Below are 57,448 nucleotides of genomic sequence, written 5' to 3' on the forward strand. Positions count from 1 at the left end.
GCATTGCTCACTCACCACAACCACAACTCACCCGTGTCAGTTTTCTCCCCGGTCTAGCATCCAGGCGTGTAGTGAGGTACCCACTACTCGTCCTACTATTCGGGGAGACGACTCTGGTCCCTCACACTACCTTAAATGTAGAGAGGGTGTGGTATGATGAGTTCTAAAGACAGATTGAAAATCCTGAAATAAACTATTACTATGTAGAAAGTCACATAGCTGATTGGTCACTGTTCTCTCAATAATTTTGGAGATAAATGGAAGGTTAGATATTGGTCTATAGTTGCTTAAAACCTCTAGGTCAAATGTGTTCTTTTTAAGGAGAGGTCTGACTACAGCTACTTCAACAGATTGCGGTATATAGCCTGTTATTAGGGACAGACTGATCGTATCTAATAGAGAGGTTCTCAGTAAAACTTTTTTGAACAGTTTTGTTGGGATGGGGTCTAAGAAGCATGTTGTTGGTTTAGATGAAAATATGAATGAATGTAGTTGATGAAGGTTAGTGGAAGAAAAGCAGTCAGGATAATTATCTGGTTCTACTGCTATTTCGGAGGCTCCTGTGTTTGAAGGTAGATCAGTACCAGCTGAGGTCAGTAGGTGTTGAATTTTGTCTCTAATGTTTAAAATCTTGTCATTACAAAAGGTCATAAAGTCATTGCTGTTGATGGTTACAGGGATACAAGACTCAAAAACAGATACCTGGGGTCATTTTTGCTATCCTCAATTAATTTTGAGTAATGGGCTGCTCTGACAGTCCATTGGAAATTCCTATATAACCTATAACTGTCTTGCCAGATTGAGCGAGATTCTATGAGTTTGGAGGAATACCATTTCCTGTCAAGCATTTTTAATATGCCTTTAATATGCAAACTTGATTTATGTGTTTCGTTTTTAGTGGGGCAGTAGAGTCGAGTGTTATCCTTAGTGAGCTTGCAGTGCTATCAACAAAATGGTCGGTTTCATGTCGGTTCAACCGGCATTAGACTTTTCTCTAGTATGGGATTGTTCTGCAGTCACTAGTCTCTTAAGGTCCGATTCTATGTATCTTTGGAGAAATTTTGAGCAGCTGCTCAGCAACCACCCTTTATTACTATAATATCATGATTGAACCTTTTATCATTAGTTAATGTAATAAATAGTAATAAATATAATAAATATAGTGCACATGATCATTATACCAACAGGGACTTTAATGATGTTGCCTTCTAAATACACAGACAGAATTGTAGCTCTGACACCTTCCACTCCTGGAAAGCCAGTCAAGTTCTTCCACACCAAACCAGTCGATTCATGTCTTTGTGGACCTTGCTTTTGCACTTAGGCACGTCATGTTGTAATAGAAAAGGGCCTACTAAAGTATAACCACAAATTTGGAAGCAGAGGATTGTCTAAAATATCTTGGTATGCTTAAGTTAAGTTTTAAGATTTCCCTTCGCTGAGAGTAAGGGGCCTAGCCCAACAGCCTAATAAAGAGGTGCATCTGGGTACTTTCATCTATTTAGTGAATCTAATATAAGGGGATCTTAGCTGGGTTTAGGAACCATGCACAAGGTTACATTTGTCTTGCTGTGATGCTGAGAATTGCAGAGCTGGCTATGAGACCATGAGACCAACCATGAGACCATAGTGAAGTTTGTAGATGACGTAGCAGTGGTGGGGCTTGTGATCAAAAGGAACAAATCAGCATATAAGCAGGAGGTGGTCAAATTGGGATTGTGGTATAAGGAGCGCAACCTCCTCCTCAGCATCAACAAAACCAGACTGATGATTATGCGCTTCCATATAACTGGCACTACCCCACTCCCTATCAGCAGAGCAGCTGTGGAGATGATTCCCTGCTTCAGATACCTCGGGATACACCTGACTAACACCCTATCCTGTCATGAAAACACCCCAAAAAGACTCACCAATGCTTGTATTTCTTGAGGAAATTGTGTGGTATGCTAGCTGCACAGTAGCAGCAGGGCAGGCACTGCAGCAAGGTAAAGTCTGCACAAAGGACCAATGGATGCAATGGATGTCTGTCCCCCGACCACTTAAATTAATTGAACCAAATTCAAAAAAGAGGAGTTATACATAAAAATCTAATAAAGATCAACACCAACACCTCCACAGCTACAACAAATAGGAGAATTAAATGTGGACTGTTAAATATTAGATCTCTCTCATCTAAAGCTGTACTAGTGAATGAGTTAATATTGGACAATAATATAGATTTATTTTGCTTAACCGAAACCTGGCTTCGGCCAGAAGAATATGTCAGCTTAAATGAATCCACTCCCCAAAGTCATATTAATACTCACATTCCTCGAGACACCGGCCGAGGAGGTGGAGTTGCCGCCATTTTCGACCCAAACTTATCATTTAGTCCAAAGCCCAAAGTCAACTATCATTCATTTGAAAGCCTTATTCTTACTCTCTCACACCCTACCTGGAAAACAATACAACCAATTCTTATTGTTGCAGTGTACCGCGCTCCTGGCCCATACTCTGATTTTTTACTGGAATTTCCAGAGTTCCTATCGAGTCTGGTCCTTAAAACTAATAAAGTTATTATTATGGGTGATTTCAACATCCACGTGGATGATAGTAATGATAGCCTTCGCACAGCATTTATCTCTCTCTTAGATTCAATCGGCTTCTGTCAGTGTGTACATGAACCCACTCATTGCTTCAATCACACTCTTGACCTTGTTCTGACATATGGTATAGATGTAGAACATTTAACTGTCTCTGAACAAAATCCTCTTCTGTCTGACCATTGTTTAATAACTTTTGAGTTTATACTATTTGACTTCATACCACCAAGCAAAACTCCTACACTAGATACCTGTCTGATAGTGCTGTGGCTAAATTTAAAGAAGCAGTTCTATTGTCATTAACTTCAGTATCATGTCCCCATACGAGTGAACAATACAATAATCCCTCTCAAATCGACCATTTCGTGGACAGTGCGGCAAGCTTACTAAGGACGACTTTAGACTCTGTTGCTCCACTAAAAAAGAAACTCATAAAGCAAAAGAAACTTGCACCCTGGTATAATACAGAGGTTTGCAAATTAAAGCAAAATGTGCAAAAACTTGAGAGGAAATGGCGTTCCTCCAAACTTATTGAATCTCGCTCAATCTGGCAAGACAGTCTTAGATTATATAGGAAGGCCCTACGGACTGCCAGAGCAGCCTATTACTCAAAGTTAATTGAGGATAACAAGCATAATCTCAGGTTTCTCTTCAGCACTGTAGCCAGGCTGACAGAGAGCCATAGTGCTATCGAGCCTTGTATCCCTGTGACCCTTAGCAGCAATGACTTTATAACTTTTTTTAACGACAAGATCTTAAACATTAGAGACAAAATTCAGCACCTGCTGACCTCAGCTGATACTGATGTAACATCAAACACTAGTGTCTTAGAACCAACAGTAGAAACAGATAATCATCTTGACTGCTTTTCACCTATCGATCCCCATCAGCTATACTCACTCATATATTCATCCAAGCCAACAACATGCCTCTTAGACCCCATCCCTACCAACCTTCTCAAAGAAGCTTTACCCTTACTTAGCACCTGTCTATTAGACATGATCAATCTGTCCCTGATAACAGGCTATGTACCCCAGTCATTTAAAGTAGCTGTAGTCAAACCTCTCCTTAAAAAACACACACTTGACCCAGAGGTTTTAAGCAACTATAGACCAATATCTAACCTTCCATTTCTTTCCAAGATCCTTGAAAGAACAGTCACCAATCAGTTATATGACTTTCTTCAAAATAATAACTTATTTGAAAATTTTTCAATCTGGCTTTATAGCTCATCATAGCACAGAAACAGCATTGGTCAAAGTCACAAATGACCTCCTCCTGGCATCAGACAAGGGATTTATCTATTTATTTTATTTATTTATTTACACTCCATACATTTTCATTGTTATACGGATGACACACAATTGTACTTATCAATGAAACCAGATGAAACAAATCAGCTAGTCAAGCTTCAGGCATGTCTTAAAGACATAAAAACCTGGATGACCAGTAACTTCCTACTTCTAAATTCAGACAAAACTGAAATTATTGTTCTGGGCCCCGAACACCTTAGAAACAAATTATGCAGTGATATTGCATTGCCAGATGGCTTAGCCGTGGCCTCAAGCACCACTGTAAGAAATTTAGGAGTTATCTTTGACCAGGACATGTCCTTTAACTCGCACATAGCAAATATTTCAAAGCCTCATTTTATTCTTCCTTTCTCTGACTTCTGCAAGTCCTCTACCAGCTTCAACTTGTTTGGGCGTTTTTGTAGAACAGCACTGTGGCAGATCTGAGAGGTGAACTGCAAGATGATGCCTCTGTGTGAGAAGGTGAATACCGTGGTGAGCACCCCCCCCTTCTCACTGTCTCCCACGACGGACACTTGGTGATGACGTGGCCTGCGAGGCAGCGTCTGAGAACAAAAGACTATTTGGACTTTGTGGGACATGTACACACGGGTGCGCATACACACTCTCACACACACAGAGATGGACTCCTTATCAGCTTGTACATATTTAAGGTGCTTGGTGACATGTTTGGCATGGTGTGCGCCATGGACGCTTTGGCGCCGGAAACTCGGCCCGCGGCGTCGCTCACTCACCACAACCACAACTCACCCATGACAGTTTTATCCCTGGTCCAGCATCCAGGCGTGTAGTGAGGTACCCACTACTCGTCCCACTCTACATCTGTCCGTTTGTAAAGACTCTGGTCCTTCATACACTCACATACACGTACTCACCTGCATTCCCGGTCCGGCTCCACCGCTCCTCTGCGGAGGAGTATTTGATTTATTATGATTATTAATATCGTATGTACCATTATGATTTTTGGTAATCCCCTCAATAATGGTTTGAATCATTTGGGCTCAACCAGCAGCCCTATTTAAAGGAGCCTCATTAAGCTTTTGGTTTGCTTGGAGAGAAGTGCTATGAGCTTGCGTTTTGTCTGCTCTCAGACTGTGTGTCGAGCATTTGTGTTGTGGGAAAATAATTTTTTTTTTCTGGCACCTGAAGCTTCGCTGCCTCCTGTTTTCAACCTCTTCCACCTGAATCCGAACTTGCCTAGATCCTTTTATTCGGGGAGACCACTCTGGTCTCTCACGCTCAAGTTTCTAGCTTAGAAATCCTTTCATTTTGGTTTAGTGTCATTAACTTAATGTAGCCAGATAAAATTACTGTCAGAATAGTTTAGAATAACTGTTTTGTTTACACAATATATTTAAAAAACAGTTAGGTTGGCATGTGGTTAGTGTGCCATCTTGGTTTACTTTCCATTCGCTATCAAACATTATTTGTTAGTATTGGCAATGATGGCTTACATTCTAACAATATCTGCACTTCTCTGTACTTTGGCTTAAGCAGCAGTAAGCAGAAGTTGCATGAGTGTGTATGTGGCCTTCATTATCAGTTGTTTGTAAATGTAGATGTTATGGTAATTTATGATGTATTTCAAGTCCTAGGAACACACCCATTCTATTTTTTGGATCTTGAACCCTTGGCCAAGATGATCTACTTAAGTTCAAATCAAGAATCAGAATAGGGAAGGTGACTTTGTGAAAGGCATGGTTGTTGGTGTCCGAGGTCTGGTTTGAGTATTTCAGGAACTACTGATCTACTTTTCCTACTACTACATTTTCTTTCTTTCATACACGAGCATCTCTAAGATGATTTACAGAGAATGGTCCTAAAAAAAGAGAAAATATCCAATGAGAGGCAATTTGTTGAACAAAATGCCTTGTTGATGGGATATCTTATGGCATACATATTAACTCTCTGCAGTTTTAATGGCAGACCATGAAGAAATAAAATATAATCATAGAACATGATTTTTTTTCTGGAAATTCATAATTTTATTCATATGAATATGTGAGCATTATGTGGTGAGCTAAAAACTGCTTAATCAAAGCAAACATGGTGGAAAAGACATTGACATTAATGCCAGGCTTAGCAATTCACCAATAATGAAAAAATCTAAACAAATATAGTGTTCAAACCAAACTACATAAATTACAAATCTGTACACCTTTGTAATCGAGGTTGATGTTAAAAGAATCAACCTCATAGCAAAAAGTCACATGGAATGAAAACTTTGTCAATGGCCTGAGAAAACAATAACGAAAAAAAAAAAACAACAAGATTCTGTATTCTTTGAGTATAATTATTAACAAAGTTACCCACTGACTTCTTTCAAAACATTTCTTTTCATCATACATTCTGTTGCTCTATGATTGTTACTTTCACAAACCCTAAATGAATAACATCAAAACAACATTAAATTGACAGGGGCTATACAAGTACAAGGTTGCAATAAACACAACTGGTAAGTGAGTGGTGGGAGAGCTCACGTCACTTGCTGAACTAACAATTCCTATTGGCAGGTCTGAGTGCCTGTATAGAGAGGTGTTGTATGATCTCCCTGTGAATGGTTTTACTGACAAGTGAAGAGAAGTGGCTCAAGGCATCATGTGTAGATGAGAGAAGGCAAGTTTTCCGTCAAGACAGGACACTTTGTGAAGTATTTATTCACTTGCTGGATAAGAAAATGTTTTTGTGTTTGACAGAAACAGCAAGAACAGAACAATAACATAAAAACACCCAAAAAACAACAACAAAGCATTGCACAACTAATTTTGCTTAATCACTGGCAAATCATAGCTCAGGATTTTTTAAACAGGGTTGTTTTCTTAGGCCACAGTGGTGCTCTTCAGCATCTGTCTGGCCTCCTTGGCTGTCTGGATGAGTGCATGGAATGTTGTTTACTACTGAGAAAATGTAGTGCCAAAAGAAGGAGCTGTCTCATGGCAAGATAAAGTCATGAAACTACTACACTTAAAATGATGTCTTTAGATGGCTGAAATGTGTTTTACCGCTGATCCCATTCACAATGTAACATTGCTTAGAGCCTCTACTTAGAATCTACTATGTCTGCTTCTTCAGCCTGAGGGCATGCTGACAGTTTTCTTTTCCATAGTTTTGCCATGGAAAAGTACCTTATGCAATCCCACTTAAAAAACCTTAACTATCCCTTTAAGAGGTAAAACATGAGACACATTTGACATTCAAAAGCATCAGTAGGACGCTAGGAAACTCAAAGAAAATCATTCAGTCACTGTTCTGCAAAAACACTCATTTCAGTTTATACTGCTTTTAAATTTTTTCCAATCACAGATTACAAAGTATTTTAGCTCCACTGTTCTTCAGTTATGTGTCTGAGAAATGGATCACCAACTCATCGGTCTGTGGAGGATCACTGTCACTTAGCAATTCTGTTTCAGGCACCAACAAGTCATTGTTTTGGTCTGGCTCTTCCTGGGACATGTTGTCAGCCAGGTCCTCATCAATGGGCCTGCAGTCCTCATTTAGCAAAGCTGCTCGCTCTGTGACAGAAGTGTTGGAAGGAGCAGTGGTGACATAGCCTGTAGATGTGGATCCACTGCCACTATGATGAGAACCAGCTTTGGGAACCATCTGTGGTGGGTGGTGTAGCTGCTGGTGGGGAATAGGTAAGGGTATTTGCATCGGGTAAAAGTTCTGCAGATATGGGTACGCTGGCATGGGGTGATATCCATTGACAGGTATATAAAGCTGCGGGGGCACCATTGGTCGGTGTATTTGACCCTTCATAGGTGTGAACTGGGGCTGATGGAATGGTGAACTCTTTTTAGGGCTGGTGTAGCGCAATGCATTTGCTGTGCTCATGCTGATGTTGCTAACAGGGCTAGTACTGAGAGAACTGGTCTGGGTAGTGTTGTTGGTGCCAGAAGTCTGAGCACAGCTGTTCAAATTGGACAAGCTTTCCCAGGAGCGGAGGCGTGTGTGGATATCTTTGAAGCGAGGCCTTCTTGCAGGGAATTCACTCCAACATTCCAACATAAGGGTATAAATCCAGGCTGGGCATTCATCTGGACAAGGCAAAAGTTGGTGTCTGTGAACCATCTCTATCACTTCCTGATTGGAGTAACCACAATATGGCTGCAAACCATAACTAAAAGTTTCCCACAGCAAGACACCATAAGACCAGATGTCAGAGTCAGTGGAGAACTTGCTACACATTATAGCTTCTGGGGACATCCAACGAATAGGGAAAGTTTTTGTGCCCATTAGATTGTAGTAATCAGCAGAGTAGACATCTCTCAAAAAACCCAGATCCAGGATCTTGATGCTGAGTTTGTCAAAGACCAGAATGTTTCGAGCAGCAAGGTCTTTGTGGACTACTTGCTGGCTGGAAAGGTACTCCATTCCAGCAGCAATCTGGGTGATAACATGAAGGAAATCAGCCTGCTCCAGTGTGGATTTGACTGTCTTGCCATCATCTGAACTGCCAACATCTGAGTTGGGGGAGTGCATCACCAGATACTCGTGCAAGTCACCAATGCTGGAGTAGGTGAACATCATGCTTATTGGATGCTCTTTGGTAACCACACCTAACAAAGTAACAATATTTTGGTGCTGTAGGTGAAAACGGAGCATGGCTTCATGGCGAAATTCCTCACAGAGGGTGGCATCCACCTTGTCTTTTAATGTCTTAATAGCCACCACCTGGGTCTGCTCACCAGGTGTGGTGCCGTACAGGTGTCCCTTGTAAACTTTGCCGAACCTGTCCTCGCCAAGTTCCTCCATAAACCGTACTGCTGACACGTTAATCTCCCGCAGCCTGGCCTGTAGCCAAAAAGCAGTAAACATAAATACATTTCATCAAAGTGAAAGGACAATATATAAACTTAAATTAATAGTTTAGCACTAGAATCCAACAGTTTTGTGTGTATCACTTTTTTTAGTACTCAGTGTTCAGGCAAAAACCCAAACCCAGTTAAAAACAACAGTATCTGCATTGGTTTGCTACTTCAGCTTCAAATACAAGTTTAATAACAGAACCCTGGGTTTGAAGGTTTACCAGACATCAAAACACTACACATCATTAGTTATTTTATACTCCATCTCCACAATAAATAGTTAACAACAGAACCACCCCATTCATGTTACAAAGTAATACACCCTGAATATATGCTTGTATGTATTTTATTGACCCATAAAGTGCAAGCTATTACTTTTACTCCCTTCCTTCAATGCAAACCTAGTACTAATTCTAGACTGGAGCTAGTGAAGGTTCAGAGGTGGCTCAGTGGGTAAAGGTTCTAAGAACCAGTCTGCTTTTTCTGTATACATCTGCTTTTTCCCAGCAAAACTAGTGTTAACTTCAACAAATTCTTATTTGGATTAAGCAGACTGCACACTTCATTTAAAAAAAAAAAATATGACTAAGTTTGTCTTATCATGATAATCCCATTCTCAGCTGCTTGACATCAGAGACTTCTTGTTCTAGACCAGCAAGGTGTTAGTGCCACTCTCAAAACTGTTATTGTGTCAGAGAGCCATTGTTTGGCTGTTAAAATACAAAGAACTGTTACATTTGCATTGTTTAATTCAGAGCTAAGCTTGAACACTGCCATCAAAATGTAAATGAAATAACTGAGCATCAGCCTCTGAAGTGTGTGTGTGTGTGTGTTACCTGGTGTTTTTGCTGATTGAGAAGTGATAGCTCCATGTCCTGGCAAGATGAGCTGCTGGGCTGGCAGCGAGGTAATGTGTCAGTTGATTCCTTTTGCTTATTGCGACACACGCAAACCAGAAAGAACAGGCAAGCAATGAGCAATGGGATGGCAATTGCAGGTATTAGAATGAATAGGATCTCCTTCCTGGGGTTTTCCGGAGGATCTGGACATAATAAGTTAATAGAAACAATATCAAGTTAAGTTCTCTTTCAACACATTATCTGTGGTATTAATATACATACAATACACATTCTAACCTGGCTCTATAATATGATTTTTTAATTTGACATTTATATGAAATGCTATAAATTATCTAATAGACACAGTCATAATGTAGCAAAAGATGATAAAGGTTTAGCTGATTTAACAAATTGGGCATTAATATGTGTAATTAATAAAATGAATGAATGAAAAGTGATAAATAAAATAAATAGTAAATCATAAAAGAAAAAAAAGAAAGTAATTAGTAATATTCAAGGGCACTGACAATAGTGGTATTTAATAAAACTTGATAGAAATCCCTGCTTGTTGTCAGAGGCTGTATGCATGTGCAAACTATAACATATTATAGTGCAAACTGTAACAGATTACATATTATGCTAATTTAAACTGTATTATATTAAGCATGTCATACTGTTAAACTAAGAACAAACCCTATAGCAACCAGCATAAGTGACTGATATAGTACTAGTATAAGCAGTGGAAATATAATGCGTACTATAAATGATGATGTCCACTCCTGGTCCCCCAGAACCTATGCACAGAATACTTTCCATCTCAGACCTCTAAGCTCTAGCAGATTTCCAACTGTATGTTACACAGCACCTGTACATTTTTGGCTCCCCTGGCTTCTTTGAGCAGGAAAGCAGGCCTTTTTGACTGACACATACCTACACTGTAGAACATTGTTAAGCAGCGGTACATAGAAAGATAAAAACATCTCAAAGTCAATTTTTAGGAAGAAGCAAAACCACAAAGTTTACACATTAATTGGACAACCTGTGTGACATCATTATTTAAAAGCCACCTGTTGCCTCCCAGAGCATCTGAGTACTTTGGTCAAGCAGGGGGGGGGGGCATGAAAGACATCAGCACCTTCTTTGAAAAGTTGAAGGATGAGTTCTTATGTGCCAAGAGCTGAGTTGAATGTCTGATGAATGTTGAATGTATGATTGAGCTCTGTGGTCCATCTTACAAAGAAGCTGTATAATGCCATCAACAACAGGGACATGCGTACAACAGCATTTATAGCTTACTGTTCATTACATTGCTGTATTACGTTTAAGTAATAAGAAATATTACTCACAGTGCTGTCCTACTACAGCTAACAACAACCAAAAAGGCGCTGTGGATGGCAGCCTTGGTGCTTCACTCTTTAGTACTTAGTTTGTTTTTGTGCGTTTATTACGTTATCTGCAGTCTTCCACCAATAACTTTCACCAGAGAGGAACTTTTAAACATCAAGCAGTCCTGTACAGGAACTTTTTCTCTGCTTTTCACAAATCCAGCAAGTTATACAAGAATCCTGGTTGGAGGTGCCGCAGTTCTCCATGGAATCACAGACGGGGGAAACGAGCAGGAGCGCTGGTGAAATTGAGGAAGAGAGGATTAGGCACCGCGCTTCCAGCCATTCTCCTGCTAAACGTTTGCTCCCTGGCACACAAGATGGATGAGCTGCTGCTTCTTAACTAAAACAACTCAGACTTTCGCAGATCCACCGCCATGTGTTTCACTGAAAGCTGGCTCTGTGAATGCATCCCAGACACTTCGGCTGCCTGGCTTCCAACTCTTCCATGTGGACCACAACAAAGCACTGGGAAACCAAAAGGTGGAACAATCTGCTTCTACTTAAATGAAAGTTGGTGTACAGATGTTACAGTGTTGAAAAAGTCGTGTAGCCCTCACTTAGAGACTCTCTTTATAAACTGCAAGTCTTTTCTATTCTCCACGGGAGTTCGCCTCATTTGTTATGGTCGGTGTTTACATTCCACCGCAAGTCTGTGTAGCAGAAGCGCTACAACAGCTAGCCGACCAGATAACAGACAGAGAAAAAACTCCCAGACTCCCTCGCCGTTATTGTTGGGGATTTTAACAGCGACAAACTTAACCAGAAACTGCCTAAGTACAGGCAGCATATCAAGATTCCCACCAGGGAAAATAACACACTGGACCACTGTTACATAGTTCTCAAGGATGCCTAGCATGCTGTTTCCCGGGCAGTTCTAGGACTCTCCGTTCACTGCCTGCTTCATCTCATCCTAAACGACAGGCCAAACTAAAAACTTCTAAACCCGTGGCACAAGCTGTGAAGAAGTGGACAAGGGAGTCAAAGCTAGAGTTGCAGGCCTGCTTTGACTGCACCGACTGTTTTTTTTTTTTTAAGGGTTTAGTGTAGAAGCTGCAGCTACAGATCTCAATGAACTCACTGACACTGTAACATCTTACATTAGTTTTTGTGAGGCCTTATGTTTGCAACCCAAGACCTTTTGCACATACAACAACAGGAAACCTTGGTTCACTCCTAATCTTAGGAGACTGCGTCAAGCCAAAGAGGAGGCCTACAGTAGTAGCATGTCAGACTGGGGAGCATCACATCCAAAACTCGGTCCATCAGCACACAGTGACTATGTTGAACACTTTGGAATAGCCCCCATCCTTACACTGGTCAAGACAATCACAAATGTTCTGCTCATCTACCTCGTTTATTTCTGACCATACAGCATATTATTATCCAGTCTATTGCACTGAACTTCCTTGCACTATATTTATTTTTAAAATCTTAATCTACCTACACTGTCATTGCACTATTCCATCTCTCTCTCTTCATTGTTATTGTATATAGTATTTTTTATCTTTTATCTTTATTGTATATTTATAGTATATTTTATGTTTCTTACTGCCCTCTTGTGGTTTCTTACTCTAATATGTTAAGTGTCTCTTGTGTATTTGATGGCAAAGACTAACTAGTTAAATTCCTTGTATACGCAAATCTGGCCAATAAAGCTGAATTCTAATTCTGATGACACAAGAGCTCCCGAAAACAAAACTGCCAAAACAACTTAAACTCCCCCCTTGTTAGTAGAGGGGACATAGACCAAACAAAATACTCTACATATCAAATGAATTTTATCCAAAGATCTGATTAGTTTTGTTTAAATTAGTTATTTGGTGCTATAAAAAATCGGGTGAAATGTAACTATTGACAGCTAAGTGCTGCTCACAGTCAAGTCAGGCCGGTGTATAGGCAGAAACCTGATTACGTAGCTCCACCATCAGATCATTACTACAGAATTTTTGTTAAACTCAATGTGACATTCACTTTCAGTTCAACCAGAAAGTTGAGTTCTGCTTTCAGTTCGAAACGCTGGTCCACACATGTTGACAAATCTCAGAGTCCTGGTGTTATGTTTGTCAACAGAGGTAATGTTATCATTGTGTTGTTTGCATTGACAATTTAAAAGCTAGAAATTAAAAACAGACTTACCACCTTACCACCTGCTAGCTCTCCAAACAACCTTAAAAAATGAACAACTACCCCTAAATACATGTTATTTTAATCAATCAATTGAATCAAAATACTACCAGTTGGTCATACAGTGTGTTTTGCAGTTCAGACAGGAAACAGTCTTTGTCTCTGACAGTCGGTGATGATGATGCCAGCTGGTGATCTCCACTGCTTATAATCAATTTGATTGTAGTGGGCACAAATGAGCGTCTAAAGTGCTCTGCCCCCTCTTGGGTGGTACGAGCTGGTGGATGAATGAGTTGACCAGCTGCCACAGCCTGTCATCCAAATGATGAGCTGCATTATCCAGAATGGCTCTGAACTTGTCCCTGATCCTCCTCTCTGCCACTGATACCAGACTGTCCAGCTCCAGACTGACCTCTGTGATGGCTTTCCTTACCAGCTTATTCAGTCTGTTCGCGTCCGTTTCTTTTCTTTGTCCGTTCATCTGTTTGCTGCCTTCCCCGCAATTCCTGCGATTGTTTGTTTGGGCCATTTTACCTGGACTTCCTGCAGCCTTTAGTTCTTTGTGTTGCCTAACCTTCAGTTCAATTTAGAGTACCGGTAGGTGTATTTATTAAAGTCTTTTTGTTTACTTTACCCACATGTCCTGTCTGCATTTTTGGGTCCTAATTTTTGGAACTGACTGTAAAAATGAACTAAAAAATGAGCTGACCAGCTACGCATCCAGCAGAAACAACAGTCCCACCTGATTTCCAGCCTCTAATCCATTTGAATGACTCAAGAGTTGAATCAATGGTCATATTTTTTTTGTCTGTCCATGAGAACAACCCTGATCTGGCGAGAAGGTTAATGGCACCTCACTAGGAGTCTATAGAGTTAGAGGTAACATCCTCAGTGCTCCCTGGTAGGTGTCCAGCTTCCAAGCCTCAACCTTAGGTTCCCAGACACTAGTCCAAAACTTGGTCTGCTGGCTGTCAGTATGCTAGCAACCAACTTGTTGCTTTCCCATCTGCTTCCTTGCTAGCTACTCTACAACATGCTAACCACCAACCTGTCACTTCATTTTTCTTCGCACCCAAGTCTCAACCCACATCACAGCAGCATCCTTCTCCTCTGCCTGTTAACCTCCAGGCAATTCCAGTTCCTGTGTTGACTCGTCATCAAGCCTGCTAGCCTTCAGTGAGCTCCACTTCCTGTGTTTGCTAGCCACTGTCCTGCTAGCCAGTACCAAGTCCTGAATTGGCTAGCCTCCTGCCAGATGACATCTCTGACCAGTGTTCTCCTTTCAGGGTAGCCTGGCTAGCTTACAAGACAACCAGGTTACCCTGGCCACACAAGAAAGTGTGGCTCTCGTTGACGTCGGACCTCACTGCTGGCCAGCATTCGAGCCTCACTGGTGGCCAGTGTTGTAGAGGTCCCGCTGCCCCCAGAACCTCTGCTGCCCAGCAACCCAGATTTCCAGCTGCCCAGTGTCACAGAGAGGCTATTTTCTTGTCCTGGTTCCCAGTTGGCGTCCTGGCTGACACTTGCTCCTGGTCTTCAGAGATGGTGTTATTCCATCCATGGCACATACACACACACACACAGTGCTGGCAGTGGCTCTGACAGGTGATGACTATAAGAAAGAATGTGGGTCATACTCTAGTGGTGTCAAACTGATGTGTGTGAAGTGAGACAATCAAACCATGTCCATCCCTCTTTCTACTAGGATCATGGCTATGCCTTGCTTGCCTCTCCTACCTCTCTTAAGGCCAGAGTTAATGAAGCTTTAGCAAGAGTGGAAAATCCGGAAGGAGAGAAGAAGAACGCCATGGCGAGAGAAAAGGGAGCAAAGACCACAGTAAAGAGTCTTTTGGGGGATTTGAGGGAAATTTAAAAAAAATAATAATAATAATAATAAAAAACTTTCACAATTAAAAAAATTAAAAATTAAAACTTTCATTAGCAACTTTGTGCATGTGTAATGGTTTGGGGCGAGGGGGTGTGAATTTCTTGTGTTTAACTTGAGAATCTACATTTTTATTCTCTCTATGTGTGTCCTGTAGCTACCTGTGTGACGTTTGCAGCAAAAAAAAACCTTGTGAAAATCAGTGAAGTATTCAGCGAGTTGTGATTGATTAAATGCACTGACACTTCTCTGCGCCTGCCAAACAGATTACATAGAGTGGAGCGGGTGATCAGTCCAAGATGGCAGCCCCATGGCTCGTTAGTGCCAATAGGCGGTCGATGCGGCGTCTACTCTTTATTATGTCTATGGTGGACGTTACAAAGCCCGAGCGTACGGTGGCCGACAAGTACAAATGCACTGCATATACAGACAGGTGCTGCAAATACAGAAACGCGGTGCATATAGGAAAACAGATGCAAAAAGAAAATGCTGCAAATACTGACACACGCTACATATATGTATTCTTTTTTTCTTTTTCTTTGACGTCCGTTGTCTGTCTCTTGGGTGGACACCCAGCACTGCCCCTAGAGGCCTGGAGCACTTCCGTTGTATGACTGGATATGCAGATTTTTCTTTTTGCATTTGTTTCTTATTTATTTACTTTCTGAGCATGTTTGTACTTGTCAACCACTGTAGTGAGGGGCCTGATTCAAAATCTCCACCTTTGCAACTATGCACTAGAAATTATTCATTGTTTGTTTTTTCTGTAAGAAAATTGCTTGGAGCAGAAAAATACCAGGGGGTAGTACGAGGGTACTTTGTCAGCAACAATGTTCAGGTAGGTGGTACGTGTTAAAGTAACATCCATATGAATGGCAGAACCCAGGATTTCCCATCAGAGTTCAGGTCAGAGGTCCTGTCAGCACGGGCATCCTGACTGGTCTGCGACTATGCAGCCCCATATGCAACAAACTGCAATGCACTGTGTGTTTTGAAACCTTTCTGTCTAAACCAGCATGAACTTTTTCAGCAGTTTGAGCTACTGTAGCTCTCCTATGGGAATGGACAACATAGGCCAGCTTTCTCTTCCCAGGTACATCAATGAGCATTGAGCCTGTCACCAGTTCACCAGTTTTTCTTCCTTGGACCTTTTTGGTAGGTCCTGATCACTGCAGACTGGGAACATCCCACAAAAGCGACATTTGTGGAAGTCGCTAAAATCCTTATGCTTGCCCATTTCTTCTGCTTCCAACACATCAACCTCAAGGACAAAATGTTCATTTGCTGCCTGATATACCCCAACTACTGCCAGATGCCACTGTATATGCAATAATCAATGTTATTCACCTCACCTGTCAGTGGTCATAATGTTATGGCTGATTGATGTACACGGTAGTGTTCTGAACAAAAAACATCTAGCAAAATAGGTAGAAGAGCTGTCTAGAGAATTTCTCTCTGTTTTTGTCTATTCACACTGTTTCACAAAGATACCTTCATCATCATCATTTGTCATCTTAGAATTACCTGAAAATGTTAACAATCCAACAAAATACAATGGTACAGTTATTGCGTTATGGCACTTACTGCATGGCTGGATGTCACACAGGTCCACCCTGACCTGAGGGTCCACGGTAAAGCACCAGGGTGCCTGCATCTGGCCCCCTGGGTTACGGCAGAAGTTGTGACTTCTCCAGAGCTCAGGGTATTCCTGAGACAGGTGGTGACTGTGAGGATACTGAGCACTCCATGGTTGGCAGTGATGACCAGATTTAGTGATGCTGACTGTGCCCCTGTAGTCAGCCCCACTACCATTGTAGCAGCTGTGATCTGAGGGAGAATCTGTAGAGCAGACAAAGATTCAGTATGGATGTTTCTTTATGGGTGACATACAGTACATTTTGTGGGTTTACAAGATGATTGCATGTTCAGAACTTGAATTTTTCTGCTTTTCTGCTGCTCATAGGCCCCACGGTGTGCACTAATTTTGACTGGACTGTTGCTCTTTAATCCTTTATATTCTGTTATGTTTTTTAATATTTCACGTTTTGGGGGGTAACACAATTAATCACTACTGTGGATGGCACACTTAAATATTTTAGGAAATATGGTTGATTTTGACTTCCTGAGAATGTTATGACTAATACTAAATATAGAGCATTTGATTTACTGAGGAAGCTCAAGAAGGGAAAAATCCAATGCCAAGAACAACATTGACAGAGGCGCAATAGAGACCATCCTGACTGGAAACATTACAAATGTATGGTTGCCCAGGACAGGAAGGCTCTGCAGGGGGTGATTAAAACTGTCTGGAACATCACTGGCGTCCATCTACCAAACATCAACAATATTGGTGAGTTGAGTTGCCTGTCCCTATTAGTGGACAACTAGACAACACCTACCCCGTCTCTGGTTTTAGCATGGTTTACCAGATATAACTGTTAGTTTTGGTTGAGGTCTCTGTAAAGTCACAATGCTACCTAGCCACAGAACCGTCGTGGGAATTGTTTTATATACCAACTCCTCTTCATCTGCAATTTCCAACAGCTGAAATTACTGCAAGATCTGAGTAGTATTCTGTCTCTTATTTACACTGAACACTTGGTTAATTTCATCACTTAAAATTATGATGTGGAACAATGCCTTAATGATTGGATCACCTGACACAAAAACTGTAGTTTCACATGCATTTAAATGTTAAAATGGAGGATTTAATTGCAAACTGTAATGATTTGCCAATTAATTTTATGGGGGCATTTTTACATCAATAACTGCATGTCGTAGCATTCACCTACATGGACGCAGTTTTTCTGGTGGTACTCCAATCCTCATACAGGAAGCAGCATCAGGGGTGCCTGGCTGTGGCAGCAGGTGGCAGCTGGGGAGCTCCAACTGCATGAGGATCATGGGATTGGATCGGGCGATGCTATACTCAGCGTGACACAGATCATTCTCCAGGGCCTCACACTCATCTCGACAGAGCTGACGTTGCTGAGGGGCCCAAGAGCCCTCATCACACAGAGGGAAGACATAATAGCAGAAAGAAGGGATGGCAAACCTGGAGCACTGATCTGATAAGTGGGTTGAAGTGCCAATCATAGTGAAGGCAGCTTCGAGGGAGGAAAAAAAGCCATATGTTATGTAATATCAGACATCCCTAGTAATAATAATAATAATAATAGAACCATTGTTTATTGATATTAGTGTAACCTGTCAACTAATAATGCTGGTAAATTTTCTTACCTGTGATGCGGTTTTCACTCTCCCCCTGCATCTGCAGAGACTCAACATAGATACTCTGGTTGCCAATGAAGCGAGCACAGGCAATGCCTCGATATGGCTGGCAGAAACCTTTATCACGTGACCTGAAGAGGAAATGTGTTTTTTATAGTTGCATATTTAGAGCAGCCACCTACAAGTACTGCTAACTTCTTGATAGCTATAATTGCCTGCACTGAAAAGGGTTCTTTTCAACATTTTAAACTTAAAACTCATGTTCTGACGTGCACCTTTTTCTGTTTGGACAGCCAAACAAACTAAGGAAACTGCATAATGATTATTGCATCAGATCAGTTAGAAAAGCTCTGGTTGAAATCTTTTGGACAGAAATGAAAACACAGTATCGATGTGTAATAGAGCAACCTATTAACCTAACAGCTGGACTCTGCCAGCACCTGAAAAGTTACTAAATATAATGCTGTCTAAAATTATAATAACTAAAGTTTGGTTTACCAAATGATATTAGTGCCTGGAATGTTGCCAGCAGTTTATAACAGTGAGGGACAGGGGCTGACCCACAAGTTGCAATTGTAGCTGTTCCTCATCAAGTACATTCAACTTTATGAATAATATAGCATAAGCTGCACGCTTGGTCACCCTCTCTGGAACCCTTGATGTTCACCTATTGCCCTAATTAGATATGCCAATGCCACCACTCTCCACGTGGCCTGTACACCACCTGGGATACATACATACGTATTCTATTCTTGGACTTAAGCTAAGCTTTCAGTACAATCAATCATCAATCATTGGCAAGCTGAGCTAGCTTTGTGTGAACACCTCCCTCTGCAATTTGTGATCAAGATGGTGCTGAGGATGGATGGCTCCATGTTTTTGCATGCTTTATTTTGTTTAGTTTTTCTTATACTGCAGCATGCAACAATATCTTCAGCAGCTCTTCCCTGATGTAAAAACTCCTGATAAGGACCACAATTTCAGAGGATTTATTCCCTATGTTCATGATGTCATCTGTGGATTTAATGGAAATTGGTGCCCTCACCCTTCTCCATACAGTGAAACGCAGGAAAGGAAAGCATGCTGGTGCGCTTGTGCATCTCTACAAGCGTGTAGTCTGCACACCAGGAACATTTCTCTCCAACATGTGTTCACTCTGCAACTAACTGGTTGAACTTCAGCTACTGATGGGGAAGAGCTGAGGCCTTTCTTCACCTTCTGTTCTGTGCTTGGCTGTGTGGTTTGATCCCTGACTTTGCACTGCAACTAGAAGACTTCCAACTCTTCAAAGTGTATCGCCACACAGAACTTCCAGGGAAGAGGAGAGGTGGAGGAATCTGTTATTATATCAACAGTGGATGGTGCAACAATGTGACTGTGGTTCAGCAACACTGTTCCCCTGAGCCTCATTCTTTTTTTCATAAATTCCAACCATTTCACTGCCCCCCTGAGTTTGCTTCATTCATTTGGCCATAGTTTAAAAAATTTAGCTGATCCCTCTCCCCTTGGACATGGACCCTGTGCCACTCCCCTCTGGCAGGAGGCTGCGGTCCATCAAGACCAAAAACTCATGCCACAAGAACAGTTTCTTCCCTTCTGCAACCAGCCTCATGAACAAGGCACAGCTACAGCACCTCACAGACTCTGACTGTCCTGTAAAAACATTTCATTGCATGTTACATTAATGTGTATTCTACCTTATGTTTATGTGTTACATTAACGTTCATTCCAGGTATTTCTGTTTTGTTTTGTTTGTTTTTTTCAATACTGTGAACACTGCAGGAGCATATTTTTACACTAACTGTACAGCTCTCTTATTTCAAAATTACACTCATGTTCAGTCCCTTCCTTATCGTCTATTTTGGTGTATTGCCACGAATGGGTGTAACTATCTTGAGCATTCTCTAAGTTGCATAAAAGACTAGTGTCTGGATTACTCTGTAATGATGATTTTTGATTCTCCTTGAACTCAAGTTCAATAAATCTTTCAACATAACACATCCAAGTCCATTGCCATTTATTCAAGATTTTCTCCCTGACAACAATGACGATTCAGCATACAAAGAGGAGGCAAAACAGCTAACAGCCTGGTGCATTGCTAATAACCTGTCTCTGAACATGGATAAGACAAAAGAGATGGTTGTTGACTTTAGAAGAGGCCAGGGTGATCATGCTCTGTCTTGGACTGCAACTCTATGCATCATCGGAGTCCCTCTCCCCTCCATCACAGACATTTACACCACATGGTGCATCCGCAAAGCAGACACCACCCATCACTCACACAGACTCTTAACTTGATTGCCATCTGGTAGGAGGTACTGGAGCATTTGGCCTACCAATACCAGACTCCATAATAATTTCTTTCCCCAAGCCATAAGACTCCTAAACTCCCGCTGACACAGTCGTGCACATACATATACGCTACACACATGCACACCCAAACTTGCACACCTCTGCACTACACGCACTTTAACAACCACAAACGAATGTCTTGCACTGTCTTGCCTGTCCTCTTTGTGTCTCTTTAAAAAAATGCATACATCTGTGCCTTTTCTTTATTATATATTTCTATTTTTTATTCTTTATTTTTGTGTTGAACACTGTTTCATTGCTCTATGTACTGCACATACATAGCTGTAATGATAAATAAAGCTCCTTGAATGCTTGAATCCTTAAAAAGAAGAGCTGTTTGTTCAAGTCAAGAGTTTCTAATGAATTGGTGGCAATATTATCGCCATGTCTTTCCTTCTTTGCATCTTTATCATTGGGCGTATTGTTGCTGGAAACACCCAACCTTGAATGCGGTGCCTTACCAGGCACAGCATAGTTGATGGGCTCACCAGGCCTGGGCCCAGACCAGTGGCGGTTCTACATTGAATTACTCCCCGGGCGAGACTCCCTCCGAGCTAATCATTACACTATTGCACTAAAAACAGAAAACACAAACTAAAACCTGACCTTTCCGGCCTTCCTTGATGCAAAATCCAAGTCTCCAATCCTCCAATTCGATGCTTGGCACACTTTTAGTTGTGACTGGTTAAACTACATTTTGTCACAAAACAGAGTTGTAGCAAATGGCAAATGTTCATCTTTGAAACTACCTACATATATTAAAATTCCATGGCTAATTACAGGACCCAACGTGATGGAAATAAATAATAACTCAACTTGTAACAGTTTTGTTGCAAAGCACAATCTTATGGTGAAATTAGATCTGGCGTTTGTTAAGACGAATTACTGTTCCATAAGCATAGCAAGCATCATAGCAAGAAGGCTATCTCAAGGAAATTCAATCGAATGCAGAGGCTGGGTCCCTGGGACTAGTCCCAGCCTAGTCAAGCGAGCATGAACTGATGAAGCCTCTTGGATGAGAGGTGAAACGTCTTCAAAGACAAATAACTAAGTCTAGTTGCATTCGATTGAATTTCCTTGAGATAACCATGACCTGGATGAATGAGAATATTCACAGGCTTATAGCAAGAAGGCTAACAAACATATACCACCAATTAACATTATTCCTTCATTCATGACATGGATACTGTAATCATACAGAGAGAGCATAGCAAACCTTCATCTTTTGCTTCTTTCACCTGTTCTTCTTTTTTTCCTAAATTGGGCACCTGATGGCTTTGACCTTTTTTCTGTCCATTTCTGCGTTTACTCGGCACTCGGCAATCAACAAATTTCCCAACGCTGTCACTCACGACCAGGAGTCGACTAAATTCACCTTGGTGACCACATAATTGTTTTGTATGACCTATTTTTATGACCTATTGTTAACGTGCAGGAATTATAGGCCTGTATTTATAATATTATGAATGAAATGTGCATTATATGGAAGAAAGTCAAGGTGTGACTGACTTTAGCCATTTTATACAGTGGATTCCCCCGTCTGTTCAATTTGGGAGAGGCCCAGAGGTGAACTGTCCCCCGCCCCCCTCCCCTTTCCTTTTCTCACACACAGCTTCAGTGTACCCTCTCAGCAAGCAGGTGCGCCTGCAGCTGCAGAGGGCGCCAATTTGCCAGTTCTCCACACGGTGATATCACAAATAATAGAAAACCATTTAGTGGCACAGTTTTTTTTTCAAGCGCTCATACCCCCTTGTGTCATGAGAAAACGCTGTTGCCCGGTTCGCCCGTGCCTAAAACCGCTACTGGCCCAGACACACGAAAAACTAGCCCATAGTAAATGAGTGGGAGGACATATTTTCTTAACTTTTATATTTAATTATTAAAGTTAACAATAAATAAAGACTAAAAAATATTTCTTTTTCTGAAAAACTGAAAGGCTGTGTTTGCCTAGTTTTAAGTGTGAAATCTGGACCCAAGAGGTTGTTTAGCAGCAGATGATGGCCAAACAAACTTTTTTCTAAACTGAAAATTTTTATTCTACAATCTGGAAAACAATGTACACAAGAGGAGGTAAGTAGAAAATTCCTCCATGATCCCTATATTGCTTATCACAACACTTATTCTTAGCACAGTATGGAAAGCCTTTATACTGTGTTGAAAGCATATAAACCATTTCTGCTGAGACAAGCTTATATATTGACAGTGTAATGTGCTACTAGTTAAAAGTCAGTCGAGCTATCCCTGGTCAATTTAAACAGATAATAATCTAGCCGGATTATCCAAAAAAGTTGGTGTTTCTGAGGTAACTGAGTCCCATGCTTAGTATATACTGGTCACAATAACCAAATGTCACCCAATGATCAATTTAAAAGGATTTTACCAACAAATTTGCTACACACAACCCGGTGTTATTTCTGTCTTAGCACAATTGATAAATTGTACATAGCCACCTCTTTCAAGCAGGAACCCTATATGATTCTCACCAGTGTGAGCCCATTGTGTGTGAAAAAGGAGTTTTCATCCAGAACACTCACTGCAGTCTACAACTTCAGCTCAGGTCCTCTCTCTCCCATCTCTTTGAATGTGCAGGAGGCCAGTGCATTGGTGCACTATGTTTCCAGAATTGTACAGTTTATATCAAAATGTTGTCATAGTTAAACTCCTAACCAGCATAATAACACATAAGCTCATTCTCTTCAAGTAATAGTTATGCATTTTGAGAAATCAGCTTATTAACTTTTCTTCAGCATTAAAGGGAAATATTGATATCACTCTTGTGTCTTTTAGGAAAATTCATAGTTAGGGCCAGCAGCAAACACTTTAAATGGGGAGAAACAAGTAGGCTCCCTAGACTAGGCTTTAGTTAGCCAATTAACATGTTGACTAGTTGTAGTTGGTGGCAGTAGCTACACATTTACCATACAGTAATGAGAATGGTATCAGTCTGCTCATTTAACTTTCAGTAAGAAACCGTATAAACATATTTCCCATAATTTTTACCTTTAAACAATTGTCACTATTCTCAATTTAAAATCAAACTCTTAACATCACTTGTGTTTATGTCTAGTCATGTTTGTAAAATAGCTGGAAGCTGCAATTGTTATCTAAAAGTATTAAGAGTGCATGCCATCTTTAAGCAAAAAGAGTGTCATTTATGTTGGTCTGAGACTTTGTTATGTTAAACATGTTTTAATGGCCAAGTGTTTTACCGGTCCTTGACTGCCATTTGAAACAAATAAACCGTAGTGTCTAAAGTTCTGCAGCAAATGTACAGTTACTTTAACTTTCCTGATTAAAATATAATTGTACACCAACAAAGGAAAAAATGGTACACAGTACTGGGATGGGGCTGTTTTTCAGGGGTTGGATTTGTTTGGTTGGGCGATATGTTATCGTTTATGATATATTGTCAAAAACGGTGGAAAGAATTAACGGAGGCAGTTGTGATTTTTATAAGCTAAGTTATTTTTGCTGTTTGCACTGTTTTTTACTGCCTGTGTGCCAAAAAATTTTAATACATTTTTAATAAATAATAGATTCTGTTCTCACATTTCAGACTTGTTTGTTTGAAGAGAAATCTGTTTAAACATTCTAAGACATTTTGGACAATGCTCTGCTTTCAACTTTGTGGCAGCAGTTTGGGGAAGGCCCTTTTCTATTGCAGCATAGGTATACCCCAGTGCACAAAACAAGGTCCATAAAGACATAGTTAGTTTGGTGTGAAAGAACTTGATCAGCCCACACAGAGCCCTGACCTCAAATATGCCTCTTGGCACCTTTGGGAGCCAGGCATTTCATCCAGGCTGATGAATCAAACCCACAAGATAGAAAGGAATAGTTACATGTCCTGCTACAACCTACATGTTATGGGAAAAGTGGTTGATAAATTAATGATTATGAAATAAAAGTCTACTGAAATAGAAAAAAATTGTCATTTGAATAACATCCTTTTAAAAATAAAAACCTATGTATTTAAGTATAGATATATTGACTTATTTATAAATTCATAATTTCATTCATAATTTTCATTTATTTATATATTTATTACCTAATTTATTTATTTTTCATTTATCTATAAATTTATTTAATACTGAATTAAATCACATCCAATACCAATAAATACTATGTAACCACAATGCAAAAACATAAGGATGAGTTTTGTGTAGTACATTGGTCTTATCAACAATAAAGATTCATAATTCCCTAAAAGAAGATCATCAGAAACTTCCTAGCCTGCAGCCTTCATCCAGGCCTGCTTACCTCCAGCCTGCTAAACTCCATCTTTCAGTTCAGCTGACTCTCACCATTTCCACTTCCCCAAAACTACCTATATGTGATTCATTACCTCCATACATTTATCATATTTGATTTTAGTCATTTCATTTACCTATTTTTGGTAGCAGGGACAAAAAAGAATTTCACTGCACATTGTACTGTGTATGACTGTGTGTGTGACAAATAAAACTATCCTACCCTAATCTGAGTTTTATCTCCTGTCTCCTGTCTGTGTTAGAGCCTTTTAAGAAGGTACTAAAGCTTACATTACTTAATGTAAGGTCACTTGACAACAAATAATTTTTAATTAACAATCTTATAACTTGTCATAATTTTAATCTTATGTTGTTTACTGAAACCTTGCTTAGAGGAATCAGTGGTGCAGCAGCCCCTACCTTATTTTAATTTCATGAATTGCTAGAGCTGACAGGGAATATGATAGTTTGGCTGCTTTGTCGGGAGTTGTATTTTAACGTAAACAATTGTCTTTTGGAAACGTGACATTTTTGCAATTCCTTTCCTTCCTTATCCCCCAGCATCCTTATATAAGTTATTTAGAGGTCTTCAAAATATTCAGATTCTTTAATTGGTGATTTTTCAGGAAATTTTGTTGGGTCTCTCTGTACTAAAAACTAAATTTTAAACTAATTTTTAATTTTTTGATAATAATTGGAAAGTGTCATGAGACAACTTTGTTGTGATTAAATAAACTGAATTGAACTGAATTATATCCGCTGAGTCTGACAGTTTCCCTGTCTCTGGTGAGTTCAATGTTCACATCTATAACCCAAACAACTCCATCTCTAGGGAGTTCTCTGCTCTTTCAGATACTTTTAGTCTCTTCCAGAATGTGTCAGGGCCTTCTCATAACAAGGGACACACTATGAACTTGATTATCTCCAAAGGCACTGCAATGTCAAATGTTACTATAACTAAGGTTGCCCTATCTGCTAAGTGTTTCTTCATTATGTCTGTCAGGCCCGTACTATGTAAAAATTCTAAATCTACTGCACACTCCTGATGTATTAGTTCCTCCACTCCTAGCCTGTATTCAGCTGCCTACCTAGACCACCTTTTTCACAGAACTGTTATTCTGATTACGTAATTACATCTGCTCCTCTATTTTGGATGCTATAACCCACTTAAAGAAATAAAACCCAAATCCACTTCCCAACCATGGCTAGATTACCTCAACATAACGTTAAGGAAAGAGTTCAGAAAAGCAAGCAGAGACAAAATAAACTTGAATTTCATTTCAAATAATAAAAAATGCCACAATCCAAAAGTTCTTTTTTCCAACATAATGACTTCTCAAGGTTCCTTCTCAACAAAGTTACTTTAATCAAATCCAATATAGCATCCCCCACCCAAATAAATGTCTTGCCCCCTCAAATCAAAATTTTAGAAGTTGGAAAAACAACATTTTAATATCCTCACAAAATTAATATATTACAAGTTGACAAAATATTTACAATAGCAGAAAAATCCGCCGAAAAATGGACACCATACAGTATCAGATTCCTCACATCTCTCTGTCCCTCCGCTGTGTATCTTCAGGTTTCAGCACGGCCACGGACTTGCTGCGTTCACTCGGAATATGACGTTTCTCTTTTCCTCTCTCCCTTAAGTAGCTAATGTACTTCCTTAGAAGTATTTTAAATGCTCATCAACTTACTGTGGCCAGTCATGTTTTCCAAGGTTGCGCAGTGAGACACATTTACCTCGGAAGTCGGAATTTCCGACCTAGATCTTTCCAAGTTCCGAGTGTAATTGAACGCAGCAGAAGCAGCAGCGTTTTCTCACAAACAGTTCTGCACTGTTTTGTTTCAAATAATCACAGCGGTTTTTACAAAGGCAGCTTACTTATTTTCCTCTCCAGCTTTCAGCAGCTCACAAAGAGAAAGTTAATGCTGTGTAATGCATCTGTTTTTCAGAGCTGTTAAAAAGTGCAGTGCTGCTCCTGCCTGTATTGATAGTAGTAGCAATGATGCTGCTGCTAGTACACCAGAGACAGCAGCTAGCATAACTACTACTTTAGCATCAGCAAGCACTGCTTCTCCTGTACCTTCCCCAACAAGTGCTGCCCCAAAGCAGCCTGCTCAGCTACCTAATGACTTAAATGGCAATGCACCATCTCAGCCAATACTGGGTAGTTACCCAAAGCGTGCATTTGGTACAACATTAAGATCATTTAATCCTGCCTGGTACCATGGCAAAGCAGGAGCTTAGTCTTCAGATGGGATACCCAAGTTAGACAGGCCTGACAAAGTGCTGTCCACTTCTCCAGGTTGGGGTTGGACTCATAGCTAACAACCCAATTCAATGAAGAAAACACTGTTACTATAAGCACAGGGGAAAAAAGTGCTGGAGCATGATGTGTACGCATGGTGCCCCCTTCACATTTCTGAGTGCCCCCTCATATGTGCCTGCCTAGAACCGGCCCTGTTCACCAACTTTTCTCCTGGAAACAGTCTCAAAGATGAAGCTGCCAGCTGACATTGTCCCCACTTTTTTATTCATGCAATCTGGTTGATCCAGCTTCTTTGCCATTGTTACCAGCTCTTTATCCACTGGCTCTGTTCCTTCATACTTCAAACAAGTTGTGGTTCACCCCTTCCTGAAAAAACCTAACCTTGACTCTCTAGTTATAGACCCATCTCCACATCACCCTTCCATTACAAGTTTCTAGAAAAAGTCATTCTCCCCAGACTACTGCCTCACCACCCATCAGGCCTAACCTGCCTCTCTAAGCTACATGGCCCTCAATTTCCATTCCACCATTTAATTTCCACTTCTTGCATGTATTTTTGTAAAAAAAAATAGTATCAAGATCAGACAGATTTGCTTGCGATTCCGCCTGGTACAAGATCTTGTACAGATGTTGTTCCTTGTAAGTGATGCTACAAATACTACAAAGATCTTAATTTCTGGAGTGGCAGTAATAAACATATCCTTAATTTGGAGTGCTTTTGCTTCACTCACTCAACACTCAACAAACACATGTATAGAAGATCTTCACTTACGATTCATCAGGACCTCGTGTGGGCATCTGTCCTGTAAATGCGAAATAAGAAAATAAATAAAAAATTAAGAACCATGGCTTCCTGACAGTTTTTACAGTGCAAGAAACATTTAGGGTTATTACTGTCAAAAAGCATGCTCTTTTCACAAACTGCTGATCTCATTGAGACCTTTGTGTCAACAAACTCATTTTACCTCAGCAAAAGTTGAGGTGGCAAAAAATAAAAAATAAAAATCAAAAATTAAAAGTTAGCCTTCAACATAGTTCATATCATTTAAGCCTAAATGACTATAACTACATAATAATAACTATAATATAATAACTATAATAATACCATTTTCACACCAAAATAAGATATATGCAGGTTTTTTTAAACATGCATAAACATGCCTAAAAAGGTGATTAACTTTTGCCTTTCTGGAAAAAAGAACAGTAGAAACAAGCAGAATGTGTATCTCATCAGATTGCATCCAGAAAACATTGAAACTTGCTTTAAATAAGTCTTACTAACATTTTGATTCATACACATTATTATTTCATGAGTTAATGATGGAAATAGCTAAAGAGTGAACCATCTCATTTCCTTCCCAAATCTGCTGGAAGTTGCACATGAGCAATAATGATCGGGTACTGACAAATATTAATGAGGTCACGTTTTTATATCTTTTATTTCAGTCTCTCTTTCAAACTCAATTCAGACTGAATAATCCTTGAAAAGATGTGGATGGAAGTGTATAGTGTTTTCATCACAGCAGATTAGAGCTGGAGACAAAAAATACCTGTGACTACTGCTGAGTCATTTAACACAGAAATGAATGCTGGACCCCTGGTACCCACTGATAGTGGGTGAGAGTGGTTTTTCGTCAAGTGTGAAAGGAGTATAAGTCATCATATAAATATAAAAGTGAACTTTACCTAGTTTGACATACAGGACACCTGTGGCGGAGATGACCTTGAGTGAGTTTGAGGCGACACACTGATAATAGCCAGTGTCTGTGGTGTCCAGGTCCTGGATGCGGAGCTTGGATCCTGCATCTGTTTTGCGGATGGTTATTCGTCCCTGCTCCTGAACAACAGGGGCATCATTCTTCAGCCAGCGGATAGATGGTCGTGGGTTTCCTGCCACTTTGCAGTGCAATGTGGCTGTTTGGCCCTGGAAATGGGTGATGTTGTTAACTGGCTCCTGGAACTCCAGAAAATACCCTTGAGGAGATAAAACAAAAAGAGCTAAAAGCCTGAGGGAAGCATTAAGACTAAGAAGCAGAGCATGGTAGATGTGGTGTGGTAAATTTCAAAACTGTATCTCAAAAACAGACTTTTGGACTGTATTTTGGATTCTGTGCTCATGTAAACTCTTTCAGTCAATGGAATTAGAGCATAATCAACATAAGTTTATGACTTATGCAATCAATCTTAAAAATAAATTGCTGTATGTTGTCTAGATGAAGTACACAAATTCCAAGAATTTTGCCTTGATAACAGTTTGATGATGATAATAGTTTGAAATCTGCCTTTACATGTATTTACAAGGCACAGTGTGAAACCATCTATGGTTTCACACATGGCAGGTGGCTCAACCACATTTCAACTTGCTGTTGGTGTCTAAAGTTGTGTTTTAGTCCTGGGTAATGCAGAAATTGAGACTTAGGACTTCAAGTTTTAAAGATCACTTTGGTCTGGATAGCTGTGCTGATGAACTCATTTGTCTTTCTCCTCTTTCTTTTTCATCAGCCTTTTCTTCCTGATGCATTGATTTCTTTCTGATGCAGAAATGTCTGGGGATTTCTACTTGACTCTCGCTATCGGTTATGCAAATACTGCATTAGGAAAAAAGGGACCAGTTGAGTGCAGAGACATTGATAAACACACACAGAAATTTCTTGGCTCTTAGTACTGTTTGCCTTTCGAGCAGCAGTCAAACTCTGGACTGATTTATGCAATGGAAAAACAAAGATGTGTGCCCAGCTTCAGATGCTGGTCACAACAGAGCTCTCCAAAGAACAGGTTTCACTGATGTCGCCACACAGTCTTTACTTACAATGTAGTACTGCACCTTTCACAATGAATTAATGTGTTGGACATCTAACTTTAGTTTTATGACAGACTTATGGATTTAACTGCTACGGCAATAACTTGAGTATTAAAGAAGTAGCTTTTGACTGGACTTGGACTTGACTTTTTAATGTGCCCCTGAGAAAATTTGTCAAGCTGGCAGTTCTTCTCAACATCCAAGGATAGGGCACCCCTGTAGCTCAGTTGGTAGAGTGTGTGACCCATGTACTGAGGCTGTCTGTCCTCTGCAGTGGCCACAGGTTTGAGTCCTGCCTGTGGCTCATTTGCTGCGTGTCATCCCTTCTTTCTGTCCCCCCTTCCTGTAATATCCTCAGCTGTTCTATATGAATAAAAGGCAAAAAGCCCCCCCAAGAAAAAGTCTGATGATGTTTCTGAAAATAGATAACAACTCCACAGATTTGATCTTTGCTTCACTTGCTTTGAGTAATCAGAACATCTTTATTGACTGCTTAATGGATACCAATTGCCATTTGTCAACTGTGGTGGTCTCAATCTGTGGAAATTTGTAGATCTGTAACTACGATTGTCTTAATTTTTGATGTTTGAAATTATGTTGGTCATTGTATCGCAGTGTTGGTGTACAAGTCAACATAAAAAGAATAAATTTGTCATTCATTTTCCTATAAGCGGCATGCAGTCAGGGAACAGAAAAAAAGTTTCATTATTTTTTTTAAATCATTTGAAAATCACAATTTTTTATACAAGCTGTAAGACTTACACTGGAAACCTGCAATTTGCATCTCTTGAATAATTTGTTTCTTTTCTCCTATCTGTATCAACTGAGTACTTGAGCTTTGCTTCTGATGTGATTGCTTTCCAGGCTGTTATAGTGGAAAGGATGCCCCCCCAAATCCATATTCTTCATATATGTTTATGATCAATAATTCTGTTATCGTAATTGTCTGTACTGTAATACTAGATAGATAGATAGATGTATTTTATTGTTCCCAGGCTGGGAAATTCCAGATTATATAAAGTTTAAAAAACACAACGAGAGCTGCAGCTGCAGGCTACCATCTGGGACAGCACCATCTTGAAAAAAAAAATGTCAGTTTATGTTAGTGTTATGTTAGTTTATTCTATACACACATCATCTGTGTCTGTCCATCCTAGGAGAGGGATCCCTCCTCTTTTGTCTTCCTGAGGTTCCGTCCATTTTCCTACTTTAAAGGTTAATTAATTCATTTTTTAACTGTACTTACTACTTTAAACATTACATATACAGAACAATGTGTTTTGAAACCACACCTAAAATGAAAAAATCTAAACATTTAAATTAAAAAATTAAAACAAGGATTAATTATTTCTTAATAACTATATACTCTGCAGTGCCTCCTTTCCGTTCCAAAGAATGATTCCAAAATGTTTATGAAAACTATTACTACTTACCGTCAATACAAACAAGACATTCCATTTCCCTAGTCTGATATTAAACAGACCGTGCAGCAGCAGTGCTGAAGCTTCCCCTTAAATTATAACACAACTGATACTCAGAGGATAAGCTAACGACTCGGTCTCTGTGTGGAAAGGCCATAGGCAAATCACCAACTACAAGCCCAAAGCCCCCCACTCTGCTGACGACCTGTGACTAGCCAAAAGTCTGAATGAGCTCTACTGTCGCTTTGATGGACTATCAGCCAGCCCTGACTCCTCCACACACCCCATCAACACGGACATTCACACCCCCCACACCCCAGAAGACAACCCACCAGAGTCCACCTCAGACCCCTCCTCGCTGACCAGGGCCCACAACATCACCAGTGACCCCTCCCGCCCTCACCACGGTCTGTTCTCACTGCTGAAGTCTGGCAGAAGATTCCGCAGCATGCGGTGGGGAACAGAACAACCAGACTCGCAAACAGCTTCTTTCCATATGCCATAAGACTACTTAACTCTACTTGATCACTTCCCCTCCTCACCCACACAAACACCACTCAGGACTACAGCCCATTTATTTACTGTGCAATATATTTATATTCTGTGCAATCTACAAAAGTACTATTTATTACAAATACTAACTGTGCAATAATAATTACATATGTATATATGCTGACTGACTTTTTATACAAAATATCTAATTTTTCAAGTACTTTTTACTGCATATTTATTGGGTATATATTATATTTTTTACTTTTTTTCTTTTAAAAGAATATGTCGGTAATTCCTGCTATGCTTGAGCCACTGTACCGAAATTTCTTTTGCAATGAAAATCCAAATGACAAATAAAGAAAGTCTAAGTCTAAGTCTAATATGCTACTTGTTTTTATATGTTATGTTTGCACCAATCACTAAGGCAGATTCCTAGTAATGTGAAACCTCTTCACTTACATGCCAATAAAGGCAATTCCGATTCTGATTCTGATAAGGGGTCACACTGACAAGGCTATGGGGCTAAAAATCTAGAAGGCACAACCGTAGTAAACCTATTTCTAATCATTAATGAATTTTTTAATACAGGTGAGAGGCCTGATTGTTGCCATGAGCTCACTGTTCAACCGTGGAAGAAAGGCTGGCTGAGGAAGTCTGAAAATACAAACAACTGAAACTTGGTAACTGCTTATCTGTGTCACACAAGCTATTTTATGAGCTATAAATGGAGGTGCTGATGATATAGAAGCTTCTTATCTTTTCAGATAGTAGAGAAATCTGGAAATTATACAAGTGTTAAGAGGGTGAAATGTTGCTTTTCAAATTTTAACACCTTATACTGTCACCTTGATTCCAGTTTCTAAGATTTGCATTGGCCTAATTTGATTATTTTAAAAAGACGAAAACATTCACTCTGAAGGTCAACAAAAATGTAAAGCCTTTTCGTTGACTAAAGATGTACTAAAATGCATTGAGATGTTGACTAAAATTGAACAAAAATTCTAAAGGATAAAAATGACTGATATGTGACTAAAACTAATAAGCTTTTTTCGACAAAAAACTATACAGAAAATTGCTAACAAAATTGACACTGCACGCTTGAGAATGCAACGACATTTGCACATGTACACTTGTGTTCACTTGCATGGACGAAGTTTGGTGCCTAAGATGTGCTTAGCATTAAAAGACCAAAGAGAAACAGTTAGTTTTCTTAGAATTGAGTATTTCTCCAGTGTGTCTTTTCCCTGTGCAGGGCTCTCAAGTCTCACACGGGCACACGCCACACCTTGTATTTCTCACGCAGAGAAATTAGCAGGGTAACGTCCACCAAGTTGCGCTGCTATTTTTTAATATATCTATAACAGTGGTACAGGTAAGAATCAAGTCGGTTCCCCCAGAGTTCAGAAGGCGCCTGCCACGCACCAGCCGATCAAATAGAATATAGCTACCGAATAGCCAATCAAAAATAGCCTTGCTGTATCCGGGTCAGATTTAGGTAGTAATGCTACAACAACGTTACAGCCAGTGACACTGATCTCGCTACTCTGATGATCAGCGTGGAAGAGGACGATTTACTATGAGTACGGTAAGTCATCTCATCTTTTGATTTCCGTTGCTGGGGAACATTGTCTCTACGTACAGTCCTGTCCTTTTTATATTAAATGCATTTTGGTACTCAATTGTTTCTTTTAGCCCAGATATCTTTATCATCAATGTTTTTATGTTGGTCAGGCAGCAGCTGGGCCAGCAAGCTAGTCATGCTCCACTAGCATGGAAGCTTTAGTTAGTTATCTATCCTGACTTTCGGGTGTTAGTTTGCAGAGGTTACGCTAGCAGTAGCTCGCTAATCAATCTAGTAGTAAGTAACATATTTTCAAGGCTGGTATTATACACATTTTATGTTTAGCTTTAGCTCTCTGGAACCGCCACTGAATAATTTGTCCAGGCAGCTGGTAATCTGTAATGTTAGCTAACAGTTTGTCTTGGCCACCAGTGCAGGCTACTTAACTAAACTAAATAAATATAGTTTTTTCTTAAGAGTAATTCACAAAGCAGTTGAGACCCACTTCTAGGAGGACTTTGCAATTAATGAGATAAAGTTCTGCTTTGCTTGATGGCTATTTAATTATACTTTATTCAGACAATGCATAGTATTAATTATTGCATTTGTCTTCAAAAATGTCAGGGAAGGCAAATGAGCATTCTTTCATGCTTCGCTCAGAAGGATCAGCTCCCTAAAAAGGTGGCCAGGTTAGAGGAGGAGACAGCTAGGCCAGGAAGTCCAGGACATTCCCTACAAGGACCCACTATACCAACTGCCAGGTAATACTTTCAAGTGTCACATAAGGAGGAGATAAACCTGTGTGCTCATTGACCTAAAATATACTTTTTGTTGTTCTGAGTTGGGTGATATCTTTGATCTGATGGAATAGGCATAAAATATATGTAGGCTTATACATGTAGTCTATGGATAAAATGGCATGCTTACAGAGGAATACCTTCAATCACTTGCACTAATGCTGAGTGTGGGGTGGAAGATACCCTATACTTTGTAGACAGGCAAGGGTTTCCACATTTTCCAGGATTTCAACATATTGAATACTTTGTTTAATTTTGATCATGGTCACAAAACAAATCCTTAATCAGTTCAGTTTACACATGGTGCTCTTTTTAGATTTCAGGAACTACTTCCTCTCCATGAGCCACAGGAAGAGGACATGGATATCCCCACGCCCCAAGATCCCACCACCTTTAAAATTGAATTGAATAAATATTTTTATTTGTATGAATTTTTGTGTAATTTGTTAGATCAGAGCCCCATCCTCACCCCAACTAAACCTCCACCACTGCCGCCACCAAAATCTCACTCTGAACTCAGTTCAAAACTTGAGAGCCCTGTCTGTGTCTTACTTCTGTCCAATTAGGAGAGGACCTGGGCAGGGATGACTTACTCTCCTATGTTCTACCCATAGACATAATAAACAGTACACACCACATTTGCTGCTTTGGCATGAAAAATGTGGCCATCTTGAACTGGTCATTCTACCGTAAACTACCAAAGCAGCAAGATGCTTGAGCACTGTGCAACGTATTGCTGTACAAATCGGCGGACTATTGAAAACAGGGCTTGGAATTACTTTTCGCAAGTAAGATTGAACAATATTATTGGAATAGCATATTACTGTACTGTATTTATGTCCACTAGCAAAATCAGACAACAGAACATCTGACTGTCGAATAGTTTGCAAACTAGCTTACTCACAATTTCAGCAGCTTTGGTTCATTATCAAGATCAAAATAGGAGTTTTGCTGAAGAAAGGTTCTAAGACATTTGAAAGAAGAAAATAGGAAGAAGAAGTAAATAGGAATAATAGAAAATAGGAAGATAGGATATAGAAAAATAGGAAGAAGAAGGTAGAAAAAAGGCTTGTATTCCTTTGTAAAATGTTTCTCCCAAATGTCCTGTTTTCATTTTGAAGGTTTGCCAAAGACAAAGACATTAGGAAGAAGTGGGAAGTGGCTTTGAGGGGAGAAAGATTCACTGCATGTGATTCATCCGTGCTTTGCAGTGAACATTTTAAGCAGGGAGATTTTGATAGGACAGGTCAGATTGTCCAACTCAGAGATGGTGTTATTCCATCCATGACACACACACACACACACACACAGTGCTGGCAGTGGCTCTGACAGGTGATGACTATAAGAAAGAATGTGGGTCATACTCTAGTGGGGCAAATTGATGTGTGTGAAGTGAGACAATCAAACCATGTCCAGGCCTGCCTCTCCTACCTCTCTTAAGGCCAGAGTTAATGAAGCCTTAGCAAGAGTGGAAAGTCTGGAACAAGAGAAGAAGAACGCCATAGCAAGAGAAAAGAGAGCAAAGACCACAGTAAAGAGTCTTTTGGGGGATTTGAGGGGAAATTAAAAAAATAAAAAAAAAACTTTCATGATTAAAAAAATTTAAAATTAAATCTTTCATTAGCAACTTTGTGGATGTGTAAATAGTAACAACAATAATAACAGTGATGGACTTCCATACGGTCCATGCGGACAGAGACTGCGTTGGTAGTGGTAAGCACAAAGGGGGAGGGATGTGGAACAGTGAAGGATGTGGAACTGCGTGCCGTTGGATATATATATCCATATTACTTGCCCAGGGAGTTTTCAAGGTTTGGTGGCCCTCTTACAGACTTCGGAGGCTAACCAGTAAATCACTGAGTGCCAGCAGGTTCCAACCCTCAACAATCAGCTAAAGCCTTACCTCTTATGGCAAAAAGCTTTTAACTCACCTTACCGGTCATTTTCCTACTGATAAGATCATAAATCTTTCTGTAGTTAAGTTCCTTGAAGAACCTTCATCTCTTGCAGTGCAGCCATCATTCCATGTGTCTCAGATCAAACCAATTTGCTACAAATTCTACATAAAAAATGTAGAATTATTTATGTGCTTTAAGTATTTTTTAAGAACAGCACCTTATCTATCTGCCAAATACTTGTGAGCAGCATCTTCAGCAACAGTGCTGGTTGCAAGATATGAGCATAGGCTTTTAGGTTGGTTTTTTCTCAGAAGTGCCAAACCCCGCAACCTATGTGTAATGACAAGACTCCAGGAAACTCATTATGCCTGGCAAATAAATAAGAAATAATTCTAGCATGTAGCTCTTCACATTTTTATTTTTGCATGAATTTAGCAAATGACATGCAACATGATTAGATGTCTTTAGATGAATGGTACATGATTTTGAAACTGACTGTACACACTGATAACCGCTCATAAAACAGAATGACAAACATTTATCTTACCGTCAGCTGTGGGTGCAGCTCCACTCTGAGGTTCAACCAGACCATCTGAATCAACTGACAGACCTGGATCAGCTGCAGAGACAGCCAGAGAGAGGATAGAAGTATTAAAACTAAAGCTGGTATAAAACATGACTACTCTGAGTGCTTAGGGAGAGTTCACACTTCTTCCAATGGATGCCCAATGGGGACAGATGGCCCTGCTGCCACCACAATCAGAAAAGAAATGAATGGATAGCTGTGCTGATGAAGGCACAGGCACACATTTTCACATTTCATAGAAAATGTATTTCCTTTCATGTGCACAAGGAGACATCAAATGGAGGCTCCGTATATTGGTGGGGGTACCTTCCACTTTGCTCCTTACTTTTTAAATAGAGAGATGCACTGCAGCTGAAGCCACCATGGATATAACCTGGCATGGAAGAAAGTTTCTCTGCATGAATTTGAAATCATTTTTTTTCTTCCTGGAGACTATCTCTAGTCTTTTCTTTTCATTTCAGCCAAGACATATTATGCACAATCCTCAAGATATTAGTGATATTTATATTATATTTAGTGACCTTTAGGTGTAAAAGTATGAGGTGTTTTTCAGCAGAATAGTTAATTAATTATAATTATGGGAAAAAGTTAAATGGACGCTGTACAGCTCTGTCCAGACAAATGAAATTGATTTGTCTCAATCAAATTAAATGAATGAATTATACAGGGTACTAAAATCCTGGGTTGTTTAACACACAAGAGATGAATTTAATGGTTAAATTAAGTATTCTAATAATGAACTGTTTTCTAGTGCCATACTCAGCAATAAATGTAAATATTACTTGCTTTGGTTGTAATGAACACTGCAGCCTCTAGGGGCCACATGTGGGGTTTTAGTCTTGATAAGTAGCTGCTGCCAGGTACCAATGAGTCCACTCTTCCATACAATAAAGCCGTAGTAATATAGTAAATTAATGTTCTGTCCGTACAGTAAAAGAAAACCAAGATGACCAAGAACTAAGGTGAGCTTTATTAAGTCTGGTCATACAAGTCGCAACAGGGTGGCTGTCCTTGACTGATGACATGTATCTAGCCTTGACTGGGGGCAATAGGATGCTTTTCCAACCAGAGCTGAATAAAACTCCTTGCCGCTGCATTCCAACAGCCTGCTGCCTCCACCATGAAAGGGTCCTTTGAGAACTGAGAGGCCATGGCTCCATCTACTGGGGTTTTGACTGAGGGCCTTCTGGCACACCCACCCCTTCTGCATTTTATGCCCTCACTTCTAACCTTTCATTGAGTTCAGCGAGGGCTGACTTAACAGTTTGCAGAGAACAAACTGGTGTTTTACAAACATTTCTTGATGGTAGAGCTACTTCAGAGGCAGAAATAATGTTGTTAGCTCAATTAAAGTATTCAGATACACCTCTTCATTATTGAATTCAGGTGTGGTGTGAGACTGTTTTTCAGTGAAGGAAAATCTTAATGCTTCAGCACACCAAGACATTTTTGGATAATGCTTCTGCCTCCATCCCCACAGCAACAGCCTGGGGAACCCAACCCTCCTTCACCCCAGCACAACTGCGCCCCAGTGCACAAAGCAAGGTCCACAATGACATGGCCAGAAGAGTCCGGTGTGGAAAAACACGAACTAGCCTGCACAGAGGCTGGACCTCACCTGGATGAACTGTAACGAAGAAGGTGAGCCAGTGGCCAACCTCACAAACACTGCACTGCATTAATGGGCAAAAAATCTTGCAGAAAAAAAACTCAACAGTCCTGCAGAAAGCTTCCCGAGAAGAGTGGAAGAACGCCACATCAACGATCCATGCACTTAGAATGTAATATCAGCAAAGTCCCTGTTGGTGTAATGTCAAGTGTCCCAATACTTTTGTCTATATTGTGTATCTGTATGTGGTTAAGTACCAGTACATCCTGCTGATTAGCTTGTCTGGCACTACTGCTCCTGGCTGACAGCGGAAATACAACATATATCACTTTGGTCTGGTCTGAATTGGAGTGTTTGTCCAATTGCAACAAATGTGTAAATTTCTCCATCTCTAAAATGTAATAATCAGAAATAAAGTAAATCAAATTAACTGACAGACCATTAATTGGCTAGAGAGCAATAACAACATCATCGTAAAGAGTGTTGGTAAAGATGGGGCGCAATCATTTGGGAAAGAACTCCAGAAAGCACACAGACAACTGAATAATACACAGTATTATTCTCCCATCCACTGGAACCCCTTCAGTGTTAACTAATGGAAATGAGGAACAAGAGAAAAAATCCAAGACTGCCCTGTGTCTACATGTTGCCAAAGATTAAGAAAAAATCAATTAAATCTGCCTGACAGACCCATTGTCAGTGACAATCTGGAACCGGTTTCATTAATGACCACATCAAGTATTTTGTTCCAAGCCTACAATCTTATATCCAGGCGACTGCTGAAATGTTGAACAAAATTCAGTAAAAACAAGTACAAAAAAAGGGAAGATACATACATGATTACAAAAGATGTGAAATCTTTGTACACAAACTCACAGATTGAACATTACTTAGTAATACACATCAAAAAGCCAGTGCTCGAAATATGTCCCTAGGGCCAATAGTTTCCAACCAAAGACTCTTACAGAGAACCTTCCATTTGGTCAGTTCCAGTTCCAAGAGGTATATGTGACACAGAGGAGGAGCTTGATGACAAGGCTTGAGAAGTACCAGTGCACCAGGTAAGGCCTGCATCCTTTCTTAAGTGGCAACCAAGGCATTCAGTATGTTTTGTAGCAAATTAGCACCTAGTGCAGCTGTAAGGCTCAGTGGTAATTAAGTCCCTTAGATCTAAAAACAAATAATTTTACAAGTACTACTTGTTACATGAAGGTGAACCCCCTCACACACTTACACACACTTTATGAGTTTGTATGACCAGGGTTAGGTCAGATTGCTTTGAAATGTAGTCAGTTCCTGATTACATATTACATTTGAATTTTTGGAAAGAAATAAAAAGGAATAAAAACTCTATTATCCATTAACACAAACTAGAATTAATGCCTTGCAACTGTATACCTGACATCCTAACGTCACTGTGAAGTTCAATTCACAGTGAAGTTTGACCTTTTCGATATAAAATGTAATCTGTTCATCATTTTATCCTGTTAAAAAGTGTGAAATTATGCCATAATAATTGTATGAATTTGTAGGCTATTATTAAAAACATGTGAGGTCACAGATACCTTGACCTTTAACCACCAGAAGCTAATCAGTTTCTTCTTAAGTCCAGAGTGATATTTGTGCTGGATGTAGTGAAATTTCCTCCAGGTGTGAGATACTGCATTCACAAGAATGAGACAGTCAGACAGACAATCCAAAACATAATGACACTGGCCAGGTCTATCGACAGCACAGAGATGCAAAAACAAAACAACAACATGGCCTGGAAACTTCAATGTCAAAGGTGGTGTTGCTGATGACATATGTCTTCCACAGAGTGGCACACTTGTCTAAGAAACCCTCTGTCAAATGCACTTTTCATGAGTTAAAAGAGAACTGATCATAAAAAATAGTTTCTTAATCTTAAGTGACTTAAACTGTCTTATTTCAAAGACATAATCAAAAATACAATCAAGTAATCCTCGAAAACAATTTTTTTTTACAATTTTTTATTTGATCTAATTGTAGTGTAATTTGTTATTTCCCGAACCTGTGTAACACAGAGTAGCCCTACAATAACTAAAATACACAGATCAGCCATGCCATTATGACCACTGACAGGTGAAGTGAATAACATTAATTATCTGCACTGGGCAGTGGGTGGGATATATTAGGTAGCAAGGGAACATGTTGTCCCTGAGGTTGATTTGTTGGAAGAAGAGAAAATGGGCAAGCGTAAAGATCTGAGCAACTTTGATGAGGGTCAAATTGTGATGGTTAAATGACTGGGTCTGACTGGGTCAGAGCATCTTCAAAACTGCCGCTCTTGTAGAATGTTCACACTCTGCAGTGGTCGGCAAATAAAAAAAGGGCCAAAGATGGAAAATGGGTGAACCAGCAACAGAGTCATGGGTGGTCAAACCTCACTGATGCATGTGGGGAATGAAAACTGCCGTGTCTTGTTCGGTCAAATAGAAGAGCTATTGTAGCTTAGCTTGCCGAAAAAGTTTATGCTTGTTCCAACAGAAAGATGTGAGAACACACAGTGCAAAAGCGCCTACAATGGGCATATGAGCATCACAGCTGAACCATGGAGCAATGGAAGAAGGTAGCCTGGCGTCGCTTACCTTGGGAGGATGTACCACCAGGATGCACTATGGGAAGAAGGAAAGTGTGGATGATACTTTACCACCTACCCAAAGCATTGTTGCTGACCAAGTTCACTACGCGTGTCCTGCCACACTGAAAACATTATTCAAGAATGGTTTGAGGAACACAACTACAGAGTGTTGACTTAGCCTCCAATTTCTCCAGCTCTCATTCCTATCGTGCATCTGTGGGGTGTACTGGAAAGATGAGTCTGATCCACAGAGGCCACACCACGCAATTTACAGGATTTAAAGGATCTGCTATTGACGGCTTGGTGCCAGATACCACAGCACTCACTCAAAATTAGGCAAGTTGTTATAATCTTACAACTGATCGGTGGATTGATTGTCAGCTTTGATAAGCCTACTTCAGCAGGACATGCATGCCTCAAAATAACGTGAGCTATTAGTAAAGCTTGATGTACAGTAGGTTGCTGCTAGACAGAAATTAAACATTTGCATGTTGTTCGCAGTTTATGCTCGAGTGAAGTTTTTAAGCTGTCTCCATGGTAACCGCAGAATTAGTACTTTTACGCTCAACATATTTGTGTCACTTTTAGTAAAGTGTAATCTGCACAGACAGCTGTTAAAACCATACAAATGTCCTGCTATGTTTTAAACAATAACAGTATCTGCATTCATTAATCAGCTTCCAATCTGTGAGAAGCAGATTCTCCTCACTTGCTAGGGTTAGCTATCTGCTGTCAGTCAACATGGTGAAGGCAGTTTGTCTGGCGGCTCCCCTACAGCTGAGGGCTACAGAGGGCTACTTCTGTGGACACTGTCACATTGTGTGACATAGTATGACAGTAATACTACAATACATATAGTATATAGTAACAATAATACATTTCTTGAGGTCTCCAGGACATGTCTAGGAACTAGGTCAAAAATATTTTGTCATTTTTGTCACACAACACTCATCAAAAGTGTTACGTGATGATTCTTTACACCTGCCTTAAGACAACACAACAAATTTAGTTTCTTCAATAACATCACCACACATTACACCTTAGTGCAGAGCTACTATAATAGATTAGTATTTTGCCAAAATCAAGGCTTACCCAGATCTCAGTACAGTTCCTCTGAAGCACAAACCATGTCCAGCTGGAACTACATTTGTCACACAGGCTCCATCATTCTTATCGACATGCATGTAAAACAAGATTGTAGACTCTCTGACATAATAACTGTATAATGGCACTGAACTATCAGATGGTATCACTAACTTGCAATGGAATTTCCACTTTACTTGCTCTGAGACAATCTTCCCACCATGAGAGCCCTCATCACAGAGGCAGCTGACACAGGGGTAACTTCATCCTTCTGACTGAGTTAAAATAGGAATGTCATAAAAAAGCAGACTCTTCCCTTCAAATGTTTAGCCAATCGAAGACTCCAAGACAAGACAATAAAAGAGACTGAATCATTTGCAGCTTATTGGCACACCAATAAGTGTGAGCATACCAAACCAGGTCTGTGGAAAACTAGGGTCAGCCCTGAAAAAGAAAGCTTTTGGATGCATGTAAAACAAAGCTCTAGTGTCAATTGTTTATCTTTCTCCAAACCAGCTCTTAGTCATTCTTTCCTTTATCCAAACAGTCTGGAAGAAAGCAGGAATATGAAGCTGAAGGTAACAAATAGCAGAATATTACAGAGCTGTGATCTTAGTTGTGAATAAACGACAAAACTCCCATTTCACAAAAAACTTTTTCTTCTTGCTCTGCAGCCCCTGTCTCAGAACTATAATTAACAAAGCATCTGTTGTAGGATGTGGTTATTACTATTAGTTTGACAAGCCTCCTGTCAACATTTTTTCCACAGACCCATGGCAGACATCATGATTCAATGTGTGACTCCATGAATAGATATGCTTCATTTTAACCAAATGAGTCAATCAACACACTGTAACTCACAAAATGTTATCCCTCTATTTTTTCTGCATTTCAGCTGCATTTTGAGTGTTACGTATTCTTTTTTCCTCTTCAGACTTACTGAACTGGGAAGCCTGTAACAGTCCTTCAAGCCACACACATTTCCTTCATTGCATGTGTTCTATGAGCTTGTGAACAATGTTTCAGGATCCCATGTTTCATAATGGCCACATGCAAAACTCCACTGTGCAGGAGAACAAACTTACACAGCAAATAAAATCAGCACTCTTTTTTGTCCATTGAACTGATGTTTGATGTTTACCTGGTATTGCAGATGATAACCGCTATCTTTTAACTTCTACTGTTCCACCCTGTTTCTACTGCAGGGAATCAAGACGTTTAGCTACCAATTTAACCTAAGCACAAAATGCATACTGTAACACAGAAACATCTAGAATGAAGTCTAGAGTGAAGTACTTCCACTTTTGTTATGAGTTAAATAACAGTATTTGGCTCTGTCATTGGTTGACAAGTGTGTCACCAGAATTGCTGAACATTTCAAAGTCACTCAAGCAGCCTTTAACTCACTGGTTGCTGATATCAACACTCTCTCAACTCCAGCTTGTTACATAGTGATGCTTTTTCAGGCACGCTTTGACATCTGGGACCAACATGCAAAATCTTCCCTTTAGTATCTAGTATGTAGTACCAATGCAGAGAGAAAGTTTAGGCACAGAAACCACATGCTTTAGTTTAGGAAAAGATCTGTGATATTTGTTTCTTTTCACACAGGATGCAAATTCCAGTCTCCTGGGTGAAAACTGTGACCTCCACCCCTCTTGGCATTTTCTCAGTTTGTGAACCATGTCTTGCTATGTCGTTGCTCTGATACTGACATAGACGTGTTTGCACTGGACAGTCATTTAAGCCCAGTGCATCTCACTCTGATGCTCAAGGGTACATCCTGCATCTGGATGAGACACCAAGGGTTGTCCCAAAAGGTGAGATATGAGAGAATGAGATCGGACTTGTTACAGATATGTAGGCAATGAATAGGGGATTGGATGAATCAAAGGTAATAACAAATATATTTGATCATTTTAATGCTTTCACACCAGTTGTTTGCTTCCTGAAACTCCTCAAAACACTTTCATATAACTTTGCATCACCATCAGGCTGAACACATATCTTTTCTATATGAGTCCACATTGCGGAAATAAAAGGTTTTTACCATTATCAGCATTTTTCTCAATAATCCACAATCCAAGACAAACAATGCAAAGCTGCACATTTGAAAATAACCATGCTTCTAATCAGTGAGTTAAGATGTGTGTGAGAAATCCAGAATATAATACAAATGAACAGAGAAAAAGTTGTGTACTTCAGGATAGGCAGTGCGTCACCAAAGCCAAAAGGAAATGCTGATATTGCATCACAGCTCTATTAATTAATTCATAATATTATAAATTCTATTTATTTTATTTCTGTTTTTCATTATTAACCATTTGTTTCAGGATTAAACATTCTTCAGTAACACTAGCCTGAGTAGTTGTTTTAAAAGTATAGTATGCTTGTTTTGCCACAGGCTTCTCTTAAAAACTACCTCCGGAATGCTGAGACAGATGATACTGGTCTCCCTGACTGCCCTAAGGCTGGTATTTTGTAATGATAAGTCTACCATGTACCAACACATTGTAAGCTATAGGTATTCATTGATTAGGTCAGATTGTGCATTAGCTCTACATCTCACCTACTCTGCAGTAGGACCGAGGCATATTTGTTGATCTATAGCCTAACTAATGTAATGCCACATTGTCACTGCTTACCCAGCAAAAAAATTCACTGCATGTTACTGCTGAAGACAGTTACACAGCTAAAGAAGTATGTACCATAAAAACATGAGAACACATCCTGAAACACTTGAACAGCATAATTGTGAACAGACTCTGACAGACAACACTGTCTTTTGTCTCCAAATACCTTTCAATCCAAAAAGACAACTGCAAGTCACATGCTGTTGTGTGTATATATAAGTTTACTGAGAGGTAGAGCTGAGAAGAGGTAGTGTGCTCCAATCAACCTGATTTCTAGCTCTGTGGTACAATTCAAATTTATGAACACTGAAGCAGGTATCAAGACAGATGGACAGGAAGTGGTACTCCTCCAAATCAGTTAAATCCCAGAGGGCTTGGAAAGATATAAAATATAAAAATGCCATTTGTAAAGCCAGAACAGCTTATTATTCATCATTAATAGAGCAAAACAAGAACAACCCACATTTTCTCTTTAACACTGTAGCCAGGCTGACCAAGAGTCACAGCTCTGCTGAGCCTTGTATTCCTGCAGTTCTTATTAGTGAAGACTTCATGAGTTTCTTCACCAATAAAATCACTAATATTGGAGAAAACATCAATAAAGATGTCCCCACAACAGCCGATATACTGCCATCTTTAGAAACCTCTTTTAGTCCAACTCCATCTCTGGACAGGTTCCTGCCCATAGACCTCCCTGAGCTGACCTCCAGCATTAATAAATCTAACCCAACTACATGTCTCTTAGACCCCATCCCAACTAAGCTCCTCAAGGACGTCTTTCCGCTTCCTTCTTAGATCAGATCAACTTCTCTTTAACAACAGGTCATGTACCACAGGCGTTTAAAACTGCTGTTATCAGACCCTAACTTCACTTGACCCAGACATCTCAGCAAACTATAGGCCGATATCTAACCTCCCATTTTTGTCTAAAATACTTGAAAGAGTGGTTGTAAGTCAGTTAATTAATCACCTACACAGGAACAGTCTGTTTGAAGGGTTTCAGAGCCCATCACAGCGCAGAAACAGCACTGGTTAAAGTTACAAATGACCTTATGGCATCAGACTGTGGGCTTGTCTCCATACTCGTTCTACTGGATCTCAGTGCTGCTTTTAACACTGTAGATCACAGCATTTTGTTACACAGATGAGAACAAGAGACTAGGATCACAGGGACATCACTAGGCTGGTTTAAATCATATTTATCAGATAGATTTCACTTCGTACATATTAATGATGTTTCCTCTTCGCATACAAGGGTTAATCTCGGTGTTCCACAGGGTTCAGTGCTTGGGCCCATCCTGTTCACCTTATACATGCTCCCTCTAGGAAATATTATTCAGAAACATGGCATAAACTTTCATTGTTATGCTGATGACACTCAGCTGTACTTATCTTTAACCCTCTGAAGTCATGTATAATTGTCAGTTGTTGACTATTTTTGATTCTAATTTTATATTTCAACTTAGAATTTTTTTTATCTTGCCATTTTGGAATCATTTTTGATCAGCACAACCTCACAAGTGTGATTTACTGTTGTTTTTTTCATTTTGACATACTGTATTGACACACTGGACCTAAAATCACACAAAACTCTAAAATCCGACTGGGGAAAATGCGCTGAATTAAGTGCGCTCAATGCAGTGGTGTTTACTGCGTCTTCTTGAATAAAATGCGCGCCCCAAACGCGCACCAATCGCGCACCAAACGTGATGGCAATGGTCATGAAAAAAACAGTGCGTATGTTTTTTATCATAACTCGGGTTTTACTTGACATATTAACAAAATTTAAAAACTGGTATGTAGTTTGAAGTGCCCACTTTCGACACACAAAAAACTTGGGATTCAGCGAGGCTGCGTCTTGCAGCTACGTCGTCTTAAAGTGGTCTTGTGATAAGGACGCGCCGGCGCGTCTGTCGACTCCTGAGGTTAAAGCCTGAAGAAACAGAGCCGTTTGCCAGGCTCCAGGCATGTCTTAAGGACATAAAGGACTGGATGACCTTAAATTTTTTATTATTAAATTCAGACAAAACTGAGGTCATTGTTCTAGGCCCCAAACACCTTAGAACTAGAATAGCTGATAATATTCTCTCTCTGGATGTCTTTACTTTGGCCTCCAGTACGACTGTGAGGGACCACCTCCACTTAAAGACTAGACTTAAAACCTTTCTCTTTAGTAGAGCATTTATTTAGCCTCAAAAAAAGTGTGTAGGGCTGGTAGGTAAAGTTACAGTCACTTCTTGATATACAGCCACAGGCAGAATAGGTCTGACTAACTGTTAACCTTTAATCTCTATCATACCTACGGTGCTATAGGCCTATGCTGCCGGGGGACACAAACATGATCCACCAAGCAGTTCCTCCACCTCCCCAATACCACCACCATCTCTGCTCCCCCACCTCCTCTCCTCTTCTTCCTCTCCCCTCATCAGATCAACATATAATGCATTATTTTATGTCACTAACTGTGTGTCCAGTTCTCCTCATAGTTTTGTGTCTCTCCCTTTCTTTCTCTCTCTGTATCATTCTGCAGGTCTCTCTCCATCCAGATGTAGATGTTGAACTTCATCTGGCCCTCCGACAAACCCAGTGACAAACCCAGTGTCTACTGTCAACATCTGCCCATGTCGTTCTTCTATGTAGTGCTATTATACTGTAACTAACTTGAACAACATATCTAAATCTATCTATCTAAAAAACAAATACAGACAATACATAGTCTTTCAGAATTCCAATTATAACAACCTGTCATGTTTTCCTTTGTAATGTATGATGTTTATTGCATGTATGTTTTTCTCTCTCTGTCTCTTTCATCCTCTCTGTCCTGTCCAAGGTTTCTCCCTGTTAAAAGGGAGTTTTTCCTTGCCACTGTCTGCTTGCTCGGGGGTTCAGGCTCTGGGTTTCTGTAAAGCACCTAGAGACAATTTTGATTGTATAAGGTGCTATATAAATAAATGTTATGTATGTATGTTACCTTTACGTTTAACTTTAACATAAAAAAAAGTAGTTTGAGCATTCTGCTTTGGGGTCCAATACTTAGTTGCTTGCTAAAACATAACAAAAAACCTTAATACCCATGAAACCTTGAATAAATGAAGCTCAGTTTGATAGTCACAAAGTCAAAGTTTAAGGTCCATACCTTCAGCTGGAGCAGTAGGTACGGAGGATCCTCCTGCCTAGTCTCACCTCCTAAATTAAAGAAGGGTGATGCAATGCAATTCATAAAAAATTGAGGCTTGTGGTGCTGAATTTATTAACTTAATCCAGTGGTTTTCAAAGTGGGGTCCAAGGCCCCCCAAGGTTTCATGGGGTCCGCAGGAATGGTAATAATAGTTCCATAGTAACACAATGACAGAATGTATGACTATTTCTTCATGGGTTTCAAACACTCTCTATCATAAAACAATTAAGAGCAAGTATGGTAACCACTGCAACTGAACAGCTTTACGACGTAACCACATAACATGAAGGAGATTCTCAGCTGACGATGTACCTTTGATGAAACTTTAGCTGTAAAGTGATTAGTGATTCACTGAACGCTGATGGCGGTAGTCCCCCGCCAGTGCTTCTGCTTAAACCTCAGTCAGAATAGATGCTAATACATCAATGTTCGTCCTATAATATTTGTCTAGAAAGCCATCTAAACCTAAAATTACCTGACTTCGGACCAGTTGTTTGTTGTATTTGTCTCCATCTTCACAGAAACTTGTTATTAACCTAATGTGGGCATATTCCACCCTCTTATTGTATATCTTGTTTAGCTATTAGGTCAAGTCACAAATAAACTGGTTGTTGCTGTAATGTGACAACTCATTTACCATGGTTTTGATCTGAAACTCAAGCTCTTCAATTCTTGTGTTGGTTCCTTTTTTGAAAGCTTACCACACTGTTCTCATTCTCTCTATTGATCTAATTTTATGATTAAAAAGTTTTTATGATAGGTTTCCAGGGCTGCTTTAAAGTGAGGTGTAGCAATTGATTTAGTTTGTACCTATTTAATCATCTTGATATATTTAGCCATTAGACCTCATAATATTATTTACCCTTTAGTTAAATGTGTGCTTGTTAGGAAGGAGCGCCCACCCTTTATCTAATCACCTGAGCTGTTCATACCACATGAAACACTGTCCTAAACAAACTGTAACAAACAAAAGGATCACTAAAAATAATCCATCCCTCCACACCATTTCTACAACCTTCCCCTTTTCAGAAGGATAGTCCAACCTGCTCACAATGTGTGATGTGCACCAATGGGAAATCACTCCATATCCCACTCCTCCCCCCATCTTACATACATATCAATCTCATGTAGGGCTGGGCGATATTAGAAAAAATGATCATACGATTTTTTTTGTTCAAAATGTTCGATAACGATATATAAAACGATATACATGAAATCACTATTTTTTCATTCTTTTTTAATTGGATTGCTGTCTGCGAGAAGTGCTTGCAGCCTGGGAGTTGATAACGAGGATCGATCACTTTCATTAGATTTTTAAACCCGGCTGTTTCGACAGTGCAAATTGGCTGCATGCCTTTTGCGATGAATTGTGTGATGGCATGTGTGATGTCTTTGTGTCGTTTCGATGTTTTTTCATACACCATGGCGCTGGAAAGAGCGGACTGTATGGTTTGTTGATCAGCCTTCCTCTTATTGCTGGTCGAGGGGGCTACCGACCTGGCAGCACTCTGTGTGCTCTAATGGGTGATATTGTTTTAAATGCTGAAATAAGTTGCTGGTGTTTCCTGTTTTAGTAGGGACGTGACTTCTACACATTTTACACAGGACTTTGCTCTGTTGTTTATCCGATTTCAAATAGCCAAAGTACCTCCAGACAGCCGAGCCCTTCTGACCCTTCTTCTCAACGATTTCCTCCTGGGAAGAACTGAGGCTTAAATGCTGTGCAGAACTCTGCCCAGCCGAGTTTTCGCTCATTTTTATACAGTCTTGCCTGTTTGGTTGGAGACACGCCGTAGTGGCTGCAACCACTACGCTATAGAATCTTTGCCGCAAACTTTGATGAGATGCTTCTGTTCTGTTAGCCACCACAGCGGCCCGTGTGTGTATGTTTGTACACACAACCTAATGTGAGTGACGTGGTGGCTCTCTTCAAAAACTGATGGGCTACGTGCGTCAATGTTTAGTTATGATTGGCTGCTCGCGTGCCCGTGAAAACGTTGGAGATTTTTTTTGTGAAGGCGTGCGCTATCGAATGTTATCGAATGTGTCTTAATTTCTAATCGTATTAATTATAAATCGCGATTAAAATCGAAATCGAAAAATCGCCCAAGCCTAATCTCATGTGATTTGTAAATACTACTCAAACATAACTAGAACCGACTTGAATGGCATACTACTTATTGACCAACTCAAAAACTATGTGTTATAAAAATACAAATAATAATAAAAACTATTTAAATAAAAGAAAGAGAAGAAAGAACAATACACATGTCTGTATGTGACATAAACATGATATGCTATATACCACACTAAAGACCTCTGACACTGCAGCTAACACTAAACTATTCTGTGCTCCATGTGAACACATATAATGCAACAACAACAACATTAATGCTGTATTCCCTTTCAAAACTCAGATATCCAATCCAGTCCGATGGGCAATTTGAACCATCTTCTGCTGGCATTTTGGTGAGAGATCACCATCTGCAGCTCTGAATAACTAGATCTGCTCCAGGAGCCTTGCCGAAACGGTATTTTCTGATTTTTTGATTGAAGCACCTCTTTTGAGTGAAGCTCTGCACACTCTACAGCACTTGTCTTAGCCAGTTACTTCAGATGCCCATTCTGATCCACCAGTTCAAATATCCAAGCAATTCTTGTTTTTAAGTTATTTTATTTTTATGGAATATAGCAGAGGCCTTATAAACTCATATGACCTAAAAATCCTTTTCACAAAGGAAAGTTTTAAAATAAGTTCTTTCCTTTTGTCAATTTTCTTCTGATGTTGTGTCTTACTCCCATGGAAAGCATCTGTCACAATTACACTTCAACCAACAACACAATGAAGAAGTAGAGGAACAGTGTTTTACAGACAGCTCATGTCACACTGCTTTTCCCCCAACAAACACTTAGAAGTCTTTTCCTCTGTTTCTGCTTACCAATTCCAGTAATTAGCAGCGTATGCTAGCATTAGGCTCTGTGGTTTTGTTTCAAAAGCAGCAACATAGACACTTACTTTATATTAAACCCTAGCTCTATGATTATTTAAACAACTGATCACCAAGTAAACAGGAAGTTTTACACAAAAAGCCAGAAAACTAATGTGTTTAAGCACACAACTTCTATTAAAGCACTATGTTAACAGTTCATCCTGTCTACAAGTCAACCCACACTAAGCCCTTTGCTTGGGAATGTCTTGCATCTCTCTAATTAGTCTCAGATTTGAGATCATAATTAGTACCAGACCTAAGACATACCAACATAGAGCAGTATGCTTCCTGGCAGTCATTTTTCTCTGTGTTGTCACCTCTAATCAACAAATAGAGTTCAAAAAGCACAGTGTTACTGTTGTTTCCAACATATCATTGTGGCCAGGCACATTCCTTCCCCTGCCACAGTCCATGTTCACTGATGAACTGGCTGGATTGCCTATAAAAGAGTTTCATTCTGCTTTTACGGGAGACTGGAGAGGGTTAACAGCTGGCCTATCTATGGCTACATCCACACTAGTCTGTTTTCGTTTTAATACAGTGTTTTAGAAGGAATCCAATCTGCGTCCACACTAGAGCCCTGATCGCAGGCCCATTCACACATATCATGTGACAATTCACACAATTACTGGGCATGATGATGCAAGCACAACGAATCAGGGGCGATATCAGACTGACAAGGTGCAATCAGAAAGGGACCTTGGGTTTTAACGTCATTGTATCTAAAAAGTTTCGGAAGGTCTCTGTCTACACTAATCCATAACGCCTCTGTAATCAAACAAATATGGGGTCGAGAGTGCATCAAAATTGTTCTGTTTCAGGAGCTCGAAAGATCTGGAGTAGTGTGGACAAACATAACAAAAGTGTTTTGGAATCAAATAAAAACTGAGGAGTGGGAATGTAGCCTATATGATGCTGTCCTAGGCCCACCCAGGTACATTTAAAAGGATGAGGCTAACCAGACAATTAAACCTGACATTTTATTTACTTTGTATTCCCAATGCAAACCCTCCCTCAACTTGGCTGAACAAAATATTTGAAAAGTCTGCTCTCATAGTAAGGGGTGAGACATGATGAATTGTGTCAAGTTTGTCATTCAGTTATATACATTTGCATTTATCAAAAACTATTTTTGAAATACCACACACAGTACCTGGATCTTTTTGAGACTGCATGTTGAGATACAGCTTTGAGTATATCAACAACATAGCACCCTACAGCCTTCCTCACGCAGTTTCACACTTCTTTGAGTGCTTGTCACCAGTCAGCAATTAGCTGCCATTTAGAACAAAGCCCCCACTGTTGCAGTCAGGATAACTAGGCTTTAGCTGTGGAAACCTGTGACGAGGCAACTGAAAAGATATTATTAAAAGTACCACAGGTGAGATTTTGGAGAAAAAACAAACACATTCTGTAATTAATAAATCCATAATCTTAGGCTTCTATTGAAATGGAGGGGCAATACATGTAATGACACGGTACATAACACACACTAATTAGATAACACATTATATAAGACTTCACTACATTTAAATGAGAAATGTCATACTTTTTACTCCACTACAAATTAAAAAGTACCAAACGTTATAAAGTAGTTAAAATCAGCTTCCTCCATTCGGTTACAATATTATACTAACAATAAATGTTTCTTATGAATGAATGCATCTGTAATAATAGTTATTAATAATAGCATTACGATATGTAATGACAATAAAAACACTCAGAGGGGCAGATTATTTGATTATTTGATGCAATATTCGTTGTATTCTAAAACCCAGCCATTTTATTGGCCAAAGTTTCAACTAAGTTATGTTTGTCTGTGGCATGAAATCCTAAATTCACTACCTAGCTACATGCAAGTTCCGTTTGAAAACTAAGGGTGGGTGGGCAAGAAGTGTTCAAGTGTTGTTTTTAATTCTATTTTCAATCTTCTATGATTATGATTATTGTTATCATTATTATTATTATTAAAGATGTTGCAATGGAATTCATGTGTGCTTGGACCCCTAAATAAAGTCTACAGTCCCCAGTGGTAGATGGTGTGCGCAATAAGACCAGATGAAAGCCTGTACTGTGTGCTATGCAACAGTTAATAATCTCTAATGTTTGTGAGTGGAATCTGTGCCTGGCCTGGAGCTAAATAACAAAACAAGTACTTCATATAGTAAATACAAAAACAAAACAGATTCCAACCTGCAGTGGCAGATGTGTTTATCTGGATCTAATTTAATTGGTGCAGCACCTGATTGTGACAGCATAATTAGCATGTTTCTAAAATGGTCACAGGTAAGAAGCATAATACAATCCTAAAAAACTGGTTGGAATGGCTTTGCTTAGAAGGAAGCGACAAAATGCATCATTAAAGGAAAACTAGAGTTTTACAACTTTTTATGGAATACTTAAATAATAATAATACTTAAAAGATCTCTTACAATAGCAGTATCAAAATAGATCCAACAGGACCACTTTATTTGGAGATGAAAAATGTAAGTGAAAGCACACCTCTAATTTCATCATAATCTTTAATTACAAATAAAACTGCAATTAATACAGTAGGTCAAACTTGAATGCATTAATCTGTAACTGTGTTACAGCTGGACTTCCTAGATCATATTTTATGTCTCACTGGAACCTTAAACAACAGATTCCCCTCCCCCCAGCAATACTTTTGATTTGAATCTCTGTTGATTTTGGTGAGTACATTAGGCAATAGGATCAATGATAAGAGCTGAAAAATACTGGATTTGCAAAAGTACCTCCCCCATGCTTCAGTTCTTTGTTTTAAGCTACAATAAACCCATCTCTGGACACAAATGCTTCTGCACACTGTCAACCATCCCTAATGGAAACCACTATCTACATCACTCTTTTGTTTTGTTTTCTCCATACACATTAAAGGTTAAAGTGTTTGAAAAGGCTACAACTGAAAGAAGCGTGAAAAGCCTGATACTACAGAGACTATTTCTTCATGCTCACACCTCAATGGAACACTCATCAGGAGAAATTTTGGGTATTGTGCCTTACTAAACGACAGGGACTGAATCTAGAACCACTGACCTTTAACTTGTTCTAACTCTTGAGCTGCCCCTGTGTAACAGTGAGTGTTTTTTCAGATTCATGATCTGGTTCACTCATTCTTTATCATTGTTCCTCACAGAAATAAGAATCTCACCAATGCTAAACGTCCTAATGTTGTTTAAACAACATTCAGTATATGGTTTTGTTGCTAAATGAACAATGACTCACGGGTGGCCTGGTTTTTCAGTATCCGCAGAAGGTTTTTGGTAAATGTGACCCAAGGGTTAACAGCACTCTCCTCTTTCTAAAGCAAAGGAGGGTCATCTGGCTCCATTACTACCACCAGCAGCTCTGCCTTTCTACTCTAACCCCGACATATTGCTTTAGTCATTAGTAAAAAGCTTCCACCTCACTCACACCTGCTGCCTGGTCTTTCAGGTGTTTCTACTTCTTCCTCCATACAGTGTTTTCACATCATTTCAGTTAACTGATTTATCTATCAAAATTATTTTAACATATTTAATATGCTTCACATGATGACTGCTCAACTGGTATGTAGATTTAGTTATCATTCTAGGACCATGTCCTGGTTGGTGCTGCTGCTTGTTGTATCTATAGTCTGTGTCAGTGTGTATAGTCTGTGTGCTGTGTGCATGATCTGCACAGTCCTTGTGCACTATGTAGAGTCCTGTGCATTACGTACAGTCTTCGATCGGTTTGCACTATGTAAGGTGTTGTATTTAATTTCTTGTATAGCACCTGGTCCCTGGAAGAACACTGTCTCATTTCACTGTTCACTGTTACTGTAAACAGCTGAAATGACAATAAAAACCTCTTGACTTGACTTGAAATCCACTCCAAAGTCCTCTTGGGTCATACAAGACCAAGTCCGCACAATTAAGGGTGCAGGCTATATCAACATTTCATCACTACAAAAGAACCTAACAAATGGTGTTTCACTTCAAACTAAAAATCTGAGTAGAGCATAGTATTATAGAAAGTTTGCACTACTCTGTCATTTGCACAATACCGCAGTACTGTTTAGATAGCTTTATTCTGATGTTTATATCTTTTATTCTGATTGCTTTTTTTATATTTATATGGCGTTGTTTATATATATTTGCATTAGGTATTTCGTTAGGTAATTGGGCTTATACCGGGACCGGGGAAACTAATTTCGTTCCACCTCATGTTTGTACATGTGTGAAGTGACAATAAAGCTCCTTGAACATATCACCAAAAAACAGTTGCTACACATTAGAGCCGAGAGCCAGTAAAATCACAAGTCACAAGCCCTGTGGATCCAGATCTGTTCGGCACTGTGGGTCCCACCCACTTGCTCGGCTCAGTCGGTTACAGACTGATCCAACTGATTTTGATCAGCTGCAGGATTTTTTTCAAACCTGACTGTGTTGGATGGGCGAGTCCCCTGATGACAAATAAAACAGCAATCTATGCTATTTGTTGCAACAGTACATTATAAAGACATTATGAATTGTGCAGTTTTTTATTTTGTATTTATATAGGACTCATACATTAAACAAAAAACCAGACAAGATATTTAATACTATGAATGACTTCATTCAACTATGCTTTAAAGTTTTATGAGATGGTATTTTATTTTATATTATATTCAATAAATGGAAGAGAATTGCTGTTGTAAGACAGGAAAAATAAGACCAAAACCATATGTTGGTGTGCAGTAAAGTCAAATGAGCAATAATACAAAATTATTGTTTATCAACGATGGACCAAGTTGTAATTAATAATAAGTTGTAAAAGTAACCAAATAAATTCTTGTTTTACTTAATTTTTCATTACTGGAAAACATAAAATGGTGATATTGGTTTCAAACATACTGTCAATGCCTTTGGCTTTTTTGGCCTTCATTTTTAACATGAATACAGCCTGTCCTTTAAAGACAAAGGAGAAAAACAAAATAATGGACATATTTACTGATGTGTGAATATCAAAATAATATACCATATAAAGACAACATCTGCCTTATTGTCTTCACTTTGTCTCGTTTTTCTTTTCAAGCACAGACTCCTGAGCCCAACCTCCTATGTCCCTTTTAAGACATACCAAATGGTAAGTCGTCAGAGCCAGGGCTAAAACAGGAAACCTCCACTGCTCTCATCTCCCGCAGGGAGGGAGAGTAAATGAATTAGCATGACTGATAAAGACGCGAGATCACCTCGAGCTATGCATTCAATTATCATGACAACAAAACAGTGGGCCTTTGAGGCTGACACAGGCACCTTTTTTAAAGACGACTAGGGGGTGCAAGGAACACACGAAAACCAGCTGAAAGATTTAAACTGATCACAGAAATTTGGGGGGTTGGGGCATCTGCACAATTTTTCTTAAATTAACAGCACTTAAAGTGGAACTAATACAAAACAAATAATATGCAATTAATTGTTTAAGACTTTTCATATTTTAATTATGAACAGACGGCAGAGGTCTGATCAATTGCCTATCATTATTAGTATTTGGGGCTGCCTTTTCTCACGATGAAGTTATTTTACGCGGTTGCAAGGGATGCCATGTCTTAGTGAAAAGTAATTAAAAATGAATTATGAGACTTTTCTGTAGATGGGATATGTAATGGCCTACCGAGATGTAAACAGGACGATGATATAACTCTGTGCAACTTTTAAACTGCAACAATAAAAGGCCAGGAGAAAACGCTCATTCTATTGTCTAAAATCGTCTAAACGCATTAAGAAAACAGAATCCACGGCAAAGGTTCTTTACCAAGTTTTACAACTGAACGTGAAGGAAGTGAAAATTAAACAAGTTTGCAGCAAATTGATCATATATTACTTTTTTGCTTGAAGACTGGACTACATGTTGTGCAGCGGATCACAACTCTGTTTAATCTGGATTTCTGGGTTTAGCAGCAACATGAAGGACACTTACCGACACATCGCAGATTTGGATAGAAGAAAAGCACCCAGAGCGAACTCTTCAGGAAGATGGTCATAGCGGAAGATTTACAAAAACAAAAATATACTGGAAAGTATCAAAAATGAGACTCAAAAAGTCTTGTTTCCGGGGCTGACGTTCTTCCTCTAGATGTTCTCTTCTTGTTTTCCAAAACAGAAGAAGGGCTCCGTGAAAAAGCGCACTTTCCAGGTCGCGGAGGACTTAGACATGAAGAAACGGCACAGATGCGGGTTCAGAGAAGAAAACGGAGTCACGTTAAAGAACTGCAAAGTCTTTGAGAGACGTCGAACGTCGCGCAGCTCATTCAGGACTGTTGGGTCCAAAGTAGCTTCTGTCCTTGTGTCGAATGGGTTTGGGAAACTGAAGCGTATGAAGCGAGTGCACGCGCGTAACTACACGCACATACACACTTTCTTGTAGAGGGCCCCATCTAGAGACAGAACAAAGGTATCGTAACGGTCAGCCTACCACTGGCGCTGCTAGGCTAGAGATCCAGGCTCTACTGCGGCACAGATTAGGGGCGTTGCTGGACATCTACACACACACATACACATACATACACATATTATAGTTTTCTTTTTTTTTTTTTGAAAGCCTGCTGGACATAAAATGAGCTATACTATTGTTTGCCACACCAATTTCCCTTACTTAGCTCATTATTTACACTGCCATACTCTACTGGTAAAGGTAAAAATGTAGAGATATATCATTATTGTACAAAGATATGTATTTCAATTTACATGGACATTCTCAACAGGTTTTATTATAGAAATGGCATTT

The 57,448-nt window shown here is 39.6% G+C and overlaps 1 protein-coding gene across 1 annotated transcript; it reads right to left on the bottom strand.

Annotated features, from left to right (window-relative positions):
* Positions 1–5,856: 5,856 nt before the first annotated feature.
* Positions 5,857–57,201, bottom strand: ror2 (receptor tyrosine kinase-like orphan receptor 2). Its single transcript, XM_046375233.1, has 9 exons — positions 56,642–57,201; positions 36,565–36,636; positions 28,735–29,022; positions 27,821–27,851; positions 18,180–18,301; positions 17,732–18,046; positions 16,524–16,778; positions 9,540–9,745; positions 5,857–8,689 (listed from the first exon to the last, which is right to left on the bottom strand). Exons 1-9 carry the CDS (start codon positions 56,703–56,705, stop codon positions 7,232–7,234), a joined length of 2,811 nt encoding a protein of 936 aa, XP_046231189.1. The 5' UTR covers positions 56,706–57,201; the 3' UTR covers positions 5,857–7,231.
* Between the last annotated feature and the right edge of the window lie 247 nt (positions 57,202–57,448).

This window comes from Scatophagus argus, chromosome 20 (genome assembly GCF_020382885.2).
Source record: "Scatophagus argus isolate fScaArg1 chromosome 20, fScaArg1.pri, whole genome shotgun sequence".
Classification (NCBI taxonomy): domain Eukaryota; kingdom Metazoa; phylum Chordata; class Actinopteri; family Scatophagidae; genus Scatophagus; species Scatophagus argus.

Excerpts from the sequence above, each read along its gene's own strand:
- ror2 (XM_046375233.1), bottom strand. The coding sequence starts at position 56,705 with ATGACCATCTTCCTGAAGAGTTCGCTCTGGGTGCTTTTCTTCTATCCA. Across the intron at positions 36,637-56,641 it reads TCCAAATCTGCGATGTGTCG|CTGATCCAGGTCTGTCAGTT; the intron begins GTAAGTGTCCTT and ends CTGTCTCTGCAG. Across the intron at positions 8,690-9,539 it reads TCAATCAGCAAAAACACCAG|GCCAGGCTGCGGGAGATTAA; the intron begins GTAACACACACA and ends TTTTGGCTACAG.